This window comes from Diadema antillarum, unplaced genomic scaffold (genome assembly GCF_040938485.1).
Source record: "Diadema antillarum isolate AM-2024a unplaced genomic scaffold, OU_Dant_1.0 scf00000148, whole genome shotgun sequence".
In the NCBI taxonomy this organism is placed as follows: domain Eukaryota; kingdom Metazoa; phylum Echinodermata; class Echinoidea; order Diadematoida; family Diadematidae; genus Diadema; species Diadema antillarum.
Window position 1 is genome coordinate 1,251,524 of NW_027271037.1, and position 72,089 is coordinate 1,323,612.

General features: G+C 37.6%; 2 pseudogenes; both read left to right on the plus strand.

Annotated features, from left to right (window-relative positions):
* Nucleotides 1-15,062: 15,062 nt before the first annotated feature.
* LOC139721725 (sodium- and chloride-dependent neutral and basic amino acid transporter B(0+)-like) lies at nucleotides 15,063-43,871 on the plus strand (annotated as a pseudogene).
* On the plus strand, nucleotides 20,299-27,126 carry LOC139721708 (uncharacterized; annotated as a pseudogene).
* Nucleotides 43,872-72,089: the final 28,218 nt, after the last annotated feature.

A 72,089-nucleotide genomic window follows, 5' to 3' on the forward strand; every position in this document is an offset into this window, starting at 1 on the left:
ATCTTGATTACAATTGTAAGATTGAATAACCAAAAAAACCAAGAATTCCATATTTTGTAGGCTGAAATACAAAAATTTTTTGCTCGCTCGCTGCGCTCGCTCGCCAAAATTTATATAAAAGAAAAAGAAGATAAGAACAAAACGTGATGATGACGCGGACTTATGACAACGTCTATTTTGTTCACACATGTCATTTTATATTTAGCAGGCAAAATGTTACAGAGAGCAGCGACTGCAATTTCTTTCGTTCTGAAGCGATCGCCGAATGGATCAAAAGAGGACGCCAACGGTTTCGAACATATGGGGGAGGCGCAAAAAAATAACCAGATCCAACAAGATAAGAACAAAACGCTATGATAATATACAAATTTCGGCTCACTTGCTCGTACTAGTTTAGAGTATTTTTTCAATTCCTCAGTATGCTGGTATAAATCGTTGTCTATAAGGCCGTCACTATAATAATCTTGATTAGAATTGTAAGATTTAATAACCAAAAAAATGACAACAAATCCAGTTTTTGTAAGCTGAATTACAAAAATTTCGGCTCGCTCGCTGCGCTCGCTCGCCAAAATTTATCAAAATTTATTATATTTAAATCACCCTTAAAAGACTCCTTTCAAGTGCTTGAAAAAGCATATCATGTGGACTTCTTAAAAGACCCTACCAGGATTGGGTTGGGGTTGAACACTTTTTCAGAAATTAGAGGCGCAATTTTCGCCCTTGCCCCGGGAGCCGTTTTCCCTAGATACGCCACTGGTGTGTTATTTTGTTTTAGGTGGCCTCTTATTGCAATAATTGTTTCTACATATGGCTCATCCTGATGATGGGTATACAGAGGAGAGGATAAAAATACCTAATTTTTATGTATAATACAATTTACAAAATACGATTGTATTCCGGTTCGCCAGTGAGTGTGTGTATCGGTAGTGTTTGTATGTTTTTAAATACGTGTTTGTATGTGTGTGTGCGTGTGAGTGTTGGGTACTTGACCATGTTTTTGTTTAATTTTCACTGCGTAATATCCTATCCTTCCTTGTTATATCGACATATTTTGTCACTAAAGACAGCTTAGCTTACTTCATCTTCGGAATTACGAACCCTATTTCGTCTTCGGATCAACAGTCCTTCGAACAACTTCGGAAAGGACATCAAGAAACACAATTCTTAATTCACAATTCTGGAATCTTGGCATTGATTCCTGGAATTTGTATATAATACGTTATCAACAATTCATGGCTTTCCTCTAAACTAGACGTTTCTCATGAAAATGGTACCAGACATTTCATTTGAACCATGCATGGGTCTTTTCTGGCGCTTTTCACGTGGTCATTAGATTTTGTGCGTTGTGCTCTAGTTTCGTAACATATCGTGTTTTTGCTCATTGTGTTTTGTGTGTGTGTGTGTGTGTGTGTGTTTACACCATCTACGTAGAATAGCTCTTTAATGCTATTCATTTTTTCACATTTGTTACATAGGCATGCATTTCGAATAGCCAGGAGAGATGTCCTTATCTGCATTAGAGTTGTAAATGTTAATCAGTACTTATATAATTAAGTCTTCTGTGAGACTGGCGTCTCATAATTTCATGATTGCAAAGAATGCACCATATTCCCCTGGCACTTTGGCTTAGCAGGAATCCTTTTGTGTCGCAGATCCTCTCTTTCCCTTTTCACAGGAAATGTACCACGGACGGATTTTCCTATGACAGTGTGATCAGCCACGAAATGCCTGTTTAATGTAAATGGTGCTTGGCAATAGTGATTAGTTATCTTGACGGCATATTTAATTGATGTTTAGCAAATATCTTAATAGATTTAGTATAAAAATATGAAGTATTTTAACATGAAAATTGCCAGTGGGAAAAATTCATAAATCACACTTTCCAAACCGATAATGACAGCGAATATATCTCGTAGACTTTACAACAGTGAGAGGTTTGCATTCGGCAGTAATTTTGGAGTAGTTTCCATGTGCAGAACCCTCATGAATTTTCAGATACATGTAGTCGCATTAACTGCTATCATTCTCTTATTTGAAGTAAGATAAGATGTTATACACCTCAAAATGAATGGGAAAGAATGGCAAAATACTATTATAATGTGAAAGAGACAGGGAAATTCTATTTTCCCTGAAAGACAATATGTATTATACCTAGGAGAGTAGACTAGAATTCCTTTGGGTTCTGCAATGTATTTTGATTGACATTGGTGCTCAGCCAATGAAACTTTGATATCGAAGATTGGCAACTGTCATGCCACGCCCGGTTCCACGCCTCTATTCGGAGGTTTCTTGCTAGACGTATTTTTAGTCAACTTGACTTCCACATCGTCGCGCCCTCTATTGACTGTCAATCAAAGACTGATTCAGGCTAAGAATACGTCGCCCGCTAGACTAGAGCTGATGAAGACCCATCTTTTGATAATGTGAATACAAAAAAAAAAAAAAAAAATCACTAGTTTTATTGCTCTGATCGTGAAAATTTCTCGAGTCCAACTCTGGAAATTTCCAAAATAGCAGGATAATTGATGCGAACTAGCGCGCTATTTGATAATGTTCGGGCTGTTGTGATAGGAAATGAAATAGCGCGCCTATTTGCGATCGCGAAAAATATCTCGAGCTTGGATTTTTATCGGCCTGATGTGAAAACGCATATTGTAAATAGAGTTCTAACTGGCTGTAATTATCCACGTAGTTGTCAGATTTAGTCTATGGAAGCTTTTTGAAGAAAAAAAAAAAGCATATTGGTTTTGCAGGGATGGACAAAATAATTCCTCAGGTGAATGAATTTTGTGCCCTCAACGCTTGAGGCCGATGCCACCATCTCCCTGAGCAATGCGAAGATTCGTTTTGAACGCTTATGTAATATCGACTATGTTTTCTTGTTTATTCATTGAATGAAATGAAATTCCAGGCGCTGATGAATATATCACACAAAGGTAAATCTCCTCCAGATAATGTGCAAAAGTGTAAATCTACGCTGTACGTTGTGAAAGTATGGCGGCTAGAACTTGCGGGATTCCAAAGAGGAAAAAAAAATAAGAACACTTTCATTGAATTATGCAATGAGCCAGATGCGTTCCAATGTCAGTACATGAATCATCTTTTGTTAGGCACACTTGAAGCCAGCGGTTAGAAATTAGGGAGTTTTTGCAAGCACGACGCAGCCGAGATTTGAGCGTGCCGTGTGCAAAATTTGCTTCTGCGTATGTTCAAATCCGAGAAACGTCCCGTCCTTGGGAAAACGAGTACGGAATTCGGCCAAAATAGCGTTCGGTCCCGATGCAGCTGGGCAGGAGTGAACCAGCCAGCCAGCCAGCCAGCCAGCCAGCCAATCAGCGATCTTGTCCCCACGCCTCCGTCCTGACAGGAAAGTGAAACTGGGACGGGAGTCCGAGTACGGGGACTGTCACAGATGATTGCTTCCGCGTATTCTCTGTCATCCCGTCGTGTAGCGAAAACTCCCTGCTACCATAAAACAGTACGCGAACGCGAATTGATCAAACTATATGAAACGGTACCCTCATAGTAGAGCGGTTAAGCCCTCAAAATCATGAGAATTGTGCAAAATTTGACTAAAGTATGAAACTTTAATACATGTAAGATTCATTTTAAGATCGGGAGGTAAGTCTGATTTGACCTCTGATGACCTCCAGAGGTCAATGAACTTTAAATATTAGCATATTGATGTTTGGAGGCATTTGTGAATGATAGGCTTAGTTCTTGGTTACGCTGCACTAAATATGCATTTTTTGTACTACAAATCTTCTGATTCCACAGGGCATTGACAGGTTTCTACCTTTGACATCTGATGACCTTTAGAGGTCAATGACCTCAAAATACCATAATATTGATCTGTGATGTTATTAGTTAATGATAAACATGGTTAAGATGTGCAAAACAAACATATCTGCTTTGCACTGAAACTGTCTTCATATTCCAAAGAGCAAAGACAGGTTTCTAACTCTGACCTCTGGTGACCTTTTAGAGGTCAATGACCTCAAAATATTGTAATATTGATCTGTAGTGTCATTAGTTAATGATAAACATGATTAAGATGTACAAAACAAGCATACCTGTTTTACAAGAAATTGTCTACATATTCCAAAAAGCACAGATAGGGCTCTACCTCTGACCTCTGGTAACCTTTAGAGGATGTACAAAACAAACACAATTGTAGCCCAGATGGCTACTAGCACATGTTTATAATAAAGAATAGAATAGAATAGAATAGAATAGGATAGGATAGGATAGAGAGTAAAAGAAAACAGAACACTGCAGTCGTTTTCCTAAGGGCTTTTTACACTTGTAAATTTTTGCTTAGTCCCGTACCAACGGTGGGGCTAAGGGGGGGGGGGGGGGGCCTTAACCCCACCGTTGGTACGGGACTATCCTTAGCCCACTTTCTGTTTACACTCGTTTTTGCCAAAGTGGACTAGCCCCACCGATAGTCCGGTACTATCTGGCCCTGCAAAATAGCAGGGTTAGCACAGCAATTGCGGTGCCAAGCAAGTGAGTGTATACAGAACGAAAAAATAATCCTGGGCTAAGCGACGGAGACGAAGTCCGACCCTCACTGACCACTCGGAAACGAGGTAATCAAGTGCTGCCGGTGCGTGCGTGTACGTGTACAGTACACAGCGTAATCATGAATATTCATGTGGTTTGGAAAGAAATACGAGTGTAAAAAGGTCAGTTTTCTCCTTAGCCCCGGACAAGAGATAGTACGGGACTAATTTGCCAGTGTAAAAAGCTAAAAAAAATTGGTACGGGACTAACGATAGTCCTGGGTCAGAGAAAGTCCGGGGTTAAGAAACACAAGTGTAAAAAGGGCTCTAGACACCCTGTGAGGTCAATATATGCTCAGTCTTTTCCCCTTCTTGGAGTTTATGAAACCGTTTATCTTCCTTCCAGCTATTTCCTTTCTTGTTTTCTTTTTTTTTTGTCAAGACCACCTCTTCCAAGAAAAGTCTATGGTCATAGGAATTTATGAGTTTGATGTTGGCTACTTTCCCCGCTAGTGGTCAGCACTCTACATCCCCAAAGCCTCGCGCCAAATTACGGGGAATGACTTGATGACGTGTTTTTGCCCTCTGATTCCCAAACATAAATGACCCTCTGAGCTGGAAGGTGGCCCTCCTGCCAGAATTTATCCGTTGGTTGCCATAAGGACACTAATATTCATTTGGTTTATCATTTTGATATCAAAGAAACAGTAAAGTCTTTACCAGTGGTAACAGAGATCAAGTGAACGAAGAAACTAGAAGACAGTGGGCGAGTTAATCAGAAATTGAGATGAATCATTGAAAATTGAGTTTTCACAGAAACAAATACGAGGAGCAGATTGATCATTTGACCAGTAAGGAATTAATTTCTAGTGAACGCCACACCCCAATATAAGATTGAGCCAATGAAATGCTTTAGGGAAAGGAAGTTTGTTAGTGAATTAGTAATAAAAACCTCATGTCTCAGCCGAGAAATCAGTTAGAGTGGCAAGCACAGTGGGAGCGGCTTCACACTATGTAGTGAATCAAAGGCTGCAGAGTATTTTGGAATTTTGAGGAACTTTGAGAATAGTTGGAGACCACAGAGATAAAGTCAGGAGTTCCCCTTTCTTGGTACATCATGCCCCCCTCCAAGTCAACCAACTAATCTTTATCGACGCTGAATGCACCATCGACCTACGCTGCGAATGTGATGAGGATCTGACTGTCACGAGTGAACCGGCGAGCAGCAGGACATGAGAAAAAACTATGAGTCACGATAATACAAAACTTTGGTTTACGCCAATTTGGAGTGCAATTACAAACTCCAAATAGTCAACTGGTATCATGCTTATTTTCAAGTTTTTATCGTAACAAACAACATTCCACTGGTCTACCTCAAAAAATTTGTTGCGAAAGCCTCCAAATCCAAGATGGCGTCCAACATGGCCGCCATATTTACTGAATTTGATATTTGAATGATAGAATTCGATAGAAACATCAGATTTCAACAAATGAGATATCATATGAAAGGAAATAAAATTTTCTACAAGTTGATACTATTTTTGTGGGTTATTGTGATAACTGGATTGAGATTCTAAGGAAAAAACACTCATTTTTTGATATTTTTCTGAAAAAAGGAATATCATGAAAATGCTTGATTCAGCATAAATCAGAGAATAACTGAAAGATTATCTTGAAACGTTTCAAGAATTTTGTTTGACATATAATTAATATTTGGAGAAAATTCGGGGTCATTATCGCTTTTGGTTCAGGAGTAATGTCTCAAACTTGAAAACTCACTATGTAAAAATGAGCACTCTAGTTGTGACAGACCTTGTTGGTCATAAAAAAGTCTGCGCGCGTCAAGACTACTACACGCACCACTGGCACTGCTGCGTGCAGAAGTGCCAGTGATGCGTGTAATAGTCTTGGCAAACGCAGACTCTTTCTTTGACAAACAATAGTTTGTGCCTGCAAACAAACTTTTCATACCAAGTGGTAGCTCAGGTGACGCTGGTCGCTATTATTTCAAAGTAGATTGTTCTGAAGCAGATGAAATGAAGCAAAAAACTTGGCACCAGTCTTGTTATAGATAGGTTAAGGCAGAATTTAGATCAACCACCAAAAAAAAAAAAAAATCAAGATGACAGCCATCAAAGTTGACATAGTTGATTCCGCCAAATTAAATGTATTATCAGGATTTTGATACAATTTTGTCTGTTGTGCTATCTATTTATATGTTTTACATATTCTAAACATTGTAATACTATTTCAAACTGTCTTAGGTTTTTATGGAGACATTTTTAAGACCAGTGATATTCTACTCTCCGAAAAAGAAAGAAAAAATCGAGTGGAAGTACATGTATTCACTTTTGAAGGAGTGAATAACAGAAAACAGTAAATTAGAGTAAAATTGGAATGAATTTTGAGTGGAAATGTTCATTTTCACTCATTTTAGAATGACCTTAGGATCACTCGTCACTCTTCGAGTGATCCCTGAGGTCACTCTAAAATGAATGAAAAGTAACATTTTCACTCTCAAGTGATCCTGATATCTAATATGGGAAAACATCTAACAATGGCTTAAGTTCAGATCAATTGTGACACTATTATAACCCACATGAAATCAGCCTTAAAACAATGTAAGAAAAATCTATTACATAATAAATAGTAAATACATTTTCAGCATGCTTATTTGTAAATGTGAATATACAGTACGAAAAATCAATTTGGACAGTTTTATTAGAAGAATATACTGAAAAGTAATTTCACACAACACATTTAAAAGCAAATTTGAGAAATTGAGGCCATGTCGGATTTTTCGGGGGGGGGGGGGTTGGGATCAGAAGGGCTTTCAAGGACATCTATTATACGGATCTATATACGGACATTATTACACATACACTGTAAAAACATCGGTGTTAGATTTAACACCACGGATGTTAAATCTAACACCGATCAAACTTCAATAAAGGACCACACCCACAGGTGTTAAAAATGCACTGTGATGGTGTTGAAAAGTGTTCACCTGACACTTCGTGGTGTTAATTTGACACTGTACCTGGTGTTATTTTGACACTGTACTGGTGTTAATTCAAAAATGACACCACATGGTGTTGATTTGATATTTGTTGCTGTTAATATCAATGGTTTAACACCCGTCCAGCTTCAATAAGAGACCACACCAGCTGGTGTTACTTTGGTGTAAATTTATTTTCACATTTTTTCAAAAATCGAGTATTTTAATGTAAAATTCTTGATCGTCTTGTTTAAATTAAAAATCAACAAGAAGTGCAGTTACTAAGAAACTCTTCAAAAAACAGTTTAAAATTTGGAAATGACACCCGTTGGTGTTGATTCAACACCATAAATGAGCACCGAAAATTTAACACCAGCTCGGTGTTCACTATTTAACACCGGACTTTTTGCAGTGTAGTACCATCATCATTCACGTTTCTACAAGAGCAGAGTAACATACAAGTAAAAAAGCATAATTTGATACAGAAGCATTTCTTTTTTATCAAAGATTGAGCCTTACCGAAACACTAGAATGAGTTCCACCCCCCACCCCAAAAAAAGACCCTCAATATGGTTTACACTAGTACAATATCGTTCAGATGTATAGAAACATATAATAGACAGCAATATAAGAAGATTGAAAAAATATATGAAAAAAAAATTATAAGTTGAGATTTAACTTTGATGCAACACACAAAAGGTATTGTTTTTCATTGGGAGAGATATCACATTCGATTTATGTGCAGGTTGGTTGTATCACAAACATTCTACCATGTAAAAAAATTATAATAAAGCCTAAAACACACGGAGATATCACCATTTCTTTGCACAAAACCATAACCATGATAACTGTTGACAGCTTAGTATAAAAAACAAACGTTCTTATCAGATCTATTTAGTATATCTAATAATATTTTGCATTGATTATACTAATTTATAGGACAAGTTCACCTTCATAGACATGTGGATTTAATGAATGTACAGCAATATTATTAGAACATATCATTGAAAGTTTGAGGAAAATCGGACAATCTGTTCAAAAGTTATGAATTTTGTAAGTATCTGCGTAGTCACTGCTGGATGGGAAGACTACTACAGTGTATGATGGCATATGCATACAACCATACAAAGAAAATAAAAAGAGAATTTCACAAAACTTTACTTTTTTAATAAAGTGCACATTTCTTTATGACATATGTTAAGGGTAATATTATTTTCTCCCTGCCTTCTGAAAGAGAGAAGTCAAGTGTTCTCTTGTTATGCAAGAAAAGTGAAAATATGTTGAATTTTCTTTATTCTTTCTTCATACCATTGTACTCATGTGACATAACAAGCTATAGTAGTCTTCTCATCCAGCCTTGAATGAGCAGAAACTTCAAAAATTCATAAATTTTGAACGGATTGTCCGATTTTTGTCAAACTCTCAATGATGTGCTCTACTAATATTGCTGCATTCACTCAACCCACATGTCTGTGAAGGTGAACGTGTCCTTTAAATTTGTACATTAGTTGTTCTATCCCTAACTCACAATTTAGAACTAGTTTGAGGAATTAACTAAAGGTGGGTTTTTGTTTTACGTGCACTTATGGTAAATGATGCCTTGAACGACAACCTCAGTTAATTACTGCCATCTTTAATTTTGTGTGGATACTATGTTTGTCGCTAAATATGACACATTGGCAAAATTTTTGCCAAATTCCAGCTCCTATCTCTTTTTGGATAATACTTTTTGTTCAATCTTATCTGCCTCAGAACAATCTACTATGAAATGCTATACAGTAATAGCGACCAGCGTCACCTACCACTTGGCATGAAAAGTTAGTTTACAGGCACTTGTAAGTCACTAGACCAATACAGTATTACATGTGATCATGTAATCACATTGTATGCAAAATTTATAATGCATAAATATATTTTTTTAAGTTTTAGATGTTAACTTGTCAACAGTTTATGATATTGCCTGTAATTCCATAAATATGAATTATGTCTCATCTCAGTAAATCTCAATCTCAATCGCAGGTTTCAAAATAATTCTTCAGTTCTTCTTTGATAAATACAAAATCATGCATTTTCACATTTCATCCTTTCTTCAAAACAGTATAAAAATATGAATTTCCTCCCCCCCCCCCCCCCCAAAAAAAAAGAGAGAAGCAAACAACCCTCTCCACCCATTTACCACAATACACAGCTAAAGTGGTATCAACTTTTAGGAAGTTTTACTCTCCTTCATATGACATCAAATTTTCTGCAATCCAATGTCTCTATCAAATTTTATGTTTGAAATGTTAAATTCAATAAAAATGGCGACCCTATATTGGACCGCATCTATACTTTGGAGGTTTTTGTAACAAATCTTCTGAGGTGTACTTACGAAACATTGCTTAGTATGTTCAATAATTATTATGTGTGGTCTTATTCATAGAGAGAGTGGAACTCGAAAAGTAAGCACAAACTTGGATTTGACCCTCTGTGACATCTCTGGAAACAGATGCGTGTAAATACATGATATTATGTAAAAAGGTATTTCAAGTTTGAGACATTATAACTCCTGAACCAAATACAATGCTGACCTCTAATTTTCTCCAAATATTGATTATATGGGAAAGATGTTAATTTCTACATGGTTTTCATAGACATTTTTAATTTTATTTATTTCTTTTTACTTTTTATTGAAATGTTCACGGTGCATTCTGAACAATGTCTCCATAAAAGCTTAAGATGGTTTGAAATACCATTACAATTTTAAGAATATATAAAAACCATATAGATGCTGCAAAACAGACAAAAATGTATCAAAATCGAAATAATACATCTACTTTGGTGCAATACACTATGTCAGCTTTGATGGCCTGCAATCTTGATTTTTTTTTGAGTGATTGATCCTAATTTTGTTAGAAACTTTCTATATAGCAAAGTTGTTTCAAGCTTCTACCTCTATTTGAAAGATATTTTTGCTTCATCTCATCTGCTTCAGAACAATCTACTTTGAAATAATAGCGATCATTGTCACCTAAGCTACCACTTGGTATGAAAAGTTCGTTTGCAGGCACAAACCCTTGTTTGTCAAAGAAAGAGTCTGCGTTTGCTAAGACTATTACACGCACCACTGGCACTGCTACACGCGCCAGTGCCAGTGGTGCGTGTAGTAGTCTTGACGCGCGCAAACTTTTTTATGACCAACAAGGTCTTGGTCACAACTAACGTGCCCATTTTTACATAGTGAGTTTTCAAGTTTGAGACATTACTACTCCTGAACCAAAAGCGGTAATGACCCCTAATTTTCTCCAAATATCAATTATATGTCAAACAAGATTCCTGAAACGTTTCAAGATAATCTTTTAGTTATTCTCTGTTTTATGCTGAATCAAACATTTTCATGATTTTCCTTTTTTCAGAAAAATATCAAAAAATGAGTGTTTTTTCCTTAAAATCTCAATCCAGTTATCACAATAACCCACAAAAATGGTATCAACTTGTAGAAAATTTGATTCTCTTTCATATGATATCTCATTTGTTGAAATCTGATGTTGCTATCAAATTTTATCATTCAAATAACAAATTCAGTAAATATGGCGGCCATGTTGGACGCCATCTTGGATTTGGAGGCTTTCGCAACAAATTTTTTGAGGTAGACCAGTGGAATGTTGTTTGTTACAATATGAACTTGAAAATAAGCATGGTCTACTTAGTTTGTAGAGAGAGTGCAACTCACTCGTTAAGTAAGCGAGTTTTTGGGGTTTGGCCCTCCGGTTACTCGGGATATCTATCCAGTTTAGTCGTGGAGATCTGTGTGCCGATCGCGTGCTTCACTGAAGACGCAAATGCTGCCCTGTCTTGAAATAGATCGAGGGTATCTAGATCTAGACCAATTTCAGCAGGTTACACTGAATCATCACTTGCTGGCAGAGAGTCTTAACCGGTTCATGCAGGTGATATTACCCGCTGTCAGCGTACCCTGATTCACATATTGGATGCAAACCAGATGGCGGCATATTGGACACAACCAATATTTGGGCATGGGGGCACAACTCTTAGCCAGGCCCAAGTGTTAAGGATTAGGCCTATCGAGCATAAAAAAAACAATTAGAGTAAATAGTAGTTCCACTCCTATTTGGAATTGAGGTTCCTAAACAGGTCATTGAAAAAAATCCCCAAAATTGCTTGACGTATAATGACCCAAACTTTATTGGGTGACAATAGCAAGTTGCAAGACACAGGTTTGCTCCATGTGGAATGCATGTTATGCCTCAACAGTATGTCGCTTTCCAGATGGTCCATAACGTCACTGTATGCTCCAGGACCATGAGTCATTCATCGGAACCATACAGCCCACGAGCTTGACACTGACCTACACAGGCCCGCCAGCTCGAAACTAGGTAGCATTGCCCATGAGCCTGACACTTAGGCAAACCAGGCCCATAAGAGTCCGACACATGGGGGGAGGGGGAGGTCCACAAGAATGGTATTTCATCAACCTTTGCACAGTCTTTTATTCGCGCATCCCCACGTCTGAATCGGTGTGCACTCTTCATTTTGGTGAGAAGGAACTAAGAGGAATTATCATCATAAAGACATAATTATCTTCTTAAGTGAGAAGCTGGTCATATGCAATACCACAAGGATCAATACTGTCATTGAATCTGTGGCGCAGCTCCAGTTTGGCACATACCTGACATATTTTGGAGTGGCGGCATCGAGGATCAAAGGGAGGGATCTAGACTGTTGTGACTGCAACGTCGCTGCTCAAACCCATTAAACAAGTCCCATATAGAATTTTCTGTAATGAACCAAGATATGTTTGTTGCGTTTATGAACCCAAATCCTTAAAGTTTGTTTTGCTCGGGAGAGTTATCTTTCCTTCACCTACTGTCAAAATTTGTATTATAAAAAAACTAACAAAACGAAAAACTCCTTTCCTCAGACCATATTTTGTATTGATACTTTAATTTACACACCATGCCTGAGTATTTAAACCCTAATCCTTTAATCCTCTTTTCTTTCCTTTGTATACGAAACTAAATCTCCGAACTCGCTCTCTTTCTCTCTGATATTCTAATCACATTTTGAAGAAGAAATCCGCCTCAAAAATGAATAACCTCCGAAAGAAAGAGAAATTATTCCCCACTAAATAGTATTCAAATTGCAAAAATTGGATAAGAAATAAGAAAGATATAACATCTTGAAATTTCACATTTTTTAAGGAAAAAGTGTAAATCTGAGCTGTACGTTGTCAAAGTATAAATAGTTTTTTGTTGTTGCTGCTGTTGCTGCTGTTGGCCAGTCTTGTGAATATTCAAATGATCGAGTTGTTGATGTCATACCCTCATGTTTTCATGTATGTTATACGTGAAATTCGGGGAAATGTTATTTTTCGCTAATACAAGTAAAATCATGTTCCCATACTAAGATGTTATATCAAAGTTAATATTTATTCTTTTTTATATTGGGTAGTCACAAGAAAAGTTTCGAAATATACGATTTTGTCATTTCTTTACATAAACTCAATAAGAAATTGTGAGAGCATGACATCTCCAACTTATTCATTGGAATATTCATAACTGGTCAAGAAGCGTTCAAAGTTGTCCTTACTTCCTTATTTTTCATGCAATTTTTGTCATTTTTGTATTGTTCTGTAGGGAATATTTCTCTCTCTCTCTCTCTTTCTCTCTCTCTTTCGTGGATTTCCGGGTTAGGATGATCCAGGTTTAACAAGTTCTGTATCATCTAAAGCTTAAAGCTTGCTCTCTTAAGATCTTTAGAGAAATTGGAAATGAAGTTTGACGTAATTTCTGTACGTTTTGAGCTGTATACGTCACGTATTTCAACTGCCGATTCTTTTATCTTAATGAATGAAAGAAGGCGTATATCATGACATTTTATGTGGTAGGAAGCATAGACTCAGAAAGGAATTTTCATTCCAGTTAAATGAGAATCTCGAATGAAAACAGTACACAATTAAGCAATAATCAAGATTGAGTAAAAAATGGACGAGAAATTAAGCGGCCGACTGTAAAAATGCCCTGATATTTACAAAAGTATTCTTGAAAAGTTTGCATTAGTATGGAATGTGATCATGACGTCATGAACTCTCATAGAGAGATTTAAAAGATACATAAATCAATTGAAATTAATTTTGATCAAAATGTTATATAACTATTAAAAAATATTCCTTGATGAACAAAAATCATTGAGGTGCAGCAAGTTGTAAGGCGGTATATATCGTCAATTCCTTTATTTGCATAATTATTTTTGAGTTTGCAAAAGCTGTTTTGTGAAAATAAACGATTCTTCGCAAGTATATAGCTTACCGTATTCAAAGCAATAAAAGGTAAAATATTCGTTGTTTGTATTAAAAGTTACTTTCTTCCAGAATAATTCTAAATCTGTCCCAGTGTGCCCCTTTAATCAGGGTATGTTTTATATGGGATAATTATGTGAGCGGGATGGAGGTCGAACGGTTTGTAGGAGTTCATTATTGTTTAAAAATTTGAAGCGCTTGGGGATTCAAGAGTCAAATTCAGGAGGGTATGTATTCACTTTCCTCTGACTTTATGTCAAAAATCATACTCAGTAAATATGTATATGGTTGTCGAGCATAACCTGAATGTGTTTCATATCACTTATGGGCCAACAAGAGGGGAGGGTTTATCTGTTGTTGTTTGTTTGTTTGGGTTTTTTTTTTTTGTTTTTTTTTTTTACTTGTTTTAAATAATTAATACATTCTCACGAATGTTCGCCATAAGGCATACACCTTCTTTACATTTTTGTAGTTACGAACCGGCTTCGATGTAATATACTTTCTTTCATTTTCGGATTTGAATACAGAACCTTCGGAAAAGCAAATGCACCTGTTCTTCTCATACTGAGTCAATCTCAAAATCGCACAAGAAAATAGTTCGAAATTAAGGCGAGAAGGCATTTTCTCGGAACTTACCAAGGAGCGAATTCAACGACTTTAAAACTTGCCCATCATCTCCGACATAATCAATCAGTATTCATTGTATCCCAATATACTAGTATATGGCAAATTCTTTGGACCCCGAGGAATGGATCACTACGTGTGTCCACGTGATATGAATTTCATGAGAAAGTTATTTTCAACCAAAGAGTTGCGCTCACTGGTATGAATATAACGCAGTCGTACAGACAAAAGCAGATACACTTTGTGTATACATCAGCATGACTCAAGAATTAATTCAGTTTATTGATTTGTTTGTCTTACTACAGCCCTTTTGCAGCTGACAATACGGGACATCTTTCGCGGGTTCATTGCTCATTGTCCAATGCTTAAAGCACTAATGTGTATTCACTGTACAAATATGACTTTGATAGAAAAATAGATCTTGCTTTCCATGGAGAGACACAAAAATTTGCCAAAGGTTTGCGTGACTCCCTGAAAAGTTTACACTTTCCATCTTTGGAAAGGAGTTAACGGGAGCAGCTTAGAAGAATGATAAATCCCTGTTGAACAGCAGGTTGTCATAAAGGGCAATTCACTTGTTTGAAAAGTTTAGTTTGAAAAGGTAAAGCATTGAATAATCAACGTTTTCCTCCGTTAGATGTCAAGTGACCCGAAGAATCAAAAAGGGCGGGACACATGGAGTGGCCGGTTTGACTTCGTGGTTACCTGTCTTGGCTACGCGGTTGGTCTGGCCAACATCTGGCGGTTTCCTTATCTGTGCTTCCAGAATGGCGGAGGTAAGCAAGCATGGCAAGATTCGACGATCATTTCCTCTTCCTCAACGATACATGTTTTATCATTTATTCAGCATCACCTGATTACCTAATGCAAAGCCAGCAAATATGTAATGCAATGGGAAACCGACAAAACCAAAAATTTATGTTTTTGTGCGCAATATTATAGATGGGCAGCCAGAAAGAGATCATAAACATAACACATGTGCAGGGTGGTCCACAACTTGAAATTTTAGCATGTTGCAAGCTCAGAATCTGAGAATATTGCTGAAATTGAATATGCGCGGAGCACACACAATGAGTACGTAGTACGCAATATTTTGCTGCTTATCTCTCTTTGTGCTGCTTACATTCAATGTTCTCTCTCATGTTTTGCACACAAATATCTAAAGTACCTGGTAGTTTGATGTTTCTTATGTTATGCACATGTTTTGCACATTTTTGAATACTTTTACTTTGAGCTTGTTGCAAATTCTTGAGGATGTTGCATAGCATGTTGCTGGCTTTTTAGGATGTTGCACAAGAATTTTAGCATGTTGCAGCGACATGCTAAAACCCCTCATGGACCACCCTGCATGTGTATATATATATATATATATATATATAATATATATATATATATATACATATATATACATACTGTATATATGTATATATGTGTATATATTTTTCCAAGTCACGAAAAATATGAAAATTATTCTAGACATTGTATAAAGAGTTTTTTTTCCAGATGTTGATAAATCCACTTTTTGCTGTAAGGAGAACAACCTGGATTTTTATTCCACATGTTTGGAGGTATTTTAATGCAATGGCTTCCTGTCTTAATAGTACCCACAATGTGATAAGGAATATGTGATTGGAAAAATCTATGTCTTTAATCACTACTATGAAAGAAAAATAATGTGTCTTTGAATTGTGTGGATGTAGCGCCTTTTTGGGACAAACCTTTTAACGCGTTGATGTTTAAGACTTGATTTTTTTTTGAGTGACCAGTTTCTGTCACTGTATGTATTTTTTCCAGGGACGAACTATTATCTCTCTTAATTCTTATACATTCTCTATCGTGAATATACACACAACACTACTCCTTTACACAAACTCTTCACAACTTGTACTACGCACCACCCACCATTGACCACCCGGCATTGCTCGGCGAAAACTGCTCAGGGAGTGGTGATCGGAATATCTATGATGGAATTGTGCATGACATGTGTATTTCTGATACTATTATCATCGTCTAGCACGTGTTTATGATCATAATTGTCTCCCGCATTTCTACTCCTCTTACATTTCATTAATTTGTCTCTCGAACAGCTGTGCCCTGTTGCATAAAACCCTTACCGCTGGACTTACCGCTCCTTTCTAGCGGTAAGTCTTCAAATTAGCGGTAAAGTTTAAAATCCTTGATGCTGATTGGCTGTGACGCCTAATTTTGACGGTAGTTACCATTGAAATTCAACGGTAAGTTTTATGCAACGGGAAACTGGTGTGTTAATTTAACCATTTCCTTTATCTATCACGTTTTACAACCCAACAGTCGCCGTAAATTACAACTCTCTTTGACCTGTGTACCCTGAATAGAAACATGGAATCGAGCACGATTCCGGTGATGTCTATCTTCAACATGCAGCCTTGAACTTTGTACCAACGTTAAAGCACCAAACGTATTCATAATTCATATGAAGAACAAAATAGCACTTGATAGCAAATGTTGGTCCTATATTCCTTTTATTACTAGACAAATAGAACTCCTGTACAAGAAGGAATGTGTGGCAGTTCATTCTCGTGAATAATATCTTGATAAACTGCGCGAAGTGAACCTCTATAGTCTATATACATAGAAACTGTGCCTGTTATCAGAAATTTATGATGAGTAAGATCAGATTTTATGCGGGAATCAAAATAAGGGTCTAAATGATGCAGCATTTTTATATTTGACTAAAAGTTTGCATTTCCTTTTCAAAGATGGGAAGTGATACACAGACATCTATCTTATCACAGGACTGTTATGAATAATCTATGCCAAACTTTACATCCTTACAAGTGTGTATTGAGCAGCGTTCTGTTGTAACAAAAATAGTGTTCCTATATATATCTTGATAATCGATGCAAAATTTGATGCAGATATTCAGAGGTCTCGAGTAAGTTATCTTCACATTAAACATGCAGTGGATGATGTATTATACGATATTTAGCAGAATCGAAATGTTATGGTTATACTGAGCTAAACTATTGATTATTAGAGATTGCACATTGTTTACAAGGTAAAAGAACTTGTATTATTATTTCTGTTGTAATGTTCATAAATGAGAAGTATGAAACTAAAAAATAAATGAATGAAATGAAATGAATTTTGTGCAATGCAGACTATCAAGACGTACTTTTCAGGGCTAAAATTGATTTTTATGAGGCTGCCGACCTTCTCGAAAAGCGGAATAGCTGCGTTTACACCATGTTCCCGGCGGCCACCGTACGGCAGCCCCATTTGCCCAAACGTAGGTCGCCGTGGGTAGACTACATTTTCTCTTGTTTTTCCAACTTAAGGCCGTGTCACACCTTTCCGGGCAAGCCTTGCGTGCGACTTGCAAAGAGCATTTTTGACTACCCGGAGGTCCCCGTAGACGATCAGCGCATGACAGTACCTAGCATTTTATCTCAACCGTAGTCGCCCGGAGGTGCGCACGCATTTATTTTTACCCGCAACCGTGTTTAGGCCCTGTCACACCTTTCCGGGCAAGCTACTCGGGCTTGTTACCTGTAGGTTTTTTCTAGCATAACGGACATTCCTGAGGGCGGAAAAGGATTTGAGCGAGTCAGCGCATGTGTCTTATAGTCCATGGGCCAGGCCAGATATTGGTACCACCTGAGGTGGCAGAACCTTTTTGGTGTAATTTTCTTTGTCGGGCATAGATATGCTTATCAAGCTATGATAGCATTTCCAAATGAGTAGTTTAGTAATAATAAAATGAATTTTTAACCAATTTGGTCTCGTTGTTATATCCCTGTACTTCTGAATAGAAACTAACTGCTATACAGAGAAGAGCACTGTCTTCTGCATGTTCACAGGTGTTCTGTTGTAAATGCGGTGGGCTTAGTCTTTATTCAAGGCAGCGAAGGGAATATCCAAAGATTATGATGTCCACAGCGATTAATCTTTATTCAAGACGGCGAAGGGAATATCCAAAGCTTACGATACAGTGTATATCCCTTTATCTAAAAACAACGACAACAAGAAAAAAGCAATTCCTCGTGAATTTTACCGTATTTTTCAATTATTTATCATTTTCCGGTGAAAACGCAACGATGAAAACGCTAATACCACGCCAATGTCGCTTTATTTCCATCCAACAATGAAAGATAATGCAAAGACAATGTAGCGGTACACTACAGTACATTATACTGAATAATTGTTGTAATGAACAGAGTGATTTTTGTTTAAAACTGATGTATTTGTTGAGAGGGTAGTATAAAAACAGTATAGATAATCCCTTTTATTAGGAACTTTAGATATGATAACGGTACATTGTTCTAGATAGAGACTAGGCGCACCGCGTGACATCTGTGGACAGCATAAACATTTGGATATTCCCTTCGCTGCCTTGAATAAAGACTAAGCGCACTGCGTTTACAACAGAACACCTGTGGAAATACAGAAGACAGTGCTCTTCTTTGTATAGCGGTTAGTTTCGATTCAGAAGTACAGGGATATAAAAATGAGACCAAATTGGTTAAAACTTCATTTATTATGACTAAACTACTCATTTGGAAATGCTATCATAGCTTAATAAGCATATCTATGCCCAACAAACAAAATGACACCAAAAAGGTTTTGCCACCTCAGGTGGTACCAGTAACCCATTTTTCGAGTCTTGGCCCATGGACTATTACTTGCTGGACGCGTTCTACTTAAATTATATTTGCGAGTATACTGTGTGACCTTTGTACCAGTCGCGTGGGGGCTGACAACTCAGTGAAGGAATCCCTCTAATGGAATGGCTGAAATCCCACAGAATTTCATTATCTTGGCTGCATACGGGACTGCGAAGTACCTGCGTGGGAGTTGCCTGGGAAGTGCTGCCGCTAAGGGTCTCCTACTGGCGTTCTGCGTGGACCTCTACGGGCATTCCCGCGACTCACCCGGAAAAAGTCTTGGTCATGCTCGAAACTTGGCAGCGGTTAAATCGGACTTGCGTGAGCACCTCCGGGCAACTATGAGCTAGATACTGTCAGGTGCGGACCAACTGCGGAGAGCTCCGGGGAGTAAATTTGTTTCCCCGCAAGTCAAGCCGCAAAACTTCCCCCGTACGGTATGACAAGGCATGAATGAAAATTGCAAACATTCTTGTTCGCCGCTGAAAATCTTCTAAACGTGCTGGAAACTACCTCCTCGCCACAAGCCCGCGTAGCTTGCCCGGAATGGTGTGACACGGCCTTTAGCATTCTAGTCTCGTTCGTTTCAGTCCCCACCCTGATTGATGAGCATATATTCATCAGACGCTGTTCTCACGGCGTCTGGTCAGGCTAGACTATCAGTATTTTGATTTGATTTGATTTGATTTGATTTGATTTGATTTGATTTATTCTCTATATATGTCTTTTTTTCCCAAATCCATCAATTTTCTGCAAATTCATTAACATAGTACTAAAATAACAGTAGTATGAATACTTTCAACAATTATCATCATTTTCATCAATTATGCAATACATCTGGAACATAATCACATGAGTTACATCTTAATTTGCATACAGAACAATTGCCAAGAATAAGCACAGAGCTTGACCTTTTGGCAACCGATAGCAATAACGATTAAAATGAAGAAAAACAAGAGGGTCCAACATGATGCTCGTGGAATAAGGGTTAGAGAGACTGAGAGAAAGAAGAAGAAGAAAAAGAAGAAGAAGAAGGTCCGTGGTCCAACGACGGACAGTTGGGTTATTAGGCCCTATGTGCCGTCGTGTTTGGTTGCATACAATATTCCTCATTAGCCATTGTTAGCATCGGGACTGCCGTGGCATTTTTTTTTTTTTTTTTTTTTTTTTTTTGGACAGTTTGCCTATCCCGTCTCCCCGCGTTGTTTCACGTCTAAGGTGGCCTGAAACATGCCTACCGTGGTTGCCGGGAACATGGTGTGAACGCAGTATTTAACGGTATAGTTTACCATTATTTTGCAGATGAAACAAAAACCCAACTTTAGTGCTTTGAAATAGATCTTAAAAATGAGTTAGGGATAAAAACGAAATACTGTAAAAATTTAAATCAGCAAAATCGATTTTATTTTATACAAAATGTGAACAATAGTTAAAATAAAAACCGTACACTCTAAAAACAGTCTAGTCAAATAATTAACTAGATTTCCCAGTCAAGTAAAATTGACTTGAAAATCAGTCAATTATCAGTTACTTTGCTCCCTTTTACTATAATATCTGTCATCGATGAATAACTAAGTGCAATAGTATACAAATAGTGAATGGTCACGAGTGCAATGGTACGAGATTTCGCACGAGGTGAAAGATAAGAGGCGCTCTATTCAACGAGGCGAAGCCGAGTTGAATAGAGCGCCTCATCTTTCACCGAGTGCGAAATCTCGTTCCATTGCACGAGTAAAGACCATACACTATTTGATTTATACAACGTCCAAGTAGATCTTTTTGGTCTAAGTAGGCCTAGAAGTCTATATATGTATGAAAAATATAGCCATACTTAAATGTGGATCCACTGCGATTCTCTTTCTGGCTTGTGCAATCAGGGCGTTTAGATACAGGTCGGTCCGGTCACAGCCTAGCGCTCATACACGTACACTACCACTACTTTACGAAGGCCTACGTACGCGCATGCATGTACCGCACACGTACACTGCGCTAGCTGCATGCGATCCTCAATATGCAACACACAGTACACGCAGTACCGTACAATTTCTCGAACCGTGGAATAGAACGAAAAAATCGAACCAAGTTGCACGCAAAAATAGAACCAAAATTGCACGGCGCGCTGAATGGAGTACTTATTGAATATCACGTGACCAACAATCCTCCAATCAAATTACAAGGATCTACTTGGACGTTGTATAATTACGTTTGACGGGTTTCCTTTGATGCGCTTACTGGGAACAAGCGCGGTCGCTTATTGGCCGATCCGCGCGATGGTTCGAGTAAAAGTTATGTTGATCACTAGCTGTGTGCGCTGCTAGCTAGCTGGGCCTGGGCTAGAATAAGCCGTTTTATTTTTCGTTCGGCGATGGATGATTTCGTGAGGCAAAGACTGCTGGAATGGGGGATGGAGGAGTTGATAGACATTTTCAAGGGTAAGTTGAAACTGCATTAGGTCTACCGTGTAGTGCAGTTGAGTTTTGCACCTGCATGTGGTCGGAAGTGACCGTGAATGATGGCATGACATGTCATGAGTGTGACACTGACTGTATGAATTGATGGGGGGACCGAAAGGCTACGCACTTTGTTTTCAGCAGCTAGAAAAATCACGGAAATCATTGGCTTGTGCAATTTCATTTTTATATCTTGATTCTACATATTCCAAAGTTGATAGAGAAAATTACGAGGGTTGAATGTTAATAGCGCTTATTTTCAGGTCAATATTAATGCCGGTGTCAAATCTTGTTCTGACAATGAAGGGGTCCTAAAGCTACGCAGAATGCCTATGCATTTGAGTCATGCAAATCTTAGTATTGAAATTTACTGTGTGTGTGTGTATCGCGTGTGTACCCTGATTTGAACGCGTCGCATTGCGCGTGTATGTTATTTGTATGGTGCGTAGCATTAGGACCCACTGTACCTTTTGTGTGAATGTGAGGTCTAAACGTTATTGAATCGGTGCGAAACTGCATGCACTAGCGGGCTGCCGTCAACCGCCAATTAAACTTCATTATTCATGTATTGGTAGGCCTACGGAGTCGGAGTCGGCCTAAGCCCAACTTAATCCAGACTAAAGCGGGCTATAGCCGCTAGTACGTAGTAATAATCTAGGCTTAACTTAAGCCTAGCCTAGCCTAGGCTAGACCAAACATTAGGCTATTTAATAGGCCGATCTATCTGTGTTTGTGGACCTTGCATTGTACTGTACTCTGTGTGTGTGCCCGCCTGTGTGCACGTGTGTGTGTGTGTGTGTGTGTGTATGTGTATGTGTGTGTGTTTGTGTATAATCGGCCCGTACTGTATCTGTGAGCTATGTCCAAACTTCGTATCTCTCAGCTATTAAAATCCATCCTCATCAGATTGAGGACATCACAAGGAATTTACGGGGCATTAAAAAAAAAGGCTCTCGTTAAATGTCTTGTAATTTGTTTTGTTTTCTTTAATTCATGTGATTTGTCTCTAATACTTGGCTCATACGTGGTGACTTTTCACAAAGGTGTGAGTAGTGACCATGGCATATTATAAGGTTGTACGTGACATTCAATTTTTTTTTTTTCATTTTAACTTGCCCTAACAACCACTAAATAGCATTTTTTACTAATCTCTTCTAACCATGCATACCACTTCCAGGTGGTTAGATCCACCAGATCCACTGACTAGACTTTTTAATTGTTTTGATGTTTTTTATAATATGCAAATGTGGGATATGTATGGGGCGTTCTGCCCCACTACTGACCTATCTCTTTAAGCTGTTTGCACCTGATATTGCCCATCGACATGTAGTACATGTTAACATTAACTTTAGCAAGATCACCCTCGTGCAACTGCAAGAGATGGAGGCCGATTTTTTTTTTTTTTTTAGTTTTTCCCAAGTAAAGAAACCAGAAGCTCCTCTTTGAAATTATACATGTGATGTATATGTTACATGTAGCCTATTCAAAGATTAAAGTTTTGGTAAAGTGTCCACTTTTCTGTGGAATTACCCATATTGCTTTTTCCCTTTCAAATTGAAAATAGATTTATACTAGTAACATTTTTTTCATTTATTCCAGATTCAGCAGGACTTCAGGATTCTTTATCCAGAGGTTGCAGATAAGCTGTTCTCAGAGTGGCCAAAAATAGCTCCCTGGTACTGAAGTATGCAGACCTCAATAACCCGACATGGCAGGAAGCTTTGACTGTTCCGCATCTCCGTAAGAATATTTTTTTTAAAAACCAACACATTTTAATTGACTATAACATTTACAACATTGAAGTTGGAATGATGCAAATAGAGAAATGATATTTGGAATGGGGAAAGAGAGATTTCCAGGAGGAGCAAAGAGAAAGGTCAATTAGAGAATATTAATTTAATATATTCTAACTACAATATAGATTTCAATGGTAATGTTGCTTGTTTGCAAAACATCATTGGGGGTCTTGAAAAGAAATGAGCTAATTGTAATTTGAAATGATAGGTCATCATGCCAAACCATGAAGTTGTTGGTTATATGGCAATGGTCCTTCTACTCGAAATTAATTCCAGTTCATTTTCTTCCAAATCAAAAATTTTTGTAGGATCATGAAATCATTTTATAAAGTACTTTATTTCCATACTATGATAATTAGCAAACCATTTGTCATTCCCTATGCCAAACTATGGTCACTCCAAATTCAGAATCATCCCATGTTCCGTTTTATTTCACCTCGGCCATTGGTCTTGGTGAAATAAAAAGGGGCATGGGATAATTCTTAAGTTGTCATTCACCTAATGTGGTTTGGGGAATTCTATATTATATATTATCTAATCTTATTCAATTTGTTTTCTTCCTAATTGTGCAGCATCTTCTGCCAGTGCGTGTCCTGCAGCAGAAGTGGAGACCGTGGCACTTCTTGCACTTCCACACATCGTGAATCCAGGAATGAAGAAGGTGGGGAAGTGCAGCATGAGATGCAGCAGGGCAGAGGCGTCCAAAGCCTTCATCGACATCGGCCCAGTAAGAAAATCAATTTAATGAAATGCAAATCACTCAGCCTCGGACATAGTCTAAGCATGTTAATTTTTCAATTTTAAAGGTAACATGGAGTACTGGTCAATGGTGGAAAATTTTGCTTAAGTTTAATAGGCCTATGATTGATTTTCAGCCAAGAGTACTTCACATTTGCACTGTAGTATGGAAACATTTCAACACAAATGTACTGAATATTTTTAGAATCATAGGTTAAAACATGCTTGATACTTTTTGACATCACCCAACATCAAAAAGTCAGATTAACACTGTCCAATATATGCATTTCTGTGTTAGTTCTATATCAAAATGATTTTTTTTGGATCATTGCTATATGACGAATGTTCTACTATTTCCAGCACATTTAATGTGTATCATGCATTAAATTATCAAGGTTCTGTGAAATTTATTTTATACCGCAAGTACATGTATTCCTATATACCTTTAAATTGTCCTTATTATTCATTTACTGATGAGCATCAATTATTTCACTTAACCAGTTTATTCTCTGTGGTTCATTTTCAGTTTGCTTTAGCTAGCATATATCATGTTCTTTTTCATGACATAATCATGAAATAAAAAAGATGACAAAATATGCATTTTTTGCTGTGTTGTTGGAAATGTCCCTACTGTTAAATCTCAAACAGAGGTGCGAACTGACTTGAAAGATTGCACTCTTTATATTTCTGGGATTATTGATACTAATTCATGTATATATGAAGACTTATGGGGTGTTGCAACTGATTGTTACTGGCCAATCAAAATCATTGCTGCATGCATGTCTTCTTAAAAGGACAGACCCTGAGCCAATCAGCATGGTTGTTTCAAAATTAGTAATTATTTGCAATTGATTGCAACCTTCTTGCAACACCCCCATTAATTTGCAAAAGGGGTTAGATCCAATTTTTTTATGAAAATTGAGTTATTGATGTAAGAACATTGTTCAACTGTGCCTGTCTTTTGAACAAAAGTATTAAGCTAAATTTTCAGAGCACTTATGAAGAAATGCACTTCTTAATTTCACTTTTCCATAGAAGCCTGTACAAAATCTGGCAAACAAATGCGTTTTTCTCTGAAGTCACAAAAGTGGATCTAACGCGTTTTACGAACAAACTCTTCATATACTTTGAAGATATATTGCGCTGTTTTTACCAAGACAGATATTATTGATATTTACCCCCACTTTGTTTTTATGGAACTCTTTAAAAAGAGCAATTATGCGCCTCTAATCGAGATTTTACTTTACTTTGTCCCATGCCTCATTGCCAACACACAAATGAATGGAAATTTGTTTTCTTTTAATACCTTCAAATTATTTTAACAACATTGATTTACACATGTCTTGAGATGACATGTAGAAAACGAAAAGAAAAATAAATAACATTTCATATTGCATTTGTCAAATACTCTCCACTGTTTCTTCATGTCATAAGAATTCGTAATTGTAATAATGTAATCTGAAAAGTGATAGAGCACCATAATTTTCTCCTTCTTCAGGTAGGAACAAACCTTCCAGACTACCTCGAAAACTGCAAGCAGGAGCAACCATTTGTGCTCGCCCTTGGAGACATCCTCAAGCCGGAGCAAGTGTTTGTCATTTGTTATGGTGTTGCATTGGAGGCAATGTCCCTCATCCAAGGAGTGGACCTTTGTTTCAAGGCCATCTTCGTTCTCTGGGTAGATTATCCTTGGGAGGCAGCCAACACTTATGACTTTCTGCAGAAAGTCATTTGTAAGATGGATGGTGGAAAACCCAACTGCAAGACCACAACCCCATCCAGTACCATTTCCCTTAGGACGTACATTTCAAATTTTTCATCATAGAGTCCTAGGAAATGTTAAAGGTAGTAGCCCATATTTCCAAACCCACAAAACTCAAAGCGGGATGAAATAGGTCCTTTATGACTTTGAAAGACAAGTTCAAAGTATCATAATTCACCTGTCGCCTTTTGTCAATGATATTCAATTCTAGAGAGAGAGAACCAGGGTTTTAGAATCAATTTCTAAACCCGTCGTCCCGATGCTTTTACGAATGGTGCAAAATTACTGTTGAACGCGGAGCTCATATGATTATATAACATATAATTTATCTATATAATTGTTTTACAAACGGCGCCTCATAGTAGTGCTGCGCAGTTTTCTGCGAATTGTCAAATCGACGATGCGACATCACTGTTTTTCCCATCGAAGACACCTTCGAATGACAATTTCAAGTGCCTGAACGTATTTCTAAAGAAGTCTAGAAGTGATGTAAGTCAGAAATCTGATTCCTCCTATTTTATATCGATTAAGAAAGACAAACGTGCTGTTTTATGAGTCGTCCCTGGATTGGATCTTGAGCTCCGCCGCTTCGCACTCTTGAGTTACTGTTGAACAAGAGGTAATCTGAAGAAACATGTTACATTTTCATATGTTTTTACCAAAGTAAGAGGCAGATTGAAATGCTATTTTGTACATGTTTGCTGTAATCATATCCAAACTCCATGCAAACTATACTGCTTGTTTTGACATATTTTGCAAATGTGGGCTACTGTTCAGACAAGGCACAACAAAGCTCGGCAACATTTTGCGTACAAAGTCAATGGGATATGAGGCGTCAAAAAATGTTACAGAGGCAAGTGACTTTTTTTTTGTCGCAAGGCGACAAAAATGCGGACCAATCAAATTCCTTTAAAAAGTAAGCGCAAAATAATTTGTCCAGATGATCTTTATACATGGTTATAGTTATACTATGTTATGTGTGATGATGCAAAATCCTGTTTGTGCCACTTTCATCATTTAACATAGAAACTGGTAAGAAGATCATACTGTTACTTGAAAGAAATTCATAATGTACAAGTAATCTAAATGATAAAAACATCACAAAAACATTATTATATGATATTCATACCTTAGTACAGGCTATTCAAAAAACTGTTACATAATAACAATCCAAGAATTCTTTGTTTGAAAATGGTCTGAACAATGACAACAGGCTACATGTAGAGGAATAACAGAATTTTTTCACAAATGGGATTTCTCGAATTCCCGTTTTTTTTTTAAATTGTTTTTCAAAAACAGGGTCACTAAGTAGAATTTCATAAATGAATTAAAAAAAAGCGTGGTTTCTTAGCTTTAGGTACTTAGCATATACAACTAGATTGTCAATGACTTTCATCTCATAAATATATGTTTTCTTTCATTGTACTCTGTTTTGCATGAATACAGTACGATGTCAGCAATGACCAATGCTATGGCCCGAATTCACAAAAGAGGTTTTTTAAGCGTACACGCACACAGAATCCGGTCCAATTATGTGTTTTCTTTAAGCGCGCGCATGGGTTGGTGCGCTTATTTACACTTATTTTTCGTACGCGTAAGGAGGTTTAAACCACCCCATGGTTTAAACCTCTTTTGTGAATTCGGACCTATGTGTATAAAACGAATGGAAGAATCTGCACAAATGCGCAGAAAAATGTTAATATCTCAAAATGACGTTACCAAATCAAATCTAAAAAATTCCTCTGAAAAAAATATCTGGCTTTACAATGGTACCAGCCAAAAGTAGGTTTATAATGAATATCATAACTGTTTTTGACCTTCATTTATTGATTTTGACCAAAAAGTCTGATTCCATGCATAATTAATGAAATTATATAATTTTTCGAGAAAGCAACTACACAATATAGTAGATAATGTCTTGGGCGACATGCGTGCCAATTTTTCGACAGCCAAGATCTCAAGCCCGGCCTATTAGGTTTAACCCTAAAAAGACGGGGGAGGGGGGGGGGGGGGGGGGGTCAAAATAGCCCAGTATTTTTAAGGTTAAGGGAGCTGAAAAGAATAATTTTTAATATTTCATGTTGTTTCATGGATTGACGGTCATGTAATATATGTAAATGAAATGTTCTCAAAATACTTCGATTAAAATGTTTCGTGATTAGACTATTAAATCAAATGCAAAGTGTATATTTGCATGTTGCCTTGAATGTAAGATGGTTTGCTATTGCAATTTTTTATGATTTGGTTTGATGTTTGCTTGCAGCATAATTGAACTGTGATGACACGAACACCGGCCAAGGAGGTGCATGAAAGAATGCAAGTGTATGCTGTGACTATGAATGGTGAAAATCTACGAGAATATCAGTGAAAGTGGAATGACTATATTTATTGTCAATACTGACTGATAAAAAGAGTGAAAAATGACTAGAAATGAATGGTGAAATGACTGAAATATCAGTGAAAGTGTGATAACTATATAAATAGTCAAAACTGACTTGCAAAAATAGTGAAAATTACTAGAAATCCAGTAAGATTTTTTAACTGATTATCTAGTCAAATAAATATAACTAGAAATATATAGTCAAAATGACTGATTATCAGTTGCACCCAGCTGACCCTTTTGCCTAGTCAGATTTGACTAGATATCAGTCATATTTGACTATACCTTTTTTAGAGTGTACACAGTTACGTTTTATTGAGCAAAATGCTAATATCTCCTTATATTTCAGGCTTTATTGAGAAAATGTTATTTGGTAGGATGTTTTGTGGCACAACAGACCTACGCATATCAAATGTGATATCTTGAACATTTTATAAATCACTGCTCCCAAAGGTTTAACAGGACCTTTAACACAAAGTAAAAAGACTTTTTGGGGATCCAGCGTTCCACGAGTTTTTGTTGTTTTTTTTTTCACATTAGACTTAATTCACTCTGACAAGTTTGATTTTCTTTCCTTAGGTCTTTAGAAGTTAATAATTGCTTATATAGCAGATTTCGTTGAGAAAAAGAAACCAGTGGAAAAAAAAATCTTTAACTGAGGAAGGGACCTACTATTCGATGAGAAAAGGAAAATATAGGCCTACATTGGTGTACATGAAATAAAACGGCCTGTAATATGAGCTCTTGAATACGCTGTTAACACCATAGGTCCTGCATGTTTTGTTCGAATAATCGACCTGAATTTAATTGAGATCTGCGATGAAGAATGTTTAATATTTGAAGTGCAAATAACGTGTAGTTTCTTTCACTGGAATTTATGTCGTGTTACAAGTCGTTCTCTCGAGAAGATGTTTTACGTCAAATATACCTGATGTTTAATACCGTCATACATTATATTACATGTGTGTGAATGCAATAAATGATGAAAAACTAAAACTCATCGTGGTTTATGTAAATCCTAAAGACAATTTTACAAAATTTTTGATGCTTTGTAGAAAGTTCAAATTTCCGACTGCTTGCATTAGGTTGCCTATATAGTTTCATTTGTCAACTTAGTAGGTAAGTCAAGTGTTCTTTCCATATGCTGGAAAAATAATATGTATGAGATGAACTTTTATTTTCTTTATATCATTATAATTCTTAGCGTGACATTACGAACTTTAGTGACATTCTTGTCCGGTTATTTGCGGGACAGATCTTACCAAGTCTTTTAAAGATTTACACCTTTTTAGCAAATCATGAGGTTTTCTTCAAACTTGATTGCTTGAAGACTAATATTTCTGAGTCCAGAGAATCCACGGATATATTTGGGGTAAATTACCTTGTAATTGTGGTTTGTGGATACGTCGGAGTTACTTGAGTGGGACCTTCGAAGATATGCATTGACCTGGTGTTGTCTTCTCGCTCTGAATATATTAACAAAGTGGATGTCGTTCCTCTCGGTCTGAGTGATCATTTTATGGTAGTTGTAAGCAGGAAGACAAAATGTCGTAAAAGTAATACAGTGAAATATGCTCGTATCCGTAATTTTAAGAATTTTTATGAAGAAAAATTTATCCTAGATCTGCTGCGGAAACCATGGCACAGAGTTGAGGAATGTGAAGACGTAGATGAGGCACTAGAATTGTGGACAACTTTATTTGATGAAGGTTATGATATTCATGCTCCTTTCCAGACTATCCGTGTACGCACGAATTATACAGCCCCATGGGAATCTAGGGAGATGATTGAACTTGGAAGAAAGCGAGATTTATTGTTTTCTAAGGCTCGAACTGAATCTGACTGGAGAGAAGCAAAGAATTTGAGAAATAACGATAATAACATGGGCAAATATTTGAAGAAAATGTTTTATTCTAAAGAGATCACTGAAAATAAAAAAGATTGAACTAAATTGTGGAATGTAATAAGGGAAGCCACAAATTTACAAAGAGGAAACACAATGCCCATGTCAGATGATAGAGAAAAATTACTTTATGAGTTCAATGAATATTTCGTGTCTGTTGCAGATAAATTAGCAGAAAAGTTTGATACTGATTTTAATGATATGTCTTTTTACACAAAAGCAATTTCACATGAATCTCGCTTCCATTTTCAACCTGTTCACGTGTCATTTGTTGATAAGCAGATTCGCACAATGCCAAGTAAAAAGGCTGTTGGCGTTGATGGTATTACGTGTAAACTTTTAAAAGCAGGTCGTCCAGCCATTACACTTTCTTTAACTCACGTGATAAATGTATCATTGACGACGGGTAAGTTTCCTGATAATTGGAAAACTGCAGTAGTCACTCCCATACATAAAAGTGGTGATCGTGACGAAATTGAGAATTATAGACCAATATCGGTTATGCCTCTAATGTCGAAGGTAATAGAAAGAGCGGTCCATGAACAGCTGTATGCTTATTTACAGACTATTAATTTTTTTGTGTGATCAGCAATCAGGTTTTCGGCCAAAACATAGCACACAGTCAACGGTATTAGATGTTACCGATTATATTCTAACAAATATGAACAGAGGGAATGTGACTGGTGCACTTTTCATCGATCTCAAAAAGGCGTTTGACACAGTGAACCATAATATTTTATTAAATGTTTTACAGATTGTCGGTATATTAGTGAAAGAGTTTGAATGGTTCTCTTCTTATCTGACTGAAAGGAAGCAGAAAACCAAAGTTGGTAAAGACTTGTCTGACTGTATGGTCATTAAGCACGGTGTACCACAAGGTTCGATTTTGGGACCGCTGCTCTTGACAGAAGTCAATTGTAAAATGCACATGTGTGCTGATGACGCAGTTTTATTATTTGAAGGTTCACCAACAACGGAACTACAAAATGATATGCAGAAAAGTTTGAGTGCTGTCAGTGATTGGTTGAAGACACTTAAATTAACAATGAATGCCGGTAAAACAAAGTATATGCTTTTTGGATCAAGGCAACGCACGCAAAACTTTCCTATATAAAACTTTCAGTTGACGATACAGAGATCGAAAGAGTAACAGAGTTTTTGTATTTGGGTGTACTGCCAGATGAACATTTAACATATTATGAAAGACATGTAAGTTATACCGCAAAAAAAAAAAGATATCTAAGACGATAGTTTTTTTGAGAAGGACAGCCAAAGAATGTGTTCCAAATGTGGTGCTCAGGGTATTGTGTAATGCGCTCATAATGCCCCAATTCGATTATTGTGATCTTGTATGGTCAAATTGCTCGTTGGCTCTATTGAGAAGGTTGGATTTGTTGCATAATAGAATGGCGAGGATGATACTGGGTGCTCACCCTAGAACACATATTGTTGATATGTTCAGGAATCGAAAGTGGCAGAACCTTGAAGAAAGGAGACATGTTCATAGAATGTGTGAGGTATTTAAGTGCGTTAACAACATCGCGCCTCCATATTTGTCACAAGGCTTTGCAAAGCCCTCACACACAGTGGGTACTAGGTCAAAGACAAAAAAAAAATCTCTATCTGAAGGTGGTTGTCAAATTTTGAATAATAGTGGCAAACGCACTTTCCAGTACGTGGGTACCAAGAATGGAACAGCCTCACACCTGAGCAAAGGCAACTAAATACAATCAGTGCACTACGAGTATCAATGAGAGGACACACGCGGCCCATCCCTTAATTGCAAAAAACAGTGTAATCCGATTTATGTACTTTGTTTCTCGATTGTAGCAGATTTTGTTGGTATTGACGTTTGTTTGTAAGCCGTTCACATTTACTTTATCATGCTTTTGGAGTGCCTTCCCTTCTTAGCCCCTCCTTCAGTTATCTCTTTCTTTCCTTCTACTGCCTCCTTCCTTTATCTTTCTTCTTCCTCTGCTTCTTCTTTTCTTCTTCGTACTCCGCCCGTTTTACTGTTAAGATATCTGTGTAATGACTGGAGTGATTCTGGGAATAGGAAATGAGATTACACACTTTATCCGTTTATGCATTGTGCAATTGCTTTTTAAGGAACATTTCATTTTATCATACTTATGGAAATTAATATATGATAATTTTAGACATGTGTGTGTAATATAACGTATATTTTTTATGATGTATTAATGATTATGTTTAAAGACATTCTAAGTTTGCTGTTATCAAATGTGTAACTATTTTTTTAATCTATGTTTTGTCAGTAGCAATTTTATCTGTAAACCTTTGTTTTTAAATGTCATGTATTGTATTTGTATGTTTTTACCCATTTGCAGGGCCCTCATTGAAAGCAGTGTTATAACTGACGAGACTACCCTGGTTAAATAAAACTGGAAATAAATAAAATAAAATCATTTGTTTTTGATTTGCCCTGACAGGTGCCTTCATGGTCCCTTACCTTATTCTCCTAATGTTGGGCGCCGTACCGCTGGTTGTCCTGGAGTTTGCCGTTGGTCAATACAGTACCAGCAATATGATGAACATCTGGAATGCGCTCCCGATTATGAGAGGTAATGGCTCCGATTGATGAAATACCTTGTCAGTCTTTGCCATCACACATACACAAACCATATATATATATATATATATATATATATATATATATTGCGAGCCTCTCGCACACGATCTGGTGTTGATTATTTTCCCAATTTTATGTAAAGTTATGATTGATTACACTGTATATAGTTAATTTCCATAGTAAACCTGTGGCAGCCTGTCTAGTAAGGACATTTATAATCGATTATATTTTTTGATAAAACGGGGTCATAGCATCATAATATGCTATAGTATATTCAATTTATTATAATTGTAATATTATAAGCGCTGCGAATGAGACTGCCGTTGAAAACTGCCATATTGTTTGAAACTATAATATGACATTTCTTACATCAGCGTTAGCTGTGTGCTGTGTACTCACACACATACAACCTGTACAAGTCGATGACTCAAGTGGGTTATAACTTTTTGTGAGAACCCTCTCCTAGAGCAGTTGCTCTTCATTTTATACCGGTGTACCATCAAGGCGCTCCTCAGGAAAACATTCACCAAGGGTGAATTGCTTTACGCTCGGGTGAGCTACAAAGCCTGTCGCATACTTAAACGAAAGAAGAGAACAAGGACCTATATTCTGTATATCAAAAGGAGCTGCTGTTGTTGAATGCATCACTGGTCGCATAAGTGGGCTCTTCTTAACGATGCAGGACCCTGGACCAAGAAACTTAACGATGCGGGACTTGGGTTAAAAGCAAAGCCATGACATCATACTTGATAATAATATTAGAATGCCACATATTACTTTACTCACAATTGTAAGTGAAAGAAAGTGTACAATTTTCCTCACGTCTATCGAATTCAAGTATAGTCAATACATTGTAAAACAGCCACAATATTGAAACGTTCCTAGTTCACTGGGGTTGAATATAGTAGGCCCTTCAATAAATTACTATCCCACAATCAAAATAGAAATAATAAGTTGGGTTTGAAATATGAGGTGGTAATGGTGATAACACCGAGCCTGATGCTTCTTTCGTATCAGGAAAAACTTCGATATCACCGTAAGGAACACCGTCATACAATTTAGAACCAACCAATTTTAGAAGGAAGGAAAATGCAAAATGGAGAGAAGAATGGTTTGGTTTAGCCTACTCTTATATCCAGCTTAAGCTTATTAAAGACCCAGATCACTTAGTGTTTGAAACAAAAAGTTGGTCGAGATTTCCCAGCACGAAAACATCCTCTCTGAAACTCATCATCCAAACAGGTCTGTCTTACGGCCAGTTCTTCGCGATGGTAGTCGTCCGTTGCTATTACTGCGTGATCATCACCTACTCCGTCTATTTCTGCTTCGCGTCGTTCACCTTCAACCTGCCCTGGGTGGGATGCCACCATCCCTGGAACACACCGTACTGCAGCGAGCTTTTGGGGGCTTGTCTGGGAGATGGAGGCATCATCACTACCAATGGCAGTTGTGCCAATCTGACTACGCTGAGTGAGGAGGAGCTAGGAGAGTACAACGTGACGGTTTATAATGAGAGTTACGTGGATCTCAGTCAGTACACGGATCCTCTCCACGGTCAGCGCAAACTTCCGAGCGAGGAGTATTGGAGGCGAGTATACTTGTTTTGTAACAAGGGAACATTTCAGGAGATCTGAGGGATAAATTGCTTCGATGTGCAGATCAAACACTTGCATCTTGTGTGAGGAAAGCAGATATCTTGCACAGCAAATTACAAGCTCAAGATACATGCTTATCACGATATTAAACAAGGGATAATTCACTGCCTGTTCCATGTATATATATATATATTTATATATATGATATATCTTAAATATAATGAAGAAACAAACTGGCAATGCATCTTTGACCAATGCCATGAGCTTGTTATTTTCAGATTTTCGACGTCCTGCGCCTTCTTCAGAAGTCTTGACAATGACGGTATCAAATCAAAGCAAAACAAAAATTTAACAGGTTGAGAGCGCACTCACAGACACACTTAGCTGCTATGAGACATGACTAGGAGTGCGCGCCCTTTACATTGCGACTAAAAGTTGAATAACGTGAGAAAACTAAAGCGCATATCAATTCGAGATGCATTCGGCGTAGTTTTTTAATACTTTTTTTTTCTGTTTTCATGTTTTTCCTGCCTTTTTCGGAATAGCCTGATCTAGCTTTTTGCTGAGTCTCTGTGTGTGTGTGGGGGGGGGGGGGGAGGGAGGGGGTGACCAAATGACTTTAGGTATTGAAGTCAGTTTCAGAGCAACACTTTCAAGTGTTATATGTTTGTGTGTATTTGACTTTGTGTTTCTATAGTACATCAATATTGCCTCTGTCAGTTGTCTCAATTTCTTGCGATGAACATACTTGAAACCATCCGCCGCGGGAGTTTGACGACCTCCCCTCTAGAATTGTCTGCCGTTACCTCCGCGGAAGTTTGACGGTCTCCTCGCCAAAAGATTGCCTTTGATAAAAAGAAAAAAAAGAGCAGCTCCTTTGGAACGGTCTTATTTTGTTTGATCAGACGTCATTCGCACACTTTTAACCTCGCTTTTTTTTAACTATGTGGTGTCAATACAAATGATAAGATTCATAACGTATGCATGTTTTAAGTCTTATATCTATATCTGCGAATTCGAAAGTTACAATCCTTTCTTGGCTGAAATGAATCATGTTTAAAGTTTGAAAAACAAAATAGTAAATGTTCTGTAGCTTTAAACAAAAATCAGAAAAATTGTTTGCCAATTGCAAGAAAATGGGGATTGGATATTTAAGTGTTGCACTGTCTATGTCAAGGAGAAGTACAGACGAGAGTCTCTTCGTAGCATGCTGCTGCGTCTTTCTTCACTGTCTTCTTTGGGGCAAAAAGTGGGTAGGGGTTACTTTTATTTCTTAAACTAAGACAAATCTTTAGTTATCCTGCCACAATAGTAGCAGTACAACGTAGTAGTAGTAGTAGCAGCAGCAGTGTATGTGTATGAGTACTGTATGTGTTAGAGACGAAGTTATTTGTGATAATTTTGACAAACTTTTGACTATTCATGTTTTGGCACTGTGGATTTTTCATATTGATTTTTTTTCCTGTTAGAATCAGTAAAACATGACTTTAGGTATTGGAGTCAGTTTCATAGCAACACTTTCAAGTGTTATATGTTTGTGTGTATTTGACTTTGTGTTTCTATAGTACATCAATATTGCCTCTGTCAGTTGTCTCAATTTCTTGCGATGAACATACTTGAAACCATCCGCCGCGGGAGTTTGACGACCTCCCGTCTGGAATTGTCTGCCGTTACCTCCGCGGAAGTTTGACGGTCTCCCCGCCAAAAGATTGCCTTTGATAAAAAGAAAAAAAAACAGCTCCTTTGGAACGGTCTTATTTTGTTTGATCAGACGTCATTCGCACGCTTTTAACCTAGCTTTTTTTTAACTATGTGGTGTCAATACAAATGATAAGATTCATAACGTATGCATGTTTTAAGTCTTATATCTATATCTGCGAATTCGAAAGTTACAATCCTTTCTTGGCTGAAATGAATCATGTTTAAAGTTTGAAAAACAAAATAGTAAATGTTCTATAGCTTTAAAAAAAAAGATCAGAAAAATTGCTTGCTAATTGCAAGAAAATGGGAATGGGATATTTAAGTGTTGCACTGTCTATGTCAAGGAGAAGTACAGACGAGAGTCTCTTCGTAGCATGCTGCGTCTTTCTTCATTGTCTTCTTTAGGGCTGAAAGTGGGTAGGGGTTGCTTTTATTTCTTAAACTAAGACAAATCTTTAGTTATCCTACCACAATAGTAGCAGTACAACGTAGTAGTAGTAGTAGCAGCAACAGTGTATGTGTATGAGTACTGTATGTGTTTCAAGACGAAGTGATTTATGATAATTTTGACAAACTTTTGACTATTCATGTTTTGGCACTGTGGATTTTTCATATTGATTTTTTTTTTCCTGTTAGAATCAATAAAACATATTACACAAGAAAAAATTAAAGGACTGGTACAATATTGGTGGAGGTGAGGATTCAGCTTTTAACTTTTTGTAATGTATTCTGGAAACCATTTTACGAAATGTTGAAAAGCATACAATTCTAAGAGGAATGTAAAGTTTATTTTGTTGAAAATTGGTTATGAAATTGCTGAGATATCCAAAAACAAAGTAAAAGAAAACAATCCTAATAAAAGGATCGCTTTGGTTTGGATATCTCCGCCATTTCAAAACACATTTTCATCAAATAAGCTTTGAATTCCTGTTAGAATCATATATGTTCTTTCATATACTAGTAGTTCTAATTATCTAAAAAAAAAAATCATCATCAGACACGTTAGAAACCTGAAGTTCCATCTTAACTGAATGTGTACCATCCCTTTAATGATATGACTGCATAATCTCTACCTTACCGTGCATTTACATAAATTATGTCGTATCTCCCTCCCTCCATAAATAAAGGAATGAACTTCTTCAGGAATCGTCAGGTATCGAGGAGACAGGGGGCGTGGTTTGGCAGATCGCTCTATGTAACCTCTTCGTATGGATTGTCATCTTCTTCATCGTGGCTCGAGGCATTAAGATCTCTGGCAAAGTAAACATTTTCAAGCTAAAGAGAAAATTGCACTGCAGTTTATAGTTGACTGAAAAGTGACAGAAAAAAAAGCGTGAACATTCTCTTAAATACATAAAGGTTTCTTTCAAAGACCTAACTGAAATAACAGAATTCCATCACAGCACAGTTAAAATTTCAGGAAAAATCATATTAGCAATAATGACCCAGGCAATTTTGCAAAATGATTTCTATCTTTGAATTAGAATCAAATCGCTTCGCAGATATTGAAAAGTATCCACTGGATTTTTTTTTTTCTCTTCAGTCGAATTAATTCACAAAGAGGAATAATGCGTCATTCAAATGATAATGTATTACAGCTTTTTGTTTATTTTACAAAATTTGATGGGTTTTTTTTGCAAAATTTGACAGAATCTTGCAAAGTTTGGAAGTAGACTTTTATTCATAGGCGCGGCGTAATCAATCATTCATTAATATATCATTGAACAGTGAAACTGAGTGCAGTCCTTTTGTTTATCTTACGACTGTTACAGCGATGAAATTAGTATATGCCTGGAACCAATAATTTTATCGGGTATTTAATTGAATTCTTTATTTGAATGAGTGCACCCTCGTTCTAACGAACACGGTTACAACGAAGTAAAAATTCAGGTAGCAGCATTATCCATTCGGTGTATTTTTATTGTTTATTTGTTCGGTTGTAACGAAATTTCGATATAACGAAAGAAAACTGCTGGTACCGAGGACTTCGTTATAAAGGGAGTCCACTGTATTTGAAAGGGAAGCATCATATCTATTTTCTTAGGTATTCACTGTTTATCTGCTCACTATGTGTGTGTTTTCTCAATGCCTTCAAGGTCGCTTACTTCACTGCACTCTTCCCATACATCATGCTCACGGCCTTGCTTATTCGCGCCCTTACTCTCGACGGAAGCGGAGATGGTGTCCGTTTCTTTGTTAGCCCTCGGTGGCAGGAGATTCTAAAGCCAAAGGTTCGTCCCCGTTCCACAGACTATGATTATGTAACAAAGAACTCTACAGCTAGAAAACTTCGTAAAAGTTGCCGTACATTGATTTCTTGTTTTCATATGCCATATTCTTTGCCTCCAGATTATAATCACGACTATTAAACGTTCAAACTTTAAACTTAAGAGGCCAATTTAAAAAAAAAGATAGTAACATGTTTGTTTGTTGTTGTTTTTGAAGGAAGCATGCGGAGTTTTTATTCAAAAAAAAGTTACACCCCAACAGACCTTTAAAGTCTAACCGAGGATACCAAACTGTCGATTTTTATCAATTATCATATTCATTACTCAGAGTAAAATGAAGTGTTTTTTACATCGTTCTTGGCTTCATGTTTGTTATATTATCAGAATAAAGGTAAAAACCTCGATAAATAGATTTAACCTTCTTATAATTTTCTCATTGTCAGCAGTTTCATATTTCATGTGTCTCATCAAAAGGAAAATGTCTTCTTTTGATATTTTTCTTTGAGGCAATATCGATCATGTTTGCGTTTGTCTGAACTGTGGGTCAATGCAAGCAGGAATTTACTTGACTGCGTATACACGTACAGAAATCTCTTCCGTTGGTTTATCTTATGACACTTAAATCCCCTTTCATCTGTCTGAAACCTTGCACACAGCCGTGGAAAGACGCCGCCCTGCAGGTTTTCTTCTCATCCGGAGCAGGCATGGGGAGTATGACCACCCTGGGATCCTTCAACACTTTTCATAACAACTTCATCAAGTAAGTTTCTCCACTCTTTTTTTTCAATGTGATCGACTGTACGTTAGCAGTACAGAGTGGTCTTGTGTACCCTGGAAACATTCGTCAATATCCGTTCCTTTTTTTGTTTCTGTTTTTTGGTATTGCAGCAATTCATTTTGCCTCGTGTATGCCTTCGTAGAGCATAGAATATCAAGAAAATCAAAACCCCCAAATAAATGTGGATTACATGAAAGGAGCGATATTAATACAACACATTAGTGAAAATGTGAGGAAATATAGATAATCGATTCAAAAGTTATGCAGTCTTAAATTTTCGGTGCCGACATCGCTGGATGAAAGACTACTGCCCTTCATGATGTCAGTATGGACAACAATACAAAGAAACAATACATTGAGAAATTTCCTCAAAATAATCTTCACTTTCTGGCATAATGAAATAGCAATTGCATATATATGTCTCTTTCAGAAAGCATGAGGAATGATAATATACTAAACATTTGTTAGTACAAGTTAATGGAATGAGTGCCTTTCATGAAATATGAAATTGTGAAAAATTCGAATTATGCATTTAAATGATTAAAGTTCAGATTTAGCCAGAATTACGTGTTTTCCACCGTGAGTAATCGCTACCTCACAGATGGTAGCACCTACAGCGAACAGCTTGACATTGAACACAATCTCAAGTTGTTCAGTTAAGAAGTTATAGTATTTTACTATAGATCTGCGTAATTTCTTTGTTTTTCCTGCTTCTTTTCATTTCTTATTAAAGTGATGCTCTTCTCGTAGTGCTTGGGAACAGCCTGACTAGTATGTACTGCGGTCTGACAGTGTTCAGCATCCTCGGATTTTTGGCCAAACAGACAGGGGTTCCTGTGAACGAGGTTGTGAAAGCAGGTAAGATATACAACACATTATGCTCTTTAAGGGAGATTTTACTTCCCATGAACAATGCTGTTAATGCAGAAAAGATCAGTCAGTGTACTCTGTAAGAATAAAAGCAAACGGATAGATAAACGAGGTTGCGTGAACAGGAAAGATCCATCAGCATGCCGTGTTTGTGTTTCTATAAGACATATAGAATAACCAAGAGTTACAACACTTCATTCTGAAACATGAGCGCATTTGAGTGTGTTTTCTGAAACAATGCAATGTTATTTAATGTCTCCGATAGAGTTAATGGCCGTTTGCAATGGCCAATGGGGTGCTTCCGAGGAAGTATGGTTGTTAATCCTTACACGAATAGTTTGTCCTTATATTTTTCTTTTTAAGCCTCCACAGATGTGCGATTAGCAGTTCAAAACTTCTCCTCTTTTTTTTTTCTTATCAGAGAGTCATGCGTCGTGCAGCTTTTGGAACGTATACGGCGAAACCCCTATTTTATACCTGTGTAAATTGTGAATGATATCATTTTAAATCTTTTCTAGTATTCTTCGTTTGTTGATTTATTTTTATTCGGAATCCAAAAGTTCTAATAGCCATTTTGTATTCTATTAAAGAAAAAATCCACTCCAGAATTTTATAAATTCCTTAAAAAAAGGAGAAACAATTCCCGACAGTACAGTACAAAAAATTTCAAAATTGGATACGAAATAAGGAGTTTATATGTAATTTTGCAATTTCACAGTTTTTTGAAATCACTTCTTGACCGGTCGTCACTGGTCGTTATGAATATTCAAATCAGCAATTAAGGTGATAATGTCATTCCATCACAATTCTTAATGTATTCTTTATCATGCGACTCTTCTTGGTTGATTGTTCATTGAACAAGGCACTGTGGCAATTTGTCGGCTTTACATAATGATAAGCCCTACAAATTTGACCTTATAGGGTTTGGTCTGGTGTTCATCGTATGTCCAGCTGCTCTGGCCAAATTTCCGGCTGCTCCCGTATGGTCAGTGATGTTCTTCTTCATGCTCTTCCTTGTGGCTCTTGACAGCCAGGTAGGACGATTCATCATTAATAAATGTGTGTGTGTGTGTGTGTGTGTGTGTGTGTGCACTTACCCATGGTGTAAAACAAGGACACATATACGAACTTTACATTCAAACCCAGGACACACACAGAACGGAGGACGTCCTCTGTACGCAGACCATTCCAAACGGTCTGTTTTTGCATGCTTTTGCATGTAGGGGTACATGTTTGTAGGTCCTCGATTAAATAGCGTTATTGTAATAAGTCCTCGGTTGGATGGTAACATACGAATGAGTCCTCGGTCGACAAGAGTCCTACTGACACACAGGTCCTCGGTTATGTAGTAAAATTCTTATGGGTAAAACAGGTCCTCGGTTTCCACAATAGACGCGTTTGTGTGTGTATGTGTGCGTGTGTGTGTGCGTGTGTGTGTTAGAACTTTGAAATTGTTACTTCATGCCGGATAGTCCAGTGTGAATGTTGGTTTTATGAAGGCTGTAGATTTATGATTTGACAATGTCGACAAAATCCTCTTCACCGCCACAGAATTTGTCATGTGGTCATAACTGAAGGACCAACATTTGTTTTTGTAGTATCCGTAACGTTATACAGTCCCACAAAACCTACCTGAACGCTACAGTTCAACAAAACCAACCAATAATATTAATCGACGTGATTAGTCTCCTTCAAGCGCAGTTAAGATCATAATCATCAGATCATAACACTTATTGATATCTACGCATGGACTTCAAGTGTACCTGTGTAATAACTATGTGTTTATTTTTATCTTTCTTCAGTTTGTTGGGACCGAAGTACTTATTACGGTCATTTTGGATGCTGTTCCAGGCCTGAGGAAATGGCGCGTAGCTGTGGTAGCGATGTTCTGTTCCTTCGCCTACATGGCCAGCTTCGCCTACATGACCAATGTAAGATAAGTTTTGTGTTTCTGATGAAGCGTTCTTCGTTGTTTGATCTCTCTTCATAATTTCATGATTTTAAAGGGATGGTAGAGGATTGGGCTTCAGCTTTCCAACTTTTTTGTGAGATACTGAGAAACCCCTTTTATCTAAATTTGAAATACGACAGAAGATACAATTCCACTAAGGAACTCAAAGATTATCAGATGAAAATTGGTTTTGAAATAACTGAGATGTCGAAAAACAAAGAGGTTCTAATAAAAGCTGCCACCCACCATTTATTAGGACTACTTTGTTTTAATTTGTTTGTGGATATCTTAACCATATGAGAGCCGATTTTCATCAAACTAAAAACTCAGATTGCATCTTAGAATTGTATACCCTTTAATATTTCTGACTATGTCAGACTATCCAGGTCTTTGGTCACGTCTATGTAGCTATAAGGATTTCAATGTGTATTATTGGTGACATTGGCCGAACGGCGTTTGTGGATTGCTTTGTTTGTTTCTTTGCTTGTTGGTTTTTTTGTGTGTGTCTTTTAGCGATATTACTCCTAAAACTACGAAGAGATTTTGATAAAATTCTCAGTTGTGGTTAGGCTCATTACATGAGAACTGAGAACACAGTTTTGTCGCATAAGTGACATTATGGTCTCCGAGTGCTTTTAATTTTGTTCATTTTCTTCCTTTTTTGGGGTGGGGGGTCAATAGTAAAATTGCACCTACTGAATCATTCTGGAACTATACGGGCACCAAATCATAATGACTGCTTGTGTACACATGATGCAGATTTTGTAGTACGATCATCGCGAACTATCTTTAAACTAAAATTCTAGATACTTCACTCCCTCTACAGGCCGGCTCGTACTGGATGTCGCTTGTCGATAGTTACGCCGTTGGCTGGGCCAGCATCATTTGCGGCTTTGTTCTCCCGCTGAGCTTCGGCTGGGTGTACGGATTCGATCGGCTCAAGAACGACATCCGTAGCATGATCGGGAACAAGATTGTGGACCATTGGCTTTCAACTTTTGGAAGGGCACATGGCTTGTTGTTACGCCCATGATCTTAACGGTGAGCGGGTCCAAAGTTTTAAATGTGACGAGAAAATCATTTTGATAATCCTGCAAACTAAGAAAAACACCGAAATGGCTGTATTATTGTAGTGATACTGAGAATAGTGATGATTAAAGTAATAAATGATAATACTGATAACATCATGACTATATTAAAATGATGTTTATATGATAACCATGATTATCATTATTATATTCATTACTATCATCACCAATCATGAATATCATCATTCTCATTTTTTTGGCATCTTATAGTCTGTCAATGATGGTGTGACTGTGTACTTGCGCGCAAAATTAAATTAATTTTCGTCTGTGTGTCCTCGATAAAACCCAAGGTAATCCTGCTATACAACATGACCAACTGGAAGAGCCCTGAATACAACGGACCCTTTCCCTCTTGGTGTCACGTGATCGGCTGGCTCTTCATCGCCAGCACGACCATCTGCATTCCAGGCGTTTGGATTTACGACTTGGTGCGCTTTGAGGGATCGCTTGCAGAGGTGTGTAGATATATCTAGTGAGCACAGTGTCTTCTGGGTTCGTTAAAGAATGAAAAGCATACAAAGAAATTATATTCGACATGAAACCAAAGCCAAAAGCTCTTGTTTACGCGTTACTCAAAACGTTTATCGTTCATCAATGTATTATGATGTAACCCTTCTTTAGAGACGTTAATACTTCAAATATGCTTGTTGTATTATGAATTATGGTCATGACTAGAGAGTTTGCTGTAAACAACTGAACATAATCTTGTTTAAAACAAGCTTTGCTTGTTTTTTTTTCTGAAAGAACTGCATTTGATCTGTAATTATTTTCATGTCATCAGCGGATTCGTATTGCAATCAGACCCATGGAGTTCTGGGGCCCAGCGCTTCCCGAGGACAGAGCGGAGGCGCAGCGGGTTCACTACCAGTACGGCACCACCGCACCTATACTCATGCAAGTTGATGATTTGCCCATGTCAAAGGAGCACGCTGCCAACGTTGAGCTCTCACCAATGATGACGAAATGTGCTTAACGACATGTAATGGTATAAGTATTCCTTGCTACCGCAACAAAAGCCGTGCCAAATGAGATGCATATAATCATTACTCGGCACAAAATTCAAATCTTTAAACACAGACAAACGGACGAAGATAAAAATCTGTTTGGACTGTTTTGAAGATACAGAGTATGGGTCAGTGGGTAGTTAATATAGTTCAGACCACATTGATGTGTATTATTTGTTTTATGAAATGAAGCAGGTCCTTATCGCTTGATCAGTCCAATTTAACACTTTTACATCATTATCTTTAGTCAAAAGAATTTCGTAGGCGTGAAACTCCGCTCCAGCCATTTCATGAGCACAAAAACAACAAACACACATACACACACACACACACACACACATGAAATCGCCCAGTGATCATCGCCACATAATAAGTGCCAATGACCGACCATTACTATTTACTTATGGCAGTTCATGAGCAAAATTAGCCAAAGAAGTTATATGCCAGTTGTAGGCCTATATTACGTGTACGCTCTCAATTAATCAGCTGATTAGGATCTGCTTCATAATTCTGTAATGTATTATGAGTATTGTGTGCCTTTCCATGCCTTCATATTTCTTCCATTTTACCAATAAATGAGCAGTAGTTATTATTAGGGTGCTTTAAAAGTTTGTAAATAGGGTTTTACCATCGTTACCTCACAGTCTTCTATGCACAAGTGTTCTTTATTGAACCATAAAGTGCTAATAAGTTTCGAAGTCTTTTTTTTTTTTGGGGGGGGGGGGGGTAATTTGCTGTTTACCCGCTGAGTGTCATGGGAAAAGTGTCGCTTATTCTAACGTAAGTGAAAAAAAACACATTTTGCTGATAGTGTGATATAAAAATGGGATTAACTTCTCAGCTCGTATTGAACGTAGGTTAGATGAACATGATGAAATAGCTCTACTTGATAGATTTTCATTGAAATAAGGCTATTAATCGGAAAAACAGTAGGTGAAAAATTATATGTTGTGCATTTATAATGTTTATGACTCAGTATAGAAGTAACATTAGATAGGAGGCTTTATATTACAGACTTTTGTTTGAAGACTGAAACAATAAGCCAGTTCGGAGTTATTGCAGCTTATGGGCACATTCGTCCGAATGACCTTTCTTTTTTTCTCAGTTGGTTAGGGACACTTCACTCGTTTTCATGATACATAAGCTTTACTTATCAATTTATGGGATTCACATGGGTGGATGAATGAATTCTGTGAGGGGGAGGCGCAAACAATATTTCTGGTGCTACTTCCGGGTTTCCTCTCATTTTTTTCTTTTTATTTCGTTTGTTATAACAAGAAATAAAGAGGGGCATGCGCCGGGGCCCCCTCCCCCCCCCCCCCCCCCCCGGATCCACCACTAGATTCATCAATCCTTGTTTTATTGTCAGGTGTATGTGCTGGCAAGCATCCTTTATAAGGATTACATGAATAATCATCACAGCTGCTTATCCCAGTGAATTTAAAAACCAACATGCTTGTTGGTACGAATGACCCTTTTTCTGCTCATGCGCAAAGTGGAACTCAGATCTGGCTTGGAATTATCGAAGGACAAAACAAAAAACAAAAAACAAACAAACGAATGACCGTTTTCTGCTCATGCGCAAAATGAAACCCCGAACTGGCTTATTATCGAAGGACATGATAGATTTTAATTAAAGAAGAAATTTATAGGAAATAATATCATAAATTGACTGTTTTCCATCATCTAATGTTATTTTGATTAATTTCTGACATAAATCATGCAATAAAGTTGTCTCTGCTTTGAATATAAGAATCTTTAAATTTGAGCACTGGAAAAAGTTCGATGCGGCGACGAAAAGTGCCAAATCTGTGACGTCACCACGTGTGTATGCAACCCAGTGGGATTTACGTATCTATAGGCAAACTGTGTGCACTTTTCAGGAAATTGGTGTGTAATTTGTTGTCAATCTAAAATAAATCGTCCGCCAAAACTATATATTCACGTCGTGAAATTGTTTGTTTGTTTAAGTTCATTGGAATCATTTATACCCATAAATTTACGGAAAAACAAAGTTTTAAAAGCACAAAACCTATCGTCAGCTCAAGATTCACGATTGCCGTGATCAGCTGTTCCTTCGTACAGTCACAATTTCCTGTTATTATTGACACAATAAATCGATCATTGTGGGGGAATTGCGTATAGCTGAGGTAATCTTACATACTCATGAAGGATGATAACTAAGTCAAAGAGCTGTAATTGATTGGAAATCATTTTTACACCCATACATTTACGGAAATACGACGTTTGAAAAGCACAAAACCTACCGTAATCAGCTCAAGATTCGCGATTGCCGTGATCAGGTGTACGCACAAACAGTAGAATCGGCAGTGAAGAGGTATTCCTTGATGCCGTGATTTCAGCTTGATTCTTCTTCGAAATGGCATGATGAAGGTTTGTTAGATAAATGTGACCTTCTTTTTCTCTTGTGTGTTGGTTTAAATTCTAATTTCTACCTCAACTTGCTAAATAAACAGTCTAACAAAGCGGGAAAGTGCAACATTTCCGCGCTGAGCAGCAGTCACGATACACGTGTTGCATATGCAAGCATGCACCGCTGCTGCAGCGATCCCCATAGTAATGTACACGTAGGTTATTCAAATTCACGAAATTCTTCCGTCGATATGTTTTCATTAGGCGTTTTCACATCAGCCCGATAAAAATCCAAGCTCGAGATATTTTTTAATTTCCCAAGTCAGAAAATAGCGCGCTATTTAGAAACATCGGGCTGATGTGAAAACGCCTATTGCAACTGATTAGGCGTTTTCACATCAGCCCGATGTTTCGAAATAGCGCGCTATTTTGCTGACTATTTTCTGCGAAAAATATCTCGAGCTTGGATTTTTATCGGGCTGATGTGAAAACGCCTAGTGAGAAATTGCCCTACGTCGACGTTAATAAGCACTGAATAGATCAGTGTTTTAGTAGTAGCCATAATAAAAAATCATGGGCCTACGTACTCGAGCAGGATTCGAACCTACGACCTCCTGATCACCGGATAGGCGTCATCTCCACTAGACCACCGAGCTTTCGCCCGACAGCAAGTGTCGGTTCTAATCCTTATAGCAGGCAGCGGGTACTGCGTAATTATTCAAATTCATGAAATTCTTCCGTCGAGATGTTTTCTGCAACTGATTGACACGTAGGGCAATTTGTCAATCAGTTGCAATGAAAACATCTCGACGGAGTTTGACTGTCGTTCGATTCAAGCTATTCGCGTGCCCTCGAAAACGATCCCCGAATACCCGAATAGTGTACTTCTATGTGAACGCAGCCTTATGGTACGTAAACTCCGAACGACCGAAGTTTGTGCAAATTGCGCAATGCCAGACTCGGTGCTATATCCATAAACGTGTGGGACAATGCTGCCACTGAGACACGTGTGTGTGTGTGTGCGTGTGTGTGTACGCATCATACACAAACATTATCACCGCGAGCTGCGATGATTGGAGGAGAGAGGCCAGAAGACGCGTGTGTGTGTATGTGTGTGTGTGCGTGTGTGTGTACGCATCATACACAAATACTGTGACTGCGAGCTGCGGTGATTGGAGGAGAGAAGACGTGTGGCTCTTTTAGCCTCTCTTCATGTGTATGCGCACTGAGAGTGTGCGTCCATTCGGAAGCTCTCGTGGCTCGCTCGGACAGCCATTTTGGGTCAGGAGAATTAGCACAGAGAGCTCTCTTGTATCCTAGCGTTTTGTTCGCTGACCCATTGAGCCAGCGCTTTTCTCATTCGGGGTCACCACATTTGATACAGAATGGGGGAGGCAGCGTGTTGCTTCCGTCTCCGTGCCGCACAAACCACTCGCCACGATTGAGTGCCTTTAAACGACTTTCGAAAGCCCTTTCGATAGCCCTTTCCATAGCCCTTTCCATAGCCCTTTCGAAAGCCCTTTCCATAGCCCTTTCGAAAGCCCTGTCCACTCCCTGTACTATTAAAGGGGCATTCCGGACGATTTTCATAATTTCACATCATGTAGTGCATAAATCAACAGCTCCATGTATAGATCCGTGGAATTTATTGTGGTCCTTGAGCAGAGAAACCAATAAATCGACAATCTGAAACAAATTACACTGAACAGTGTTGATGACATCAGAGCCTCATATATTTCAGAAATGTAGCAGTGTAATTCCATTACAATACTGCTTGCTCAACAAGTTCACCTGTGAAAAATCCATGCATACCATCTTCTTTTGTTCTGCTTCCTTGAGCCCCAACTCATGCATTCTTATGGTGAGGCTGCATGTCATCATCCTTGTTCATTGCAATTTATTATACATTTTGAAAACATTCTCATTACTTATCCCCATCACTATAAATTCTGAAACTCTGTACTCAGTTTGACTAATTTATAGTTGTTCAAATGTAAAAGTCTGAAAATCATCCGGAGGTACCCTTTAATGTGCCGCTTGTTTTCATCGACTGCGTTTATCAACTTGCCCCTGTTTGTATATAAGTGACTGCGTTTATCAACTTGCCCCTGTTTGTATACACCTGTGTACACGTACTCGTGTGCACTTTACGTGGCGCGCGTCTTTTCAGAAACCGGAAACGCATGCTTGCGTAACCGCAGTAGGGCGACCTAAAGGGCTTTCAAAATAGCTTTGCGTTTATCAACTTCGAAAGGCTTTTACAAACAGGTTTCAGATAACCTGTTTAGGAAACTTGTTTGGATCGTCACAAATTCAGGGCTTTCGAAAAGGCTTTCCTAAGGGGCTTTCAAAACAGCTTTGCGTTTATCAACTCGTAAGAATTCCTTGAAAGCTGTTTTGATAACCTGTTTCTGCCGAGAAAGGAGAGTTGATAAACGCACCCTTTCGTAAAAGGCTTTCCTAAAGGGCTTTCAAAACAGCTTTGCGTTTATCAACTCGTAAAAATTCCTTGAAAGCTGTTTGGATAACCTGTTTCTGCCGAGAAAAGGAGTTGATAAACGCAGCCATAGTCAGTTTGTTTGCCAGAAACACACGAAAAGTCGTCATTGTCATGAAGTGTTCGTCACAAGTTTACCAATTATGGTCTTGAGAAAGAGCTGGCTCATTTAACTGCCATTCTATAAAAGGAAACCTCCAGATGATTTTCAGACTGTAACATTTGAACAACTATGAATTAGTTTTACTAGGCGTTTTCACATCAGCCCGATAAAAATCCAAGCTCGAGATATTTTTTAATTTCCCAAGTCAGAAAATAGCGCGCTATTTCGAAACATCGGGCTGATGTGAAAACGCCTACTGAGTACAGAGTTTCAGAATTTATAGTGATTGGTATGAAGAATAAGAATGTTTTCAAAATGTATAAAAAATTGAAATGAACAGGAATGATGACATGGTCCGCAGCCTAACCGTCAAAATGCATGAGTTGGGGCTCAAGGAAGCCGAACAAAAGAAGAAGGCATGCAAAGATTCTACACAGGTGAACTTGTTAATCAAGTGGTATTGTAATGGTATTACACTGCTAAATTTCTGAAATATTATGTGAGGCTCCTATGTCACCAACATTGTCCAGTGTCACTTGTTTAATATTTTCAGCGTATTGGTTTCCCTACTCAAGGACCACAATAAATTCCATGAATCCATACATGCATGGAGCTGTGTGTACTACATGATATGAAATAAAAGAATTATTTTGAAAATCGTCTGGAATGCCCCTTTAAACAGTCATAACAAGTCATAATCATGGTTAGCTATTTTTGGAGACTCGGAGTTCCGGGACGTATGCATATTGTGAGATATGGAATGTAGTACTGCCTTTGTAATATCGGGCCTCCATGTAAATTGTTGGGACAAGAAAATAAAGATTAATTTTAAGAAATGAAATAGATGTAACCCTCAAAAACATGCAATGACTTTACTTACACCACCTTTTTCCCCCTTTTTAAACATACATTGTACAATTCCATCGATATATCGGATTAGAGAGGCATCAACAAGTTCTGGAGCAGTAAACACCTCTCACGCATCGGAGTTGACTAGGCCTCTCGGGGCTGAGAAATCTGCTCAAGGCACAGAGCCGGATTGTCCAGAAGATGCAACCCTAGAATTAAACAAAAAAAAAAATGACAAATCAGGTGGGAGGAACGTTTCACTGTCGCCGGACCTGGGACCCCTTGTAAAAGGTATCAAAACGACAATAAGCCAAAAAGATACAGACACCCACACGTGGCACACGAATCGTACGCCAAAAATCTTAACAACTTCTTACACCAGTGGATTGCTATATCCCTGCTGGAAAAACCGTGTCCCACAGTGTGAACACATTGTGAGCACAGTAGGCCTACGAAAGGTTGACAGCAGGGTAGGTTTCGCCTGTCTAACTGGAGGAAACTTCTCGGAAGGCCAAAAAATAAATAAATAAATAAATAAAAAATGGCTTCAGCTGTCAAGGAGAAGGCGAGTCAAGGGCGGTATCCCACTCATCTTCAAACAAGATAACCACTCATTTGGACTAGAAACGGCAGCGACGTCTTGACGTTATCGCTAGTTGGTCGCCATGGGTCTCCTCAAGGTCGTGGAGACATCTCAAAATCCAGCTGGTTATCGGAAAAAGTTTCCTCCAAAATTAAAATCAAAATAATAATAATAATAATAATAATAATAATAACAACAATAATGATAATAGTGATAACGATATAAATTGATAATACAATGTAATAATAATTATAGTAATGATAGTGATAATAATAATAAATATGTCCAATTCTCTCGAGATTTCTCGGAGACCCAGCTAGTCTCCAGGAAATATCGTGGAGACGTCCTATAACTCATGGAATATATGACTCATGGACCGATTTTTGATGTCGGTCTCGTGGGCCATATGACTCGTGGGTGTCGGTCTCGTGGAATGATACCGACTGAGTCCCCATCAGGTTGCCACCTATTTCCAAGCCCGTGAGATACCCAACACTTTGGAGGGAGGGATATCTATTATTAAACGACACATAATATGAACAAAATAAGCTTGACTACATTAGACCAGGACTGTTTAACTTTTACCCCACACTCGCATATAGCCCTTTAAGCCACCCATCCTCTTCATCCCCTTTCCACTATACGGCCATATGCACGCACGCCAACACTCGCACACACACACACACACACACACACACACACACATGCACAGTCATGTTAATAATTCCCCACCAGCACATCGCATTGGACTGGAATAACCGGGGGGCCAAAAGCTAAAAACAGAAGTCGAGTTCCACTCTCTCTACCGACTAGTTTTTATTGTAACAAACAACATTCCACTGGTCTACCTCAAAAAATTTGTTGCGAAAGCCTCCAAATCCAAGATGGCGTCCAAGATGGCCGCCATATTTACTGAATTTGTTATTTGAAAGATAGAATTCGATAGAAACATCATATTTCAACAAATGTGATGTCATATGAAAGAGAATAAAATTTTCTACAAGTTGATACCATTTTTGTTGGTTATTGTGATAGCTGAATTGAGCTTTTGAGGAAAATACACTCATTTTTTGATATTTTTCTGAAAAAGTGAAAATCATGAAAATGCTTGATTCAGCATAAATCAGAGAAAGAGTCAAGGATTATCTTGAAACGTTTCAAGAATTTTTTATGATATATAATTGATATTTGGAGAAAATTAGGGGTCAGTACCATTTTTGGTTCAGGAGTTATTATGTGTCAAACTTGAAAACTCACTATGTAAAAATTGCCACTTTAGTTGTGACAAGTCCTTGTGCCTGCAAACTAACTTTTCATACCAAGTGGTAGCTCAGGTGACGCTGATCGCTATTATTTCAAAGTAGATTGTTCTGAAGCAGATGAGATGAAGCAAAAAAAATATCTTTCAAATAGAGGTAGAAGCTTGAAACAACCTTGCTATAGAAAGTTTAAAACAAAATTTGGATCAATCACTCAAAAAATTCAAGATTGCAGGCCATCAAAGCTGACATAGTGTATCGCGCCAAAGTAAATGTATTATTTCGATTTTGATACAATTTTGTCTGTTTTGCTGTCTATTTATATGGTTTTTATGTATTCTGAACATTGTAATGTTATTTCAGACCATCTTAGGTTTTTATGGAGACATTTTTCAGAATGCACCATGAATATTTCTCTAAAAGGTTTTTAAAAAAATCAAATTTAAAAATGTTTATGAAAACCATGCAGAAATTAACATCTTTCAAATTTGATCAATTGGAGAAAACTAAGGGCTTTTTACACTTGTGTTTCTTAACCCCGGACTTTCTCTGACCCAGGACTATCGTTAGTCCCGTACCAATTTTTTCAGCTTTTTACACTCGCCAATTAGTCCCGTACTATCTCTTGTCCGGGGCTAAGGAGAAAACTGACCTTTTTACACTCGTATTTCTTAGCCCCGGACTTTCCAAACCACATGAATATTCATAATTACGCTGTGTACTGTACACGTACACGCACGCACCGGCAGCACTTGATTACCTCGTTTCTGATTGGTTGGTGAGGGTCGGACTTCGTCTCCGTCGCTTAGCCCAGGATTATTTTTTCGTTCTGTTTACACTCACTTGCTTGGCACCGCAATTGCGGTGCTAACCCCTGCTATTTTGCAGGGCCAGATAGTACCGTACTATCGGTGGGGCTAGCCCACTTTGGCAAAAACGAGTGTAAACAGAAAGTGGGCTAAGGATAGTCCCGTACCAACGGTGGGGCTAAGGCCCCCCCCCCCCCCCCCCCTTAGCCCCACCGTTGGTCCGGGGCTAAGCAAAATTTTACAAGTGTAAAAAGCCCTCTAGAGGTCAGTATTGTGTTTGGTTCAGGAGTTATAATGTCTCAAACTTGAAATCCCATTTTACATAATATCATGTATTTACACGCATCTGTTCCCAAAGAAGTCACAGAGGGTCAAATCCAAGATCGTGTTTACTTTTCGAGTTCCACTCTCTCTGTAAACAAGACCATACATAATACTAAACATACTAAGCAATGTTCCGTAAGTACACCTCAGTAGATTTGTTGCAAAAACCTCCAACATTACAGTACAGATGCGGTCCAATAGGGCCGCCATTTTTATTGAATTTAACATTTCAAATATAAAATTTGATAGAGACATTGGATTGCAACAAATTTGATGTAATACGAGGAGAGTAAAACTTCCTAAAAGTTGATTCCACTTTAGCTGTGTATTGTGATAAATGGGGGGGGGGCGGGTTGTTTGCTTCTCTTTTTTGGTGTTGGGGGGGGGAGAATCCATATTCTTATAATGTTTTGAAAAAGGAAGAAATGTAAAAATGCATGATTTTGGTATTTATCAAAGAAGAACTGAAGAATTACTTTGAAACCTGCGATTGAGATTGAGATTTACTGAGATTGAGAAATAATTCATATGTATGGAATTACAGGCAATATCATACACTGTTGACAAGGTAACATCTAAAACTTGAAAAATTATATTTATGCATTAAAAATTTTGCATACAATGTGTTTACATGGTCACATGTATTACTGTAATGGTCTAGCGACTTGCAAGTGCCTGCAAACTAACTTTTCATGCCAAGTGGTAGGTGACGCTGGTCCCTATTACTGTAGCATGACATCACATTTGTTGAAATTTGATATTTCTATCTTTCAAATAACAAATTCAGTAAATATGGCGGCCATCTTGGACGCCATCTTGGACGCCATCTTGGATTTGGAGGCTTTCGCAACAAGTTTTTTGAGGTAGACCAGTGGAATGTTGTTTGTTACAATAAAAACTTGAAAATAATCATGGTCTACTTAGTTTGTAGAGAGAGTGGATCTCACTCGTTAAGTAAGCGAGTTTTTGGGGTTTGGCCCTCCGGTTAGAATGACTCTGACCCATAATCATTTCAAGTGTCTGGAATCATTTACGCCGTGCTTGTTTTGACTGGTCTGTTGGCTGAAAACATCCGTTTTTTCAATGAAGACATTTCTTACGTGCAGTATAACGTTTTGTGTATAGGTTATGGGCAAAACAGTGTGATTCAACATTTCAATGCAATCCAATCAATTCTAGTTTTGTTTCATTTCTTTTCCACTGATTATAATGTAAGAAAATCAAAAATAATCTTGAAAAATAAATCTCAATGATTTTCAGAAATGGCAGCAGCAAATATGACTTATTTTCCTTTTCCTTTTTTTTTTTGGGGGGGGGACCTATCATGACACCTCTCTGGTGATGATATTCGAATTTGCCATGGGTCAGTTCGAAACGCTGCCTCGATAGGACTCGACTAAAGATGTAGTTTCAACTCGCACTTCAAAGAACTGAGTAAGTGAGCCCGTTAAACCGGTTTATTACTATCATCATTATTATTATTGTTATTATTATCATTATTATCATCATCATCATCATCCCCATCATTATCATTTTGTGTCCATGAGCTAAAAGACAACCAGAGAAAGAGAAAGGGAGGGGAGAGGGGAGAGTTTCGTCTGTTGCTACATTATTGTAATGTCTTTGTTAATAGGGCAAGATGTTGTTACAACACACATTAACCAGCGCTGTTAGCAATTTTTCGCCGCAGTTCCTTCCCCAACATTGAGAAATTTAGCTTCAACTGTAGAGCGATCAATCACGTAAAGTCCAATTCCTACAAATACCAAGGAAATACAAAGAATGTGATTTTGCCATATCTATATGATCGGGATTAATCGTATAGGCCTGTACTCATCAAAAGAAGTGTATAATTCTCGAGTTTCAAGATTACATTGTATATACTGTGAAAGTGTAAAAATTGAATGTGTACTGAATTGAAATAAATGTAATCGAAACGAAGAGATCTAAATAAACAGAAAATAAATCACTTAAACTGTTCAAAACAGATATGACGGTGGTATTTATCAGTTTGTTAGTGATGAGTATCATTTCATTATTCAGAAATTTTGCAAACTACAGAATTATGCGTCCCTCATTACTAAAAAAATGCAGCTATTTGTCGTGGTCCTTATACATGATATTTATCCTTGGAGAAATGAAAACATTAAAAACTCTAAATAATATCAAATTTAAATGAACAATTTCTTTTGAAGGAGTATTAACGTATCTACCTCAAGGCATATTTTTCGTGTTATTGTTCATACCCTCGTAGTTTTTCATATTTTTAGTATTGTTTGGAATTGTCTTGTATTGTCAACTCCTTAACGGACATTTATATTCTGTAAAAGGTAAGCATGTTTTACCACATGGGTCAGCTACTCACAAGGACTTTCTCCTCTTTTGCTGTTTACCCCAACTATTGCAATGTCTGCTTATACGTTCATATCGTGACATCATTTCAAACTATGTTGTAGGATTTATGAAGTTTTTGTATTTGTATTTCATCTTAAGTTGTGTGTTTTTCTTATGCTTGGTGCAAATAAACTTAACCGAAACTGAGGCAGTCAAAACGATAAATCAACTTTGGCCACGGGGAGAGATACCATTAAGATAACTATCATGCACGTTCCTCTTTGAACAAGCTTTCAGTACATATTATCCAAAAGGGTTCAAGTTCTCTACTATTCTATACACAGGACCACTGCCACAACCACTCGGATGTGCAGTAGTAGAGCGTTGGTGTACGGATAATGATGTTTTGTTGAACATCCGTAACTGGGTATACGCCTTCAGTGAATGGCTTCGGATGGCCAAGGACCCCTACGGTAAACTGGCCATCATGGAACTCCAACCAATAATGAACAAAGCGTGATTCGCTACACAAGCCAGGATGGGTAAAGCCGAAGTATGTTTTGCAGTAAGCCTCCCCGTCACACTTATACCACTTGAAATGCGTGTTTTCGTCAATCCCGTAACGACCACAAAGAGCTGAATGGGAAACAAAATAATTATAGATAGATAGATAGATAGATAGATGGATGGATGGATGGATGGATGGATGGATGGATGGAGGGATGGATGGATGGATCGATCGATTGATTGATTTGATTTGAGTTCAGTTGTCACAGATTTTGTATCACAATGTCTATACATCTATATAGATTTTGGGCAAAAACAATTCAACATTGTTGAAGGCAAAGCTTTCGCGCAAACAGTATACAATCACTAACGAATAACTGCATAACTGATGGCCCTAAGATTATGAAGATCGGGATGAAAAGATAATGATAGACAAAATTATCTGATTATCTTAACAAGAGGAAAATTATATAAATGGAAAACGAGTACACCTCGTAAAAATGACAATGATGACAACTGCTCCTATCAATATCATTATACTGATAGTCATAGTGAGGAAAAATGGACAGGAGTCATAACAGCCAATATAATATTCTCTTGCCAAGGTATGTCAAACTGCTGGTGAAAAGACGTCATTAATATGCAACTTTAACCTGACTGGGTGAAGTAGATAGGGTAGGTTCACGTAAGATCCGCCTCCATACAGTATCGTTTATATTGCACAGCCGTTTTGATGAATATGTTACCATATATCTGTTAAATTTTGCGTATTGAAAATTAATCTGTCATTTTCCACATTCCATAGAAAAGCTATATGTTAGACAAAATAGCTCCGAAAGAAATTATTTTGATTCATTACCCGCGTGAGAGGACAACTACGCATTCTGGGAGTTTTACCGTTTTTAGAAATGTGGTTTAAATTTTTGAATATCATTCATGCATGCAGTTAGGAAGATTATTCATTTGCTTACCTATTTGAACGCCAAATGTCTTGGAGAACCTGATCTCTAAATTGAAACACCTTCCCTTCACACTGAATTCCAGTCGACGAACAGAAAAGGGTATCGGCGCCAAATCTTGTGAATGGACGAACAATGATGTCGGGGTTAAGTCGGTGATGATGCGGCAAACTAAATGAAAAACAATAATGACATAACAAAAAAGAAAATCGAGTCACCCAAGTCTTCATATTCAAATCTATGTCGAGTATCGCTACAAGCCATCCACTCAGATCGGATATCAACGAATACCGTGTGAACGATACTGAAAAAAAAAGTGTCCCAAATATCGAGAAGAGGATAGACGTTATCAGACCACGGGGATGAATGCGGGATAATTACCGAAAAATGAAGCTTATTTCTGTGACACTATTTTATCAAATTTTCTGAAGTATGTTCTATAAGGTATGGTGTAAGTTTAAGTAAGTGACGTGGATGAAGAAGAAATAGAAAAAAAAAGTGTGATATGCGGCAAAAGGTGCCAGCAGTGCTTGATGAACTTGGTCAGTTACCATCCCTCAAGAAAATATGCCAACAACGTGAACTAAAACGCGTAAAAAATAACAAACTTAAGATGTGCACTTGTAGAACAACTCTTTTCTCATAGGTATTTACCCCTGCCGATTCAGTGATGTTATCTCCTATTGAATTACAATTAGGAAACAATAATTTGAAGAAAAAAAAAAACATTTTCGTATTTTTTTTTTACTTTCCCCTATCATAAAACGTTGCGGTTTTGTTGTTGTTGTTGTTGCTGTTGTTGGTTTTTTGGGGGTTTTTTTTGTTTTTGTTTTTGTTTTTTGGGGGGGGAACTAGTTACACTCAACACATGTTGTGTGATGTTGGTTGTGTCAAACTTTCAAACATTCTATTCCATGTTTTTCAATCATGTAAAACTATTGTCTCACGTTGTCCAGATGTACTACAGCGTTATTGGGAGAACAATGCGCCTGGCCGAGGCATACAAGTCGCCTGTCACTCATTTCTAGTTTTCTCTCATCCTTATTTTTTTCTTTTACTTTTTTTTGTTTTCTATTTGTTTTTGTGGGTTTATTTCCCTCTTTTTTTGAAGGGGGCAGTTCATTACTTGTCTAGCTGATCTCGGTAATGTTGAAAAGCCGTTGGTTAAAGCCACCTAAAATCAAACAAGCTTGCTTTTAAGTAGGCCCCATTATACCCATCATTTTCTTTCAGATGTATTTTTATGCACTCATATACTATAGAACTGTGTCACATTAAATTCAATTTTGACTCATAACCACTCACATTGACAATTTTTTCCTGTGTATCTGCTGGGACATTTGCAGCGAAAGTAGCCTCCCTCTACCACGCGTGTGCCTCCATTGAGACAGGGATCTTGGAAAGAATGAGAAACATAACCATTGGTGCCAGTAGATAACCGCCTGTAGGAAGGAACTTATTAAGTCCATCAAATTGTACTGAACAGTGAGTACACAGAATGATTTTATATCACATTGTTAGCTTCATCATAACGATCAAAGCATCGCTGTATGAAATCTCTGTGCTTAAAATATGGCATCGTCTTTGCTCAAACCGCCTGGATAAGATGGTACAATAGAATTAGGTAGTCGTATACTGTTTCTGCATCACACAGAAAAATACCCTTACATTTTCCCTTTAAACTACTTCCTTTGCCTTTTTTTCACCGTGACATAACTGCACACAATGCAGTGCACAAATGTCTCTTTAAAAAAATGTCAAACTGAATGTCAGGTAATCTAAGGCATTTCATCATTTTTTTTTTTTTTTTTTTTTTTTTTTTGGGGGGGGGAACATTTATATCTACACACAATGCAACCTTAACCCCTTTTCACAAGAAAAAAACGAACACACAAACAAATAAACTACTGTATGAAACCTCCCATGTCAATAGGTGCGCTTTTACCATTACCAGATTGAGTCGCACCATAGACCTATACAAAACCCAGAATAATGTCCACTCCAAGGCTAACAGAGAAGGCCCTGTCCAATATGCCTTCATCTTAATTCAAATTGGTAAAGGACGGGACAATCTACCCCTATTTTAAAATCATTCAAACATACAGTTTGTAAGAGTGTTGTCTGTCATTAGTGTTTTAGTCCATCTGTGAAGTCGTGCTGTGTTCATTGTGTATGTGTGTCTGTTTGTGTCTGCCTATCTCTCTCTCTCTCCCTCCCTCTCTCTCTCTCTCTCTCTCTCTCTGTTGACATGATTACAGATGAGTGGTCTTTAGATTGACTTTGACAGATCCAATCCTACCTTTTACAGAGAAATGGTGAAGGCATGGCAGGAAATTGATAGGTATAGGATTCTAAAGGATGGAATAAGTGATGGACCCTGTGATATCATTATGCTAGAAACATTTGCATAAAGGGGAAGAGTATTTTTATGTTTTCGGGTTGTCCGTCCGTCCGTCCGTACGTCCGTCCGTCCGTACGTCCGTACGTCCGTACGTCCGTACGTCCGTACGTACGTCCGTACGTACGTCCGTCCGCTTTCGTTTACGCGATAACTTGAGTAATATTTACTGGAATTTTACCAAACTTGGTCCAAGTATGAAGTATGATGGGGCAATGATTTGATTAGATTTTAGGTTAAATCGGAAAAAGGTCAAAGGTCAAAGGTCAAGGTCAAATCATGAAATTTATCCGTTTACGTGATAACTCAAGACTGTATGGAGCAAATTTCACCAATCTTTCTTGGAGGATGATGTATGATGGGACAATTACTTGATTAGTTTTTCAGTGAAATCGGACAGAGGTCAAAGGTCAAAGATCAAGGTCAAATCCTAAAATTTATCTGTTTACGTGATAACTCAAAACTGGATGAAGCAGCTTTCACCAAACTTGGTCCAAGGATGATGTATGATGGGACAATTAGTTGAGTAGATTTTAGTGACATTGACAAGAGGTCAAAGGTCAAAAGGTCAAGGTCAAATGCTAAAAATGTTGCTATTTCCCCCATATCTATGCAATGCCCGCAGTTATTTTCTTGAAACTTAGTGTAGACATGTACTACTGCATAAAGATTCTCCAGAGAGAGTTTCATGTCATAAGGTCAAAGGCCAAAAGGTCAAAGGTTAGGTGAAAATGTTGCAATATCACATTTCTCACAAATGGTTCAATGTATCTTCATGGAACTTGGTACATATGCATGTACTGACTGGCAGGGATTATCTAGGGAATTTAGGGGTCATGGGTCAATAGTCAGGGGTCAAAGGTCAAGGTCAACTCCTCAAAATGTTACTATTTCCCTCATATATGCAATAATTGCATTATTAGTTTTAAAATTTAATATATGGACATGTATTACTTAATGGAGATTCTCTTGGAAGTTTCCAGCCAGAAGGTCAAAGGTCAAAGGTTAAGGGTCACAGGTTAGGTTTATTGATTTTGAGTTATATGAAAGGGTTTATATTTACAATGTACGTCTATCTTACAAAGATGTTTCATTTCTTTAAAGCATGTTGTGCATTTTCAAAATTTAGGCATCGAGGGAGATTTTCTACTTCAGAATGGTTTCCAGTGAATTGGAAAGAGTCCATCCGTAGCGGAAGATATCAACTTATCAAAACTTAACATAAAAGACAATTAATGGGTACATTGTTACAAATCTACAAGAATTGCATAAATAGTTGGAAATAAAACATGGAAAAGGAATTTTGATTCTACTGATAAAGAAATCAGACTGATATTTACTAGACAAAGAAGCACGACATAACTTAGTAAACACAGGGAATCAATTTCAGATTAAGTTATTTCACGGGGTGCAAGCAACATCAGCTGGAGATTAGTTTTTGAATGATAACTTTTGCCATTATTGATTAGAAAGAGAAACTTATTCACATTCATTTCAAAAATTAATCGTGTTAGAGTTAAGCCGATATGGCAGTTTCCTATACATCATAAATGGTTTAATTCAGTTAAAGGATCCAAGGACTGGAGACATTTTTTTCCCCTTTTTTGGGGGAGGGGACTTATAAGGCTGTTCAAATAGAATTAAGGATGTGAATGCTGTGATAGATATGATGAAATCTAAAATTCAATTCAATTCATTTATTTTTCATTCTTTTTTTTCAACAAAACATAACGCATAATATATTTGGAATTACATCATAAACATAAACATTCGACTTTGTAAAAGATAAATGATACAAATAAACAAAAGAATGCATACTGGCAAAAAAGTACAAAGTTATGCTTCAGTTGAGGAAAAAAAAAAAGAACTGAGAGGTCCACTAAAAAGCAAGCTTGTATGTTGTGAACCACTCAAAAAATGAACAAACTTATACTTATTTACAAATACTTATCACAGTTATAATTTACGACAGAACGGAACAAGACAGGAGAAATACAAAAGACATGACACGACTTGACAAAAAAAGATGGAAAGAATGGGGAGAGAGAAAGGAAAAGAAAAAAAAGAGAAAGAGAATAAGAGAATGCCTACACGCTGAACTAGGGAAATGGAACAGGGGGTGATTGAGAATGTGCTTCAGAGGGTTGGTACTGCACGCAGCTGTGAGGGATTTAATGGTTATTGCATAATAATCCATGTAATCCATTACGTAATAATGAAGTCAGTAAACGAAAGATTGGTGGATGGATGATGAACCCTGAGGTTGATGAGATCTAACTAATGACGAAATATATCAAAAAGGATTTAACAGAAATGATTTCAACTTGCGCTTAAAAGAATGCAAAGAAGGGGAATTTTTTATTCACAGCTTAATGAATTCCAAAATCTAGGACCGGTGTATATAAATGTACTCTGAGCTAATAAAGTTCTCAGGAGGGGCAAATGAAACTCATTAGATTGTCTAGTCGGATAATTATGAAAAAACTGATTCCGTGGAAACATTGAATTGAAAATACTGGGAAGTGCATTTGCATTGTAATTAAACATGAACTGACCAAGCTGAAAAAAATACAAATCTTTGATTTTCAAAATCTTATATTTAGTAAACAATGGCTCTGAATGGGAACGTGGCGGGACGCCGCATATGATACGAAGTACCTTTTTTTGCAGTAATAGTAATTTATCTAATAAAGTTTGATGGGCACTACCCCATGCTAGGAGTCCGTAATTAAGATACGGTAAAATCAGAGAAAAATACAAGGTCAACAAAGAGGACATTGGAATATGAGACTTGAGTCTATTCATGATACCAATATTACGTGAAATGATTGTACTAATGTTAATAATGTGCGGTCTCCATGAAAGTTTATCATCCACTGTGATACCAAGGAATTTTATATAAGATACACGTTCTAACAGAGTGTCATCAAAAATGATATTTGTGCGCAAAGCATCTACAGAATTGCTAAAAAGCATATACTTAGTTTTCTTGAGATTAAGTGATAATTTATTAGCTCTTATCCACTGAGTAACTTTTTTCAGTTCAGAATTAACAATGCTTACGATGTTTCAGTCAAAACTAGAAACTAACAAACTATTTTGTAGAGATTTGTTCATTGTAGGATTTATTCTCGTGGTTGGTATAGGGAGAGATATATTTTAAAGATGATTGTCTAAATTATGTATTTTGTTAGATATTTTCACTTTTCTTTTCTTCTTCTACGTCGGATGTCTACTTATATAGTTTTGGTTTCTGTCATGTCTGGTGTAAACGGGTAACCGTTATACGTTATAGTATCATTAGGTGAGATGTATGTGCATTTCTGTATATGTATATTTGCTTTTTGTTGAGTGTATGTGTCTTTTATCGAGAGTGTGTATCTTTTTTCGATTGTATTTGTATGTACATGTGTATATGTATCTTGTGTCGCGTTTTGTTCTTTCTTTCGTTCAGTTTTTTCTGTTTGTTTGGTTTTTTTTATTTGGGGGCAATTGATTGGTGAGCGCGTGTGTGTGAACGGGATACGTGTAGGTTTGATGCGTGTAGAGATGTTCAAGTGGGTAGGTGGGGGGTTGGGTAGTTGCAGTTAGGGCTGAAAGTAAGGTAATGGTTCGTTAGTAAGGATGGTTAAGTACGGATAATGATGAATTTCGTTCATTTGGTCAAATTGTGAGATTTTAGTTTCCTGCAGGCTGTGGTGAAATACTGTATTTTCAAGTGTGCATTTTTGTGTAATAAAGGGGATATTGATTCGTTTGATTAAATTAATCAAGATATTTTTTCTTGATGGTATTTATGCAGGATTTTGATATAACTTTTGTATATAATTATATGGCATGCTTTTGCATAAATCATGTCATAAAAGAACGTAATTTAGCAGCACAAGTGAGAATATTACCACTGCTTAATTTAGTTTATTCAAGTTCCATTGTGGACATGATGCCAATAGGGGAACGTGGGGCAGGATGGGCCACATTTTACTAAATGTGCTGTATTTCAAATACTTCGTCACAAACTTCAATATGAAACAGGATTTACAAAGATTGTGTAAGGCAACACTATCACACGTAATATCATCTTAATTGCCTACTTTTATTTTACGTAATAGCCATTTCAAAATAGCCAAATCTGTCTCATCCTGCCCACAAACGTGGGGCACGATGGGACAAACGATGAAGACGCATATTTCCGTGTTCCACTTGAAACGGTCGCTCTTTTTTTTGTAATTCCGGACCATTCTGAAACTTAAACAAGAATAAAACATATACATTAACCTTATCAAATATGATGGGGCAAGATGGGACACCCGCCTATCCTGCCCGAAGGTGGATGTCCCATCCTGCCCCATGCACACACCACACTACACTTCTAAGCTCTACACAATACATGTAATGGCATGCAGTCTGCCTACATTTTGTGAAATAAACTTGATGCATAGACTATAAAAACCAAACGATATCAACGTTCTACCTTGCTTCATATTATGCCAGGGATAGTATACATTTCTTAACTGCAGACTGATTTTGCCGTCATCGATATCAATTTTTGCGTTTGTCCACCAAAGCTCAAGAGAATCTCAGCTTCACAGAGCGTAAAGATGACTTTCTGACAGCGAGCTTTTTATCAGTGCAGATTATAGTGCCCTCTGATGCTTACTTAGATAGTTATCGCATTGTCCCATCCTGCCCCGTGTCCCATCTTACCCCACCTTCCCCTATTGAGTGAAATTCAAGTAAAGAACGTCAATGTCAAAAACAGCGTATGGGCTGGATGACAGGCGGTCACAATAATACGAAAAATAATTGGGTTGTACACAAAAAAAACAGAAAGCTTTTAAGATCAGAGTGCTAATAAAAATGTGCCTGTTAACTTAAGTAAAGATGTTACAATAATCAGGATTTTCATTCAAGTCATCTGTGTCATAATGCACCGATATTGTAGTAAAATTCTGTTCTGTGCAATGACAGTTAAGAAAATAAAAGACAAGAATTATGAAGCTAAATTTTCAATTTCTCACTGCATTATTTGTAAGCCCTATCTGTAAGTGGTTGCAACGCATTGTATCCAAATGATTTTCAGCATAATATGATTGTATGATAAGTATTTGAACGAAGTTGCAAAAAGGTGTGTCTGTGTGTGTGTGTGTGTGTGTAAGAACGTTAGAAAGCGAACTTTCTGAAGTGTTTTGAAACCTACTTGCCGACATGCATGCTGTCACCTCTTTGATGAGCGTTAGATTGCGTGACTGACTCATTCTTGAGGCGATGGACGACATCGTCGTTTTCTGTTCCAGAAGTATTTCTTGACGTGTCCTCGCATCCAGCGTCATTGGGCATGAGATTGCCGACGGGGCGACACACATTGCAGTCGGTCCTTTGTGAAATAACAGAAAGGGAACTGTTGGATTCAGCTCTTGGAGTTTCATTCATTGTTCCTTCATGTGACACTCAAACTTGGAAAAAGTGCAATTTGTCATTGTTGTCTTTAAAGTTCGTGTGCTCAGTCATGCATGACATTCGTCAACGAAACTAGGTATCAATAGAAAGGAGAAGAGTTTTTCTTTCCCCACAACTAACATTGCACTCTCTATAGCTGACAATTAAGAAATGGTAGCCCTCCAAAGTTGGATTAAATTTTGAATACGCTCTGTATACGCTCTGCATTTTCGTTGAAACATTTCGTCTTAACATAACGGTGAAGGCTGAGAGAGTGTGAGAAAGCCTGTATTCTGTTTCCTCTTGTTGTTGTTTTATTCTGGAAGGCAATAGAAAGAAAAGGAAGAGAGAGAAAGCGATTTAAATGAAGTCGGAAAGGAGAAAGTGAGGGAAGAGAAATAGAGATGGGGATTGCAAGAAGGGTAAACAATCAGAAACTCGATATAGAAGATAGGAGGAAGAGGAAGAAAAAAATAGAGTAAGCGAACTTTCGAACAAGTATGAGCAAAATTAGAATTAGAAAAATTGGAATGAAAGAGAAGCTTGTTTGTTTTTTTAGAGAGAGAGATGATGATGATGATGATCCGTAGCATTATTGTATAGCGCCGTATATCTGTTGTAGAAACGTTGAAAGGCGCAGACTCCCCCAAGAGAGTTAGCAAGTAGAGGATAAGGATATGGATTACATGAACACAGGAAAAAGAAAGCAAGAATTATTTTCTTAATTCCCTTACCACAAATGCAGACAAAGATGAGAAATGGCGGTCCTGACATCATTCGCCCACTCTTGGTGTAGCAGCCGGTGTTGCTTCAAAGAGATAAATCTCGGTTCAAGTGTTGAGAAATCTTTTCTTACCGTCTGTTTTATTCCCATGACTTACCCAAGGATATTTCCCTGATGCATGGGCATGATGGGGATACTCTGGGATATTTTATGATCATTAATCATACACGTGTTTCCTGTCATAAAAAGTACGCTTTTTAAAAGTAGAAGTCCTTGATACTGGGGATTAACAACCAAATTTCTTTTTAAAAAAGAATAAAAAAAAAAACCGTTGCGATCGACAGTATCATTAGGACCGAAACACTCGAGATTTCAATCTTGATGCTCATGATATAATTTCGATTGAAACACAGTACTTTGTAGGATATTGTCACTTTCACGGGTCTTTACAGCGTCAATGCGGGACAATGTGACGCAAAACTGGAGTCACACTGCCCTTTGAAAAAAAAAGTAGGCCCTACATTAAATTTACAGCAAATCTGATAGCAGTAGAGTCGCTAGAAAATCTGCTTTAAAGATACAGACCGCATGTAATCATAACATACATTTCAAAACTGTAATTCATATTACAGGTCGCTTTTGTAACATGGACTAGCAGCAGTATACCGTAAAACGTTTCACATATGTTATTATCATGCAGAAAAAAATTAATGTTATATCTTGTTATTGCAAGAGGGCCAATGCCCTAGGTTTTCAGCCAAAAAAAGGGGGGGGGTTAAATTGGGCACATTGATTAGTTACGAGAGTATATCCAGGCACACAATCCATTTTTCTCTGTTCATATTCAATACATATCTCGCAGCAACAAACCATGTCTTGAATATGAAGAGAGAAAATGAATCATGGGTAAGCCTTTGTGAGAGTGATCAAGTTGTCAAAAACAGTGCCATGTTAAAGGTTATGAACCATAAAAGATTAGAAGAAACCCTAAACACAAACTTGCATTCGTACAAGCGGGCTTGTTAATTTGACCACTTTCGACAGATCCCATCCATTTAGTGAGACATGATTGTTCCTTCATTGACACTCAAACTTGGAAAAAGTGCATTTTGCCATTGTTTGTCTTTAAAGTTCATGTGCTCAGTCATGCATGACATTCGTCAAAGTAATTAGATATCAATGGAAAGAAGAAGAGTTCTTCTTTCCCCACAACTAACATTGCACTCTCTAGAGCTGACAATAAAGAAATGGTAGCCCTCCAAAGTTGGATTACCTTTTTAATACGCTCTGTATATTGCATTTTCGTTGAAACTTTTCGTCTTAACATAACGGTGAAGGCTGAGAGAGTGTGAGAAAGCCTGTATTCTGTTTCCTCTTGTTGTTTTACTCGGGAAGGCAATAGAAAGGAAAGGAAGAGAGAGAAAGCGATTGAAAAGAAGTCGGAAAGGAGAAAGTGGGGGAGGAGATATAGAGATGGGGGTTGCAAAACGGAAAAACGGGCAGAAACTCGATAGAAGATAAGAGGAAGAGGAAGAAAAATAGAAATTTGCGAACTGTCGAAAAAGTATGAGCAAAATTACATAAACGAATGAAAGAAAAGTTTGCTTTTTTATAGAGGGAGAGAGATGATGATGATGATCCGTAGCATTATTATATAGCGCCATATATCTGTTGTAGAAACGTTGAAAGGCGCAGACTCCTCCAAGAGAGTTAGCAAGTAGAGGATAAGGATATATATTACATGAACACAGGAAAAAGAAAGCAAGAGTTATTTTCTTAATGCCCTTTACCACAAATACAGACAAAGATGACCAATGGCGGTCCTGACATCATTCGCCCACTTTTGGTTTAGCAGCCGGTGTTGCTTCAAAGAGAGAAATCTCGGTTCAAGTGTTGAGAAATCTTTTCTTACCAGTCTGTTTTATTCCCATGACTTACCCAAGGATATTTCCCTGATGCGTGGGCATGATGGGGATACTCTGGGGTATTTTATGATCATTAATCATACACGTGTTTCCTGTCATAAAAAGTACGCTTTTTCAAAGTAGAAGTCCTTGATACTGGGGATTTACAACCAAATTTCTTTGAAAAAAGAATGAAAAAACCTTGCGATTGACAGTATCATTAGAACAGAACCGAAACACTAGAGATTTCACTCTTGATGCTCATGATGTGAATAATTTCGATTGAAGCACAGTACTTTGTAGTATATTGCCACTTTCAAGGGTCTTTACAGCGTCAAAGCGGGTCAATGTGACGCCAATCTGGAGTCACACTGCCCTGTGAAAAATAAAGTACAGTAAATTTACAGCAAATCTGATGGCAGCAGAGTCGCTAGAAAATCTGGTTTAAAGATACAGACCGCATGTAATCATAACATTCATTTCAAAACTGTAATTCATATTACAGGTCGCTCTTGTAACCTGGAATAGCAGCAGTATACTGTAAAACGTTTCACGTACTATCATGCAGAAAAACATTAATGTTATACCTTGTTATTGCAATAGGGCCAATGCTCTAAATTTTCAGCTAAAAAAGGGGGTTGAATTGGGCATATTGATTAGTTACGAGAGTATGTCCAGGCACAATTTGGGATTAATATTCCCTAATCCTGATCCTAACCTAACTTGTTCCTAATGTCCTACTACCTATACCTACAGCATCCTATTCATATAGCTGATGTATACGTATCACATTAGTTTACTGTACTCGCCAGCGGTAAGACCACAGCGCCGGATAAGCCGCATCCCGACTTTAATGGTGAAAAACAGAGAAAAAAAAACTTCAAATGTCGCCATGACGATTAGTATGCCTTCGCCATAGTGCATGACTCTCCTAATTGGTCTATATAGTACAATGTCTTGACAATGTGTGATGACAGTTTCTCATAAATGGCAAAATATTAAAATGACAGGTTTGTCACAAATGTACGTGTTTAATGTTCACTTTCCTTGAACTATCGCGTCGCCTGCCCAGCAGAAGGGCCCTAGGAGCTGCGCGCATGAAAAAATACTTTTCGAGATAATCGCATTTTTAATGTTTGAGTGGCTCTACAAAACATTTTTTTTTTATCTTACGGGCTGAAAATTGATTAGAATTTATTCAGTATTGTTCTACATCTTTCTTAAAATTTTGAAGTAATAACATTAAGCAGTTTTTACGCTACACTCACTTTCTTCATGCATATATCCAAGCTGGACATTCTGTATTATATTTTGTTATATACCATGTATTTTCCATCGAGAAATACGAAAATAAATTGAAATTGACATTGAAAAATTTTGTGCTGGGGGCCCTTCTGCCGGGAAGCGTTTTTTTAGACGGCACAGATTGGGGCATGGCGCGTATTAAACCTATGGGGAAAACGTTGGGTTAGGGTTAGGGTTTAGGGTTAGGGTTAGGTTTAGGGTTAGGGTTAGGGTTAGGGTTAGGGTGAGGGTTAGGGTTAGGGTTAGGGTTAGGGTCCCCAATCTGTGCCGTCTAAAAAAAAAAAAATACGCTGCCGGGAACGTCGAGGTGAAGCGCGCGCCGTGTCACAGAAGGGCCCTGTGCATAGACTTACGTGTTGTAGTGCATGACATATAGCAAATACTGAGTAGTATTAAACATTACGTTATGGGATGTAAATAAACTTTGAATGATGACGGTTGTTGGTCAGTAAGTTATGCCTAGATGCACTTTAAACTATTATATTCCAGCTTTGACATGTGAAAGGGTCTGACACTAACCTTGCTACAGTAATATAGGCAAGGAATTACGGGAATTTATGTCGGTAATACTTGTTGTTGTTGTTGTTGTTGTTGTTGTTGTTGTTGTTGTTCATTTTCCATCTGTGTAGATGGCTGGATAGCCCATACTCAGCTACACTAAGCTGGTCTTCCATGGGGTCCAGTTGGATGTGGAAGTAAAGTAGCTGAATATGGGCTATCCAGCCATCTTCTGAAATGGAAATGAACAAACAAACAAAACAAAACAAAACAAACTCAATACATGCCAAAATCCAGTTCACTTTGGCCTCTTGTGTTAACTGACAGCTGATAATTAAAACCCAATGATAGATTTTTCAAATCAAGACTCAAACAATACTTGTTAATTTCTCATTGAATTGTTTTTGCTCAAGATTGAGATAACACACACTGATTAAATCAGCATGTTCTACAATATTTCCAAATTACAAATAATTTGGATATAAATTATTTTCTATGAAATCTGCAAATTCATATTAGATCAGTTTTCACATTCATTGAGGTACATTCTTTTTCTGATAATATAGTTGTAAGACAAATGACTCCAGTGTAACCTGGTTATGATGTAAATCATTTGCGTCAAACACTGCATTGCCATTTCCTGTTTTGAAGTTATGTCATAGTATTTACATTCTGTACTGAAATTAACTTTTCAACTTACATTTCTGCTTGCATTCAACATCAGTGTCAAGCTTTCTAAAAAGAGATGAATCTCGAAGTGAGAAAATACCCCTACCACAGTTACTCAAGGATACAATAGTCTAAAACAAGCATTGAATACATATCGTAAATAGTGTGAAATCTGCACTCAGAGAAGGAAAGTTTTTGTATTTTATTTTGTTAATGAAGGAACGATGAAGTAGTCATTTAATAATTACATTTCAGTTAGAATAGGTTTGGTGGAATAATCAAAGTGATCAAAACAAAGGGCTATGATCACAACATTTCTGAGCAAAGTCCCAAATTTGTTTACTGTTTATTAAGTCTGAAAAATTTAGAGTGACATTAACCTTTGTAAAAACTGAATACTAATATTTATCTTCATATTGGATTCCATTGTTAAAATGCATACAAGAAGAATAAGTCACTATAATGTAAATCTTATTTTTTAATCAGTGACTTATCTCTTGAATTTAATTTCAACCCATTTTCATTACAATTCATGTAAAGTTAGTTAACTTACAATAATTGACCACTATTTGATTGATACATATCACAAACGACAAGAGTTTATGGGATAGGGTGTTGACATCCTCATGGCTTTTATTCCGTGAAAAAATCCTGGAATTAATAGAACCAATGTTACACAAGGGCTCCGAATCCCCCCCCCCCCACACACACACAAAAAAGAAAAAAATGAATCGCACACATGTGAGAGAGTTCTCTTGCTACAGTTCTTGGATGCGTCTCCACCTTGGCTGCCCCATGCTGGCTCCTGGCATTTCAGGTGTGCCAACATACCTGCAGTACATATGTATACACCAGTACACATCGACATAACTCATGAAACAGAACTCATGCAACATGCAATTGCCAGCTTAGGACCTATATAGGAAACTATTCCTACAAATGGATGGTTATTCAAATGAGACCTATGCACTTCCCTGCAAAGTGGCAGGGGTTTCAGGCTGCCAGCCTCAGGATCCTGTTAAATTCATTCCCCGTTGTAATGCTTTCTCCAGCTGGAAACAAAATAGTGAAACAGTTTCACTCTCTAACGGAGTTGGTAAGGTTGATAAAAAGAAATTGCAGGAAATGGGCTTGAGGATCTCTGCAATCTGATTGGTCAATTGTCATGCAATGATTTCTACTGATTCACACTGAGCCATGCATCCGGTTAAATCCGAATACATGGCTTAGGTCTTGTATAGTGTTGTAGGTGTACTGGACGCATGATTGGGAAAGTAGATGTATTTCATGAATTTACGTTACCATGTATAACACAAATGATGCACAAGACTATTTCCTGGATCAGTGAGAAATAGATGCTCTCGTTTAACTTTGGAACAGTCTAAAACCCACATGCTGCAATCGTGGATTTAAACAGTTCGAAAGTTAAAATCACGCATCGAATAGCTCACCGATCCACTCTGTCCTGTACACCATTTGTATAATAACACATGCATATTCATCCTACTAATGATGCCATCATTGTTACCTTGTATATGGGCATCTGCCAATTGAAGTACATGCTACAGGGCAAGACAGCAATTGCTACAAAGATGTAACACTCAAACAGGGGACCATTATGCAGTCCCCTGGTTTAGAATATTTCCTCCTTACACTACAGAGACATGTGAGAGAAACCTACACAACACTTGCATTCTTCCCTTTAAGATATTCTGTAGCCGTAACAGAAAATGCTAGGTAACATAGTTCCATCCTTTCAGGGATTGTTGGACAAAATTAATCATCTATTAAAGAACCTTAGGGCATTTCCCATTTGATGTTTTGAAGAGCATGTTACTGGGCAAGACAACATTTTCTGAAAGTAAACACAAATCTAGTTATGCATATACAGTTTTGCTGCTCTAAAGGTCTACGAGTAGATCACCTTTGAGTTTTGCTTTGCAGACAGTGGGAAATAGCAATATGTAAATACTGAAAGTGTAACTACATTGCATTCAAGTCTTCTTTGTTTGCATAACCAAGAGCTAAGCTAAATACATACAAAAATGCAATGCACACTGTATAAGCCTTGCTTCCTATTTAAAAAGAGCAAACATCATCATAGCTTGAATGCATGAAGGAGACAGGTATTGGTGATATGAAAGCCGTGAGAAAATACGCAAGATTTAATCCTCCGGCCTCAACACATCTTCATCATCCACACTGACATCCTCAGCTGGCAGACTTCTCTAGTAGTTGTGATACACAGGTGGTATCACATTGGAGTCGCATAGGCTGACTAGATCAAGCTTCTTCATCTGAGACATCTTCAAAGGCTCAGGATGAAGGGTCTCGAGAAGAAGCTTCTTGGATGTCCTGTTTAAGGCAGACACTCTCAGTTCGCAGAAATTCTCATCATAGGTAGATTTACTTGATTTGAGAATGTGGGGCTCTTGCTTCTCATACACTTGATCTTGCACCAGGCAACCTTCTCTCCATTAACATCCTTCACGTTGTTGGTTTAGGATGACACCAGCAAGCTTCTTTAGATAAAAGAATTGATCATGCTTGAGCTGCGATATTTTATATGGCTGAGAACGCCTTGCTGCACTTTACAGAGTTAAAGGCTGATCCATGGCATCATTGGCATGCTCTGTAATTGAAAAATAAGACATTT